Source organism: Elephas maximus, chromosome 3, assembly GCF_024166365.1.
Source record: "Elephas maximus indicus isolate mEleMax1 chromosome 3, mEleMax1 primary haplotype, whole genome shotgun sequence".
Classification (NCBI taxonomy): domain Eukaryota; kingdom Metazoa; phylum Chordata; class Mammalia; order Proboscidea; family Elephantidae; genus Elephas; species Elephas maximus.
This window is the reverse complement of record NC_064821.1, coordinates 204,420,190-204,492,278: the sequence shown is the minus strand read 5'-3', so window position 1 is coordinate 204,492,278 and position 72,089 is coordinate 204,420,190.

Here is a 72,089-nt window from a genome sequence, read left to right as displayed (position 1 = left end):
ATGTCCAAATAATATGGGCAAGTGAAAAATCTCTGCACAGACTGCATGATGTCCTGTGGGGAACAGTACTTAAGAAATGTAAAGGGCTAGAATCGAGGGTCCTGACACCTAGCACCAAGCTTCTGTCTGCCACCATGAGGCTGAGCAGCAGAGGACCTAGTTTCTAAAGCTAGTTTAGCAATCTATGAAATAAGACTGGGAAGTATCTCCTGCAGAAGGAGTGAGCTGGGAAGGTAGTTACATACTCCTGTATTGTTAGTTGCTGGGATCTTTAGCTCTGTTACGTAGACCACTACGGCAGCACTGCCTCTGGGTGCAGTGAATGTGCTAACAAAAAGGTTGCAGGTTCGTGTCCACTCAGAGGTACCTCAGAAGAAAGGCCTGGCAATCTACTTCCAAAAAAATCAATGAAAACACTATGGAGCACAGTTCTACTCTTACACATGGGGTCACCAAGAGTTGACGCCAACTCAACGGCAACTGGTAAGGACAGCAAGAGTTCATATTTTATTGTAATTACCTGCCCCATGTTTCTCTCTCTTCTAAACTGTAGTTTCTTGGGAATCCAGATTATGTTTTGTTCACTGTAGTGTCCCAAGAGTCTAGATGGCACACTAGCTAGTAAGTATACCCGTTGCCTTTGAGTTGATTCTGACTCATAGCGACCCTATAGGACAGAGTAGAATTTCCCCACAGAGTTTCCCAGGCTGTAATCTTTATGGAAGCAGACTGCCACATCTTTCATCCACAGAGCGGCTGGTGGGTTGGAACTGCCAACGTTCCGGTTAGCAGCCAAGCACTTAACCACTGCCCTACCAGGGCTGCTGGGCTAGTAAATATACGAAAACCATTGCCATCCAGTCGATTCTGACTCATAGTGACCCTATAGTAACTTTTTACTCGACAAGTGAAAAGCTTAGCCTTTGGAGAGACAGGTTTGATATTAGAACGTGGTATGAAAAGTGGCTGGAGAGTTCTATCCACTGCGGAATGTCCACGTATGGAGGTACTCAGACACAATGCAGAAGTAACATTGGTGTCCATTATTAAAAATTAAGTGCTAGCTTTTCTTCTTTTTAATTTCTGCTAGATCCTCCTGAAACACAGAGGTTGAGAGTGGCATAGTTCAATGACGTTGTGATAGGCAGAATAATAGCCTCCCAAATATGTCCACATCCTAATCCCCAGGAACTGTGAACTTTGCAGACCTGATTAAAAGTTTTTGTTATTGTTAGTTGCTATTGAGTTAGCTTCAACTCCTGGCAACCTCATTTATAACAGAATGAAAAGTTGCCCAGTCCTGTGACATCTTCATGATTGTTGGTATGTTTGAAACCATTGTTGTGGCTATTGTGTAAATTCATGTCATTAAGGATTTCCCTCACTTTGGCTGACCCTGTATTCTACCAAACATGATGTCCTTTTTTGGTGATTTGTCTTTCCTGACCATGTGTCTGAAGTAAGCAAGCTGAAGTCTCACCATCCTTGCTTCTAAGGAGCATTCTAGTTGTATTTCTCCTGTGACTGATTTGTTGAAGGCCCTCTTTATGGAAAGATGATCCTGGATTGTGCAGGTGGGCTCTATCTAATCCTATGAGTCCTTAGAAGTACAAGAGGAAGGCAGAAGCATGAGTCTGCGAGACAATACATGAGAAGGACTTGACTTGTCCTTGCTGGGTTTGAAGATGGAGAAAGAGGGCCATGAGCCAAGGGATGCCAGCCACCTCTCAAAGTTGGGACCTCAGTCCTACAACCACAAGGAACTGAATTTCGTCAACAACCAGAATGAACAGGAAACAGGTTCTCTCTCCTCTAGAGCCTCCAGAAAGGAACAAAGACTGCTGACACCTTGATTTAGTCCAGTGAGGCCTACGCTAGATTTCTCACCCACACAACTCTAAGATAATACATTTTTGTTGTTTTAAGCCTGTAAGTCTGTGGTAATTTTTTAGAGTGGCAATAGAAAATGAATACAGCCTCTCTGACAAGTAGACCACATTTCCTATTAAGATTTGGATCCTCTAAGGATTTTAATGATGTTGGGCTATACTTAGACATTTCCTAGTAAATTTCCTAGTAGTCAAGATGAAATCAAAGTACAAACAAATTGTCCTTTTTCCTCTTTGGAAAGGGGCTTTGAGCTTTCATTTTTGTCTCCATCTGTTCGGAAGCTCTTTGAGCTCCCATTTGGTTTAAGTGAGAGAACGAGATACAAAACCTGATTTTTAATTTATATTATTTAGTTTGTTTCAACAAATGTCTCCAGAGCTGTGTCATGGGCAAAGCGAAATCACCTATATGCTGTGTCTTTAAAAGCCGGGGAAGTGCACAGAGCAGCAGCAGCAGTCAATACCAATTTCCACATCTGGATCAATACCAGCTGATGGCTCTGTAGCTGCAAAGATTGTTTCACACACAGACTCAGGGAAAGGGAGGGCCAGGCAGAGAAAGGGAATTGGTTTTAATGATTTCATGGCTCTGAGTATTCCCTTTCTCCCTCTTTTCTTTAAAAGAAATAAATACATAAAATTAGAAACCAAATTTATGAACCTGTCAGTCCGCGTCAAGCCCAGCTTCTTTCACTAACGCGTCACTGACAGTGGCATCCAATCTCGCAAATAGCCTTATTTTTTTGTGGGAGGTTATACGTATTGAAGAGAAGAAGGGGTAACACTGTCTTCAACGAGGCAATAATAAAAGTGCTTCATATTTACAACATGACTTTCCTCAAGGACTTTATGGGCAGTTTCCTCAATTCACAAATAGAAAAACAAGGACCAGCAACTTGTTCACCATCACACACAGAGAAAAAGGTGACACATTCACTTCCATACTGTGTGTCCGTGCAGATGGGGGGCTCCACATGACTGAAATCTTCTTTCTTGAGTTCTTTCAGGGTAGCCTTGCTTTGGGGCTCTGTGAGTGCTACAGTCTCCCTGGTGAGTGGAACTGACTAGCTGCTATTCAAGAGGCATGATTGTTGGAACTGCCGAGAGACCAAACTGTGATTGAAAGGGCAGGGGAAGTTGAGCGATCGGATGCCATTAGCTGTGCTGGGGCTTTCCCAGCAGGCCAGGGTCTCCACCATATCTCCTCCTGAGAGTGGGCACACTTTTGATTCTATAGCACCTCTCTCTGTGAGGCCCCAGTGAGCAGGCTGTAATGTCACACGAGCCATTAGCTCACCTCCAAAGAAGGTTGGCCCACACTCCGCGGAGCCAAACACACCGTCAGGATGAGCCAAACAAAGGAATAAATGTGTCCCCTCTGGGCCCTGACATAATGGGGAAGCTTAATCCTCAGTTTGGTAAGTGCCACAGCGACGACCGTGACTGGCTCAATCTTTAAGGTGGATCAAATGACTTTCGGGGATGGCTATGTACAACTCAAAAGTGGAGGGCCAAGAGCTTTCATGAAACAATGACTTTTCTGTATAGTAATTATTAACATCCTCTTCTTCTTCTCTTACACTGAACACTATGGTTTTGCAAAGCATTGCCAATGTTGTGTACTCATCTCAGATACTCCTCACGGCACCCTGTGTCCTTGACCACGCTTCCCCAGCTGAGGCTCAGAGACAGAATATAGCAGATTCTCACTGAGAAGCCTTAGTGAATGGTGGGGCTAGGGACTGAATATGCCAGTGAGCCCTTTGACTGTCAGGAGGGACAAGAGCAGGGCAGCAAAGCATCACACACTCTTCCTCCCTGATGGTGTACACTTCCACAAATAGAATCAGAATCCTAGGTCCCTCAGATTTCAGCTGTCTGATTAAAAACAGGCTGGCTCTCTGTGTGGACTCCAGCCATCGGCGCCTGGGTTCACTCTCCTTCGTCAGGGATGCCACACCTTTTACTCCACTGTCCATTTTCCTGAAGGACAGATGTGAAGCACGAACTCAGCAAGGGGGGTCCTGGAAGGCAACACATTTCTGAAATCATTATGGCTTTCCTTGAAGAGCCACCCACACCCACACCCACACCCACCCACACACACACACACACACACAAAGTTTCTGTTGAGTCGACTCTTACTCAGGGTGACCTTGTGCGTTAGGGTACAGCTGCGCTCCATAGAGTTTTCAAAGGTTGATTTTTTTTTTCCAGAAGTGGATTGCCAGGTCTTACTTCTGAGGTGCTTCTAGATGGACTTCAATCTCCAACCTTTTGGTTAACTAGTGAGTGCTTGACCGTTCGTGCCATCCAGGGACTCCATAAAAACCACAAATCCCCACTAAATAAACTCTCAAGGAACAGAATTTGAGAAGCTCCCAAAATGCTGGAGTAACCATGGAAAACGCATAAACCCTCCCTGCTTCACTCACGTTCTCAAACCGCCTACACTGTATTTAATCTTTCCTGATCTCTGTTTTAGGTTCACTCTAATACCTCCTAAACCAATTAACAGGAATAAGTTTGATTATGAATCTGTGAAACTAGATATAAAGAAAACACCCATATATCTACCAATAAAAAAATAAATAAATAAAGGGCCCCCAAAACCAAAATCTTCCTAACAGCTAAATTCAGTGGTTTTTTGTTATCACGTGCCCCCCGCATAAGCCTAATGAGAAGTTTTCATTATAAAATATTCACCAGATCGCAGGTGATCAGCAGGTGGATCTCAAAAGTTTCTGGTCAGGGAAAAATAAGCAGAATCCTTCCACACAACAGTCCCTGTCTTAGGCTGGGTTCTCTAAAGAAGCCAAACCAGAAAAGCGTAAAAATATATAGAGAGATTTATATCAAGGAAACAGCTCGTGTGATTGTAGAGGCTGAAACGTCCCAAGTCCCTGTATCAGGATAGAGGCTTCTCTCAATTCATATAGCCGCAGGGGCTGGTGAACCCAAGATGGGCAGGTCAGAGACTGGGGCTAGAGCTCTTAGGCTGGGAAGATCAACGAAATCCAAGATCTGCAGATAAGCTGATAGCTCAAGTCCCAAGAGCCAGAGGTCAGACAAACAGGAGGCAGTGAAGGATCCAGGGAGAGTAAAAAAGCCAGAGCTTCTACTTATATTCAGGTGCAGACCACACACCCAAAGAAACTCCCTTTCAACTGATTGGCTTACTCACAGCAGATTCAACCATGGGAGTGATCACATACGTATAAACACTGAGAATCATGGTTCAGCCAAGTTGACACAAAATCTTAACCATCACAGTTCCATTGACCTTTATTTTTCCAGAAAATTCTATACCTTCTTTTATTTTTAGGTGTTGATGATCACCTCTCACAAAGGAAACTAATTTGCTCTTTAGGGATGATTACTTTTGGTCCACCTCCTTAAGCCTGGTTGAAGAAATTACCATGTTCAACATTATGAGGCAGAAGTTGCAAAGGACGACTTTTTCCGTATAAGGAGGACAAAAAAATGTAGGTCCTCCATGCACTAGCAGGTCAATGTCCAACAGTTAGAAAATGGGAGTATCTAAAATGTTTGTTTAAAGAATGTCATTGGGTGGCCATCAAATCCACTGGTGTACCCGAAGGGTATTTACAGGCATCTGGCGTGTGTCAGCACCAAAGACCCACAGGCGAAATCCACACAGGTTCTATTATCATCTGTCCCTTGGGGAATTTACGATTTTTTTTCATAACTGGTAATAATGGCCATAAAGTTTAAGGCACCACCACCTGTCTGTCAGTTCGTCATACTGTAGTGGCTTACGTCTTGCTGTGATGCTGGAAGCTATGCCATTTTTATTGAAAGCTGTATTTCAGGGTCAGTCATGGTGGACATATTTTAAGAGAGCTTCCAGACTAAGACATACTAGGAAGAAAGATCTGGCAATTTCCTTTGGAATATTAGCCCATGAAACCCTGTGGCTCACAATAGAACACTGTCTGACATAATGCTGGAAGATGAGCCCCCTAGGTTGAAAGACACTCAAAATAACGCAGTGGCCAAAACAACGGACTTGTGCATACTCACACTCATAAAGATGGCACAGGACCAGGCAACATTTCACTGTGTTGTATACGGGATTGCCATGAGTTGGAGGTGACTTGTGGCAGCTAGCAACAGCAGGAGCAGTTTAAGGCAGCCATTAAAACAGACCAAAACACCAAAACTAGCCATTAAAAAGAAGAGATAGCAACCTTATTATAGTAACTGTGTTAAAAAGTGCCCTTCTCCTGGTGGACAGTAGACTTCTTCCTACTTCCCCAAAGTTTAGGGAGAGAGAGGTAGCCAGCACTAATACGCCATGAAAAAGCTCACCCGTGTAAGTTTTGCTCAATAGCTGAGCAGAAGAGGGGCCTGTTTGGATTGATGGGCAATCTGATCCCATTCTCAGGAAACGAAACAAAGCTGACATTAGATATAGATCATGTCCCTCTAGGTTTTTCCTGTGTCTGCCATTCCTGAACCCTCTTTCTTTAGGGCCTCAGTACGGCACACTTGCTTGAGGTCAAAGTGTAAGTTATAGTTGTTTCACGTTCTGTTTTCACTCACTTCATGAAATTTATTGAGCGCCTACTAAATGCACAGTGCGTGTGCATAGGCATTTATTTAATTATGTCTTGCATCATTTGACAGATTGATTGCATAACCACCAGTTAGTTGGCTGGGATTCTAATTCTAATTTTGCCCACAATTTGCTGTGTGGCTGTGAGTTATGCACCCTACCTCTCTAGGATACCTAGTTTTTTTCCTCTGCACTGTGGAAATAATATAACTGAAAACTGCTTAGAGATCTTCTGGGCTGATCCACGTTCAAGTCAAAGTAAGGCTTATGAAGTTCAACTTTTTCATCCTCAAAATGTCATTTTGAGGTTAGTAAAACTGAAAATTTGTTTTTAATTCAAATTGCAATACTTACGGGTTCCTCCAGATATTTTCTTTATTTTTGTTTTCTAAGTTAGTGTCTGCTCGCTAGCACTGGTGGTGCAGTGGTTAATATATCAGCTGCTAACCAGAAGGTAGGCAGTTCAAATCCACTAGCCGCTCCTTGGAAACTGTATGGAGTAGTTCTATTCTGCCCTACAGGGTCACTATAAGTCAGAATCAACTTCGCAGTGAGTTTTTTATTCTTTTTTTTTTTTTTTTTGAGCTAGATTTCTAGTTTTCAATACCAAAGTCATTAACTTGAATTGCTTGGACAAACTTGAGTTCTTCCCAGAAAGATTTTCAGTGGCAATGCAGAGGTAAAAATTCACAAATGCCCAAAAGGTAGATGAACACTTTTGGCTAAGATTTTCAAGGGAATGAATTTGCATGTGAGCTTGAATTAGGTATGAGCTTGGATTTGGCTCCTGGCTCCAGTACCTGTTAGATAGTACCAGGAAAGTTTTATTTCCTTTTGTGTTATAGTTAACTCTGCTTTGTTCTAATGATAAAAGCTGCCTCTTAACCTCAAACATGGCCCTTACCTATGTAATCTGAGCAAGAAAGATGCAGATGTATTAATTGGTAGATATGGCCACCAAAATATATATATATATATATGTATTTTTAAAGTTGCCTTTGTGTCGAGTTTGACTCACAACAACCCTACAGGACAGAGTAGAAGTGTAGAAGTGCCCCTTAGGGTTTCCAAGGCTGTAATCTTTACAGAAAAAAAAAAAAAGACCCCCATGCATCTGAATTTGTCATACTGTGGGGGCTTTCGTGTTGCCGTGATGCTGGAAGGTATGCCACCGGTATTCAAATGCCAGCAGAGTCACCCATGACAGACAGGTTTCAGCTGAGCTTCCAGACTAAGACAGACTAGGAAGAAGGGCACAGTGGCCTATTTCTGAAAAGAATTAGCCAGTGAAAACATTATGAATAGCAGTGGAACATTGATACAGTGTCAGAAGATGAGCCCCCCAGCCCCCCAAGGTTGGAAGACACTCAAAAGACGACTGGGGAAGAGCTCCTTCCTCAGAGTAGAGTCGACCTTGACATGAATGGAGTCAAGCTTTCGGGACCTTCATTTGCCGATGTGGCACGACTCAAGATGGAAAGAAACAACTGCAAACATCCATTAATAATCAGAAATGAAATGTACAAAGCATGGGTCTAGGAAACTGGAAGTCATCCAAAATGAAATGGAATCGATAAACATCAGTATCCTAGGCATTAGTGAGCTGAAATGGACTGGTATTGGCCATTTTGAATTGGATAATCATGTGGTCTACTATGCCGGGAATAAGAACTTGAAGAGGAATGGCATTGCATTCATCGTCAAAAGGAACATTTAAAACCTATAAATGCTGTCAGTGATTGGATAATGTCCATACAGCAACAAGGAAGACCAGTTAATAAATTATTATTCAAATTTACACACCAACCACTAAGGCCAAAGATGAAGAAACTGAAGATTTTTACCAACTTCTGTTGTTTGAAATTGATAGAACATGCAATCAGGATGCATTGATAATTACTGGTGATTGGAATGTGAAAGTTGGAAACAAAGAAGAAGGACTGATAGTTGGAAAATATGGCCTTGGTGATAGAAATAATGCCAGAGATTGCATGACAAGATTTTGCAAAGCCAACTACTTCTTCATATCAAATATATTTTTTCACCAACATAAACAGTGACTATACATATGGACCTCTCCAGATGGAACACACAGGAATCAAATCAACTATATCTGTGGAAAGAGATGATGGAAAAGCTCAGTATCATCAAGCAGAATAAGGCTAGGGGCTCACTGTGGAACAGAACATCAACTGCTCATGTGCAAGTTCAAGTTGAAGCTGAAGAAAATTAGAACAAGTCCACAAGAGCCAAAGTACATAGTATATCCCACCTGAATTTAGAGACTATCTCAAGAATAGATTTGATGAGTTGAACACTAGTGACTGAAGACCAGAGAAGTTGTGGAATGATATCAAGGACATCATACATGAAGAAAGCAAGAGGTCATTAAAAAGACAAGAAGGAAGAAAAGACCAAAATGGAAGTCAGAAGAGACTTTGAAACTTACTCTTGAAAGTTGAGTAGCTAAACTGAAAGGAAGAAATGATGAAGTAAAAGAGCTGAGCAGAAGATTTCAAAGGGCAGCTTGAGAAGACAAAGTATGGTAGTGACATATGCAAAGACCTGGAGTTAGAAAACCAAAAGGGAAGAACACACTTGGCATTTCTCAAGTTGAAGGAGCTGAAGAAAAAAATTCAAGCCTCAAGTTGCAATACTGAAGGATTCTATGGCTAAAATACTGAACGACTCAGGATGCAGCAAAAGAAGGTGGAAGGAAATCAGAGAGTCACTATACCAAAAAGAATTGGTAGACCTGCAGCCATTTCAGGAGGTAGCATATGATCAGGAACTGATGGTACTGAAGGAAGATGTCCAAGCTACACTGAGGGCATGGGCAAAGAATAAGTCTCCAGAAACTGACAGACTACCAGTTGAGATGTTCCAACGAACAGATGCAACACTGAATTGCTCACTCTTCCATGTCAAGAAATTTGTAAGACAGCTACCTGGCCAACCGCCTGGAAGAGATCCATATTTATGCCTATTCCCAAGAAAGGTGATCCAACCGATTGTATAAATTATTGAATAATATCATTAATACCACATGCAAGTAAAATTTTGCTGAAGATCATTCAAAAGCAGCTGCAGCAGTATATCAACAGGGAACTGCCAGAAATTCAAGCTGGATTCAGAAGAGGACATGGAACCAGGGATACCATTGCTGATGTCAGATGAATCCTGGCTCAAAGTGGAGAATACCAGAAAGATGTTTACTTGTGTTTCATTGACTATGCAAATGCATTAAACTGTGTGGATCATAACAAATTATGGGTAACATTGCGAAGAATGGTAATTCTGGAATGCTAAACTGTGTTCATAAGGAAACTGTACATAGATCAAGAGGCAGTTGTTCGGACAGAACAAGGGGATACTGCGTGGTTTAAAGTCAGGAAGGATGTGAGTCAGGGTTGTATCCCTTCATCATACTATTCAATCTCTATGCTTAGCAAATAATAGGAGAAGCTGGACTGCATGAAGAAGAACAGGGCATCAGGACTGGATGAAGACTCATTAACAACCTGTGACATGCAGATGACATAACCTTGCTTGCTGAAAGTGTAGAGAACTTGAAACACTTACTGATGAAGACCACAGCCTTCAGTATTACGCCTCAACATAAAGAAAACAAAAATCCTCACAACGGGCCCAATAAACAACATCATGATAAACGGAGAAAAGATTGAAGTTGGCAAGGATTTCATTTTACCTGAATCTACAATCAATGCCCATGAAAGCAGCAGTCAAGAAATCAAAAGATGCATTGTATTGGGCAAATTTGCTGCAAAAGACCTTTTCAAAATGTTGAAAAGCAAAGATGTCACCTTGAAGACTAAGGTGCACCTGACCCAAGCCATGATGTTTTCAATCACCTCATATGCATGTGAAAGCTGGACAATGAATAAGGGAGACAGAAGAAGAATTGATGCCTTCAAAGTGTGGTGTTGGTGAAGAATATTGAATATACCATGGACTTCCAAAAGAATGAACAAATCCGTCTTGGAAGAAGTACAACCAGAATGCTCCTTAGAAGCAAGGATGACGAGACCGTGTCTCATATACTTTGGACAAGCTATCTGGAGCGATCAGTCCCTGGAGAAAAACATCATGCTTGGTAAAGTAGAGGGCCAGTGAAAAACAGGAAGACCCTCAGTGTGATGGACTGACACAGGGGCTGCAACAATGGGATCAAAGATGACAATGATTGTGAGGATGGCACAGGACCAGGCAGTATTTTGTTGTATTGTACATAGGGTTGCTCTGAGTTGGCACTGACTCGATGACACCTAACAATGAAAACAATCTTTATGTAAGCAGACTGCCACACATTTCACCCGCAGAGCGGCTGGTAGGTTGGAACCACTGATTTTTGGTTAGCAACTGAGCTCTTAACCATGTGAAATAGGTCACTACAGATTAGTAAGTAAGCACAAGTAAGCCCGTGCTTACCTTGCTTACTGGGTAATTTGCCCCTGAAAGCAGGCTGAGGCATACCAGCAGCACCCACTGAGGTGGATTGTGAGAGCAATTCCAATGAGAGGAGCCTTGATGCCAAGCTTGTTGTTTTTGTTGTTGTTAGGTCCATCGGTCCATCAAGTTGATTAGTAAGTTAGCGCAAGTGAGCTTGTGCTTACCTTACTTTTCCTTTTTTGATTGCAGTTGGAAGCATATTAAACACATATATTAAGTGCTTGACACTTTCTTTTGTCCTGAGTTTCCTTTTCCTCAGCTAAACATTTTCAGAGCCCTCAGTTGCTGCTTTTGAATTACCTAGTCTGCAGCCTGTCCACTGACATATTTGTTTCTCTCTCTCTTGAAGCGCCGTGTGGTGAGCACTGAATGCAGTGGGTATGACCAGTACCACATAAATTAGAACTGCTGGGTGTGGGGTGTGGGGAAATACAGTCCAAGAGATGGGTCAAAAAGAAGAGGCACAACTGACCTCAGAATCCTTACTTTTCTAAATTATTATTAGCCAGTCCTTCAGGAAAACTCCATGATGTTTCCTGAAGAAGGTAGTAACTTAGAGGATCCTCTCTGGTTGCGCAAGAAGGGCTTGAGCTATTCATGACTCCGTGTGTCATGGCTGGGAGAATGGTGAAATAGCAATCACACTACAAAGGCAGGCAGTCTTCAAGATTCAGTTGTGTCCCTCCAAAAGATACGTTGAAGTCCTAATCCTCTGTTCCTGTGCACATGGCTTTGTTTGGAAAGAGGGTCTTTAAATATGTTATTAGTTAACAAGAGGCCATTCTGGAGTAAGATGAGTCCTAATCCAACATGAGTGGTGTTCTTATAAAAGAGAAGAGACACAGAGGCATACATAGAAGGAAGACATCCACGTGAGACAGGCAGAGATTAGCAGCGATGCATCTATAAACCAAGGATGCCAAGGATCATCAGCTGGCATCAGAAGTTGGAAGAAAAGGATGGAACAGTACGTCCTCAGAGCCCTCAGAAAGAATCGACATGGCTGACAGCCTGGTTTCAAACTTCTAGCCTCCAGAACTGTGAGACATTTCTATTATACCAGTTGCTGTTGATTTGACTCTGACTCATGGAAAAATCATGTGTGTCAGAGCAGGACTGTGCTCCATAAGGCTTTCAGCAGCTGATTTGCCAGGCCTTTCTTTCTGGTGAGCTTAAACCTCCACACTTTAGGTTTGCAGCTGAGCACATTAAACTTTGCACTACCCCGGGACTCCTCTGTTCTTACAAGCCACCCAGTTGGGATACTTTGTTATAATAACCCTAGGAAACTACCACGGCATCATTTACTGAATTACTAACACAGCATCATGTATTAAATTACTAATATGGCATCATCTATTAAATTACTATTGAGACGATATACTTTTCCTAAACTTTTAGGTCCTAGACAGATTTCTTATCATCTGATCAGAATGGTGAAGACAATAAGTCTTATAAGCCTGCTCTTAACATTTCATATTTTGAGTGCTTTCTTGAGTGAATGAAGGCTGACAGGAAGCAGAAAGGACTCCATTTTTTTGTTTATTTGTCTACTTTTTATTTTGGCTCAGTATTGTTTCATATTCAACATTCAACATTTGCTTCACTACTTTACTCCTTGGGTGGGTAGGCTTGAGTTCTGTTTTCATTTTGTTATTCACAAGTTGTATAACTTTCTCTGTTCTTGGTTTCTTTATCTGTAAAGTTTAAGAATCGGACTATGTAATAACAGCTAACAGTTACCAAGTGTGACAGTTAAGGTTGTGTGTCAACTTGGCTGGGCCATGATTCTCAGTGCTTGACAGTCGTACGAGGTTGTGATCACCTCCTTGTCAAGATTTCATACTTGATCACGCCCATGATGGGATCTGCTGTGAGTAGCTAATCAGTTGAAAGGAAGTTTCCTTGGGCATGTGGCCTGCATTGAGTATGGGTGGACATTCAGGCAGGGCTCGGGGGACTTTTGCTCCTTCTGGAGCCTGCAGCTGGCTCCAGTTCGTCTGACCTCTGGTTCTTGGGACTTGAACTAGCAGCTTGCCCGTGGTCTTGCCTGCTGATCTTGGGATTCGTCGATCTTCACAGCCTGTGAACAACAGCCCTGCTCGTAAGCCTGCTGCCTTGAGTTTGCCAGCCTCTGTAGCTACATGATTCAGGAGAAGCCTCTTTCCTGACCCATGGTCTTGGGCTGTCACAGCCTCTACAACTGTGTGAGCCATTTCCTTGATATAAATCTCTCTCTCTATATATATTTATGCACTTGGTGGTTTTGCTTCTCTAGAAAGCCCAGCTTAAGACACTAAGCATCATTATGCATCAGGCACTGTTACAGGTTCTGGGGACACAACAGTGAATGGCATTCTAGTTGAGGAGAGAGAGAAAAAAATATATATGTTACATTGTCAGGCAATTTTTTATGAAGAAAAGAAAAGCAGTGAGAGAGGCATTTTAAAAGAGGGTTCTTTGAAGAGGTGACATTTGAGCAGAGTCCTTTGTAAAGGAAGATAGTGAGACATGCTATTTTAAGAAGGAGAGCGTTCCAGGTAGAAAATACAGCAAGGGCAAAGGCCCTGAGATGACTGAGTGTTCCGAGTGCTTCAGAAAGGGTAAGGAGACCTGAGGCTGGACTGCAGAGGCTAAGGAAGAGACTAGTGGGTGGTGAATTTAGAGGTTCAACCTGGGAGGACTTTGTAGCCCATGACAGAGATTTAGTATGTTGTTCTTTGAGTGATTTGGAACTCATTGAATGGTTTTGATCAGGTGACTGATGTGAAGCAGAAAAAACAAAGGTGGAAGAAAGAACAGTTTAAAAGCTATTGCCATAATCCATATGAGGGATACTGGTAGTTTGGACTAAGGTGATAGCAAAGGAGACAGTGAGAAGAAGTTAGTTCTGGGTATATTTTGAAGGTCAAACCAACAGGATTTGCTGATAGATTAGATGTGGGGTATGAGAGAGAGAATGGGAAACCAAGGGTGACTCTAAGGGTGTTGTTCTGAGCCACTTGGTGCCATTTACTGAGTGGGAAGACATCGGAAGGAGTATGTTTGGAGGACGAAGACATCAAGAACACAGTTTTGGATATATTAAATTGGAGATGGCCATATAAATATTCAAGTAGAGATGGCAGGTTGGCAGGAACAAGCATTCCCCAGAGATATTGCAGGTTTGGTTCCAGGCCACTGCAATAAAGAGAATATCACAATAAAACTAGTCACACAAGTTTTTTTGTTTCCTAGTGCATAGAAAAATTATATTTACACTATACTGTAGTAAATTAAGTGTGTAATATCATTGTGTCTAAAAAAGCAATGTACATACCTTAATTAAAAAATACGTTATTGCTAAAAAAGCTAATTATCACCTGAGCCTTCAGCAAGTCATAATCTTTTTGCTGGTGGAGGGTCTTGCCTCAGTGTTGATGGTTGCTTACTGACCAGGTTGGTTGTTGTTGAAGGTTGGGGTGGCTGTGGAAATTTCTTAAAATAAGATAGCAATGAAGTTTGCCCCATCAGTTGACTCTTCCGTTTATGAAAGATTTCTCTGTAGTATGCAATGCTGTTTGATAGCATTTTATCCACAGTAAAACTTCTTTTAAAATTGGAGGCAGTCCTCTCAAACCCTGCTGCTGCTGTATCAACTAAGTTTATATAATATTCTAAATCCTTTGTTGTCATTTCAACAATGTTTACGGCATCTTCACCGGGAGTAGACTCCATCTTAAGAAACCACTTTCCTTGCTCATCCTTAAGAAGCAGCTCCTCATCTGTTAAAGTTTTATCATAAGATTGCAGCAATTCAGTCACATCTTCAGGCTCTACTTATAATTCTAGTTTCCTTGCTATTTCTGCCGTGCCTGCAGTTACTTCCTCCATGGAAATCTTGAACCCCTCAAAGTCATCTATGGGGGTTGGAATCAACTTCTTCCAAACTCCTCTTAACGTTGACATTTTGACCCCTCCCATGAATCACAAATGTTCTTAATCACAAATTCACCATCTATAATGGCGAATGCTTTTCAGAAGGTTTTCAATTTACTTTGCCCAGATCCATCAGAGGAATTGCTACCTACAGCAACGATAAAAAAAAAAAAAACAACGATAGCCTTATGAAATCTATTTCTTAAATAAGACTTGAAAGTTGAAATTACTCCTTGATCTATGGGCTGCAGAATGGATGTTATGTTAGCAGGCATGTAAACAACATTAATCCCCTTGTGCCTCTCCATCAGAACTCTTGGGTGACCAGGTGCACTGTCAATAAGCAGTGATATTTTGAGAGAAATCTTTTTTTCTGAGCAGTAGGTCTCAACAGTGGGCTTAAAATATTCAGTAAACCATGTTGTAAACAGATGTGCTGTCATCCAGGCTTTGTTCTTCCATTTATAGAGCGTAGGCAGAGTAGATTTAGCATAATTCTTAAGGGCCCTAGGGTGTTCAGAATGGTAAATGAGCACTGGCTTCAACTTAAAGTCACCAGCTGCATTAGCCTCTAACAAAAGAGTCGGCATGTCCTTTGAAGTTTTGAAGCCAGGCATTGACTTCTCCTCTCTAGCTACGAAAGTCCTAGATGACATCTTCCAGTATAAAGCTATTTTGTCTACACTGAAAATCTGTTGTTCAGTGTAGCCCCCTTCACTAATTACCTTAGCTAGATCTTCTGGGTAACTTGCTGCAGGTTCTTTATCAGCACTCACGGCTTCATCTTGCACTTTTATGTTACGGAGACTGCTTTATTTCTTAAACCTCACGAACCAACCTCTGCTAGCTTCAAGCTTTTCTTCTGCAGCTTACTAACCTCTCTCAGCCTTTATAAAATTGAAGAGAGTTAGGAACTTGCCCTGGATTAGGCTTTGGCTCCAGGGAATGTTGTGGCTGGTTTGATCTTCTATCCAGATCACTAAAACTTTCTGCATGTCAGTAGTAAGGCTGTTTCACTTTCTTAGATCATTCATGTGTTTGCTACAATAGCAATTTTAATTCCCTTCAGGAAATTTTCCTTTGTCTTCACAACTTGGCTAACTGGTGCAAGAGGCCTACCTCTCAACCTATCTCGGCTTTCTGCACACCTTCCTTAATAAGCTTAATCATTTCTAGCTTTTGATAGAAAGTGAAAGACCTGTGACTCTTCCTTTCACTTGAACACTTAGAGGCCATGGTAGGGTTATTAACTGGCCTAATTTCAATATTGTCATGTCTCAGGGAAGAGGGAGGCCAGAAGAGAGGGAGAGAGATGGGGAACTGCTGGTCAATTATCAATTAAGATCACCATCTTATGTGGGCGCGGTTCATGGCACCCCAAAATGATTATAATAGTAACATCAATGATCATTGATCGCAGACCACCACAACAGCTATAATAGTAATGGAAAAGTTTGACACATTGTAGGAATTACCAAAATGTGACACAGAGATACAAAGTGAGCACATGCTGTTGGGAAAATGGCACTGATAGATTGCTCGATGCAGGGTTGCCGCAAACCTTCAATTTATAAAAAATGCAGTATCTGCAAAGGACAGCAAAGTGAAGCGCAATAAAACAAGGTATGCCTGTATATATATATATAAGTTTGTTAATGAGATGAAAATGTGGGACTGGAGATATAAATTTAAGGAGAATTAGCTTATGTTGTTGTTATTAGCTGCTTTCAAGTCAGCCCCCAGCTCCTAGTGAGGCTACGTTCAATGTAACAAAACACTGCTTGTTCCTGTGCCACTACATGATTGATTGCACATTGGACTGTTGTGATCCATAGGGCTTTCACTGATTAATTTTCTGAAGCAGATTGCCCGGTCTTTCTTCCTAGATTTAGTCTATGGAAGATTTAAATCAATGGGACTGGGACAATTAAATCTACTTTGGGTGATTGTGGCTAGAAAAGAAAAGGCGCCTAAGGATTGAGCCCTGGACCATTCTAACAATTAGAACTCAGGAAGAGGGGAAGACCTAGTGATGGAGACTCAAGAGAGTAGCCTAAAGGTAAGATGAAGAAAGGAAAATCTATCGTAGAATCCAATTGAAGAAAATGTTTCATAAGTTTATGCTGAACTGTGTCAATTGCTTCTTGTAATAAAATAAATAAAGACTGAGAATTGACCAGTGGAATTGAAATATGGTAGTCACTGGTAACCTTGACAAGTACGGTTTCTATGGAGTGGATTCAATGTATAATGGGACTAAGAAAGTGGAGACAACGGGTATGGGCAATTCTTTTGAAGTGTTTGGTTGTAAGGGGGAGCAGGGAAGAGAGGTAGTAACAGGAGGTAGATACGTGATCAAAGGAGAATTTCTTTTTCTTTTCTTTTTTTTAATATTTACCTGCTGATAGCATGATTCAGTTGAGAATGAAAAATTAATGATGCAGAAAAGAAAGGAAATAATGACAGGAGAAAAGTCCTTCAGCAGGTGAGGCAGGATCTAATATAGGGCATAGGTGGAAAGTTTGGCTTTAGAGAAAAATCAGCCACACAGCCAGTGCAGGGCAATGAGGTTTTCATTTTATATGACCTTTCTGGTCATGATTTTGTAAGTTCCACAAAATAATTGAATGGGACTCTACAAATAAGATGCCAGTGATCCACCAAGGGGATTGGTCAGTTTTGCCATCCCATTAGGCTTAAAAAAACTCAGTCCCACAGTTTGAGGGGGGACTCATCCTGGCTCCTGGCTCTCAAAAGAGCCAGGAGCAGAGCATATTTTTGGACCCAGGGTCCCTGTGCTGAGAACCTCCAAGGCCCAGGAGACATAGAGAGCTGTAACACTGGAGCCAGCACAAGATGGTGAGAACCAGGAGACCTGTACGGTTGCAGTGGGCTCACGGACTCATGGAGTAAGAGATCCGAGCACTGTCAGGCAGAAGGTCTGCTGGTGGAGTAGGGTGCCTCCAGGCATGTATTGGTGGCAGCAAGACCGATCCAAGGCCTGGTGGCTGCAGGCCCAAGCAAGACCTGGTGGCAGAGGCCAAGAAGAAACAGTCTTGATTGAAGAACTGTATTCTGAGTTGTTCCTGTTACTTCCAAGTTGATCCTGATCCTGAATTGTAACCTGTTACTTCCCTAATAAGCCCTATAACCCCGAGCATGATCTGTGTCTTAGGCTGGGTTCTCTAGAGAAGCAGCAAAGCATATAAATATATATATATATATAGAGAGAGAGATTTATATCAAGGGAACAGCTCACTTGATTGTAGAGGCTGGAACATCCCAAGTCTGTAGATTGGGATAGAGGTTTCTCCTGATTCATGTAACTGCAGGAACCTGTGAATCCAAGATTGGCAGGTCAGGGAACAGGACTCTTGCTCACAGGCTGTGCAGACAGACAAATCCCAAGATCAGCAGGTAAGCTGCTACCTCTAGCCCCAAGAACAGGAGGACAGATGAACAAGAGACAGCTGCAGGATACAGAACAAGCCAAAAAACCTTGGCAAGGAGAGTAGGAAGGAAGTAGGCAGTGGAAGGTGGAGAGATGAAGGTTGAGGGAGCGGCACTAAGCCACCACAGGCCCCACCCCCACTGGTACCACTCAGCAGATTCCGTCACGGGGGTGATCACATATCAGAGTTCAACAGGGAAGTGATCACAACATTACACAACTGCCGAAACACTGGGAATCATGGCCCAGCCAAGGTGACACACAATCTTAACCGTCACAGTCTGCGAGTTCTGTGTGACCATTGCAATGAATTATTGAACCCAGCAGAGAATGGAGAGTGCCATGGAGGGCCGGCTGGTGTGAGAACCAGTAAAAAGGTGGAAGAGTGGAGGTATGCCTGACTTCCACCACATGGGGATCAGCTTTGGGCTGATGCTGATCTTGATTTTCATCTCTCCTCCTGAAGTTAGGTGAGATCTCATGCCATTGTTTTACATCCAGTAATGAAGGTGGGATTTAAATCAAGCCAAGTGGTGGTGCAAATGGGTAAGCACTCAACTATTAGCCAAAAGTTTGGCAGTTTGAACCCATCCAGAGATTCCTTAGAAGACAGAGCCAGTGATCTGCTTCTGAAAGGTCACAGCCTTTAAAACCCTATGGAGCAGTTCTATTCTGGACACTTGGGGTCACCGTGAGTTGGAATTGACTCCACGGAAACTAACAACAACAAAAAATATGACTATAGAGCCTATAATTATAACCACTATGCTAAACTGCCTAAGATCACTGCTTAAACTATTGTTAAGCAGTGGAACCCCCACGTGTCTGTCAGTTTGTCGTACTGTGGGGGCTTGAGTGTTGCTGTGATGCTGGAAGCTATGCCACTGGTATTCAGATACCAGCAGAGTCACCCATAGAGGGCAGATTTCAGCTGAGCTTCCAGACTAAGACACTCTAGGAAGAAGGACCCGGCAGTCTACTTCTGAAAAGCATTAGCCAGTGAAAACCTTATGAATAGCAGTGGAACATTGTCTGATATAGTGCTGGAAGATGAGCCCCCCAGATTGGAAGGCACTCAAAAGATGACTGGGGAAAAGCTGCCTCCTCAAAGTAGAGTCAACATTAATGACGTGGATGGAGTAAAGCTTTTGGGACCTTCATTTGCTGATGTGTACAACTCAAAATGAGAAGAAACAACTGCAAACATCAGTTAATAATCAGAACCTGGAATGTATGAAGTATGAATCTAAGAAACTTGGAAATCATCAAAAATGATATGGAACGCATAAACATTCATATCCTAGGCATTGGTGAGCTGAAATGGACTGGTACTGGCCATTTTGAATCAATCATATAGTCTACTATGCTGGGAATGACAACCAGAAGAGGAATGGTGTTGCATTCATCATCAAAAAGAACATTTCAAGATCTATCCTGAAGTACAATGCTGTCAGTGATAGGATAATATCCATACACCTACAAGGAAGACCAGTTAATACGAATATTTTTCAAATTTACGTACCAAGCGCTAGGGCCAAAGATGAAGAAACAAGATTTTTATTAGCTGCTGCAGTCTGAAATTGATCAAACATGCAGTCGAGATGCATTGATAATTACTGGAGATTGGAATGTGAAAGTTGGAAACGAAGAAGAAGAATCAGTAGTTGCAAAATATGGCCTTGGTGATAGAAACAGTGCCGGAGATCAAATGATAAGAATTTTGCAAGACCAACGACTTCTTCATTGCAAATACCTTCTTTCACCAACATAAAAGGTGACTATACACATGGACTCGCCAGATGGAACACACAGAAATCAAATTGACTGAATCTGTGGAAAGAGACGATGGATATCGTCAGTCAGAACGAGGCCAGGGGACGACTATGGAACAGACAGACCATCAATTGGTCATATGCATGTTTGAGCTGAAACTAAAGAAAATCAGAGCAAGTCCACGAGAGCCAAAATATGACCTTGAATATATCCCACCTGAATTTAGAGACCATCTGAAGAATAGATTTGATGCATTGAACACTAGTGACCAAAGACCAGATGAGTTGTGGAATGACATCAAGAACATCACCCAGGAAGAAAGCAAGAGGTCACTGAAAAGTCAGGAAAGAAAAAAAAGACCAAGATGGATATCAGAGGAGACTCTGAAACTTGCTCTTGAATGTCGGACGCTAAAGCAAAAGGAAGAATTGAGGAAGTAAAAGAACTGAAGATTTCAAAAGACGGTTCGAGAAGACAAAGTAAAGTATAATGACATGTGCAAAGATGTAGAGATGGAAAACCAAAAGGGAAGAACACGTTCGGCGTTTCTCAAGCTGAAAGAACTGAAGAAAAAATTCAAGCCTCGAGTTGCAATAGTGAAGGATTCTATGGGGAAAATATTAAATGATGCAAGAAGCATCAAAAGAAAATGGAAGGAATACACAGAGTCATTAAAGCAAAAAAAAATTAGTCGATGTTCAACCATTTCAGAAGGTGGCATATGATCAGGAACCAATGGTACTGAAGGAAGAAGTCCAAGCTGCTCTGAAGGCATTGGTGAAAAACAAGGCTCCAGGAATTGATGGGATATCAATTGAGATGTTTCAACAAACAGATGCAGCGCTGAAGGTGGTTACTCATCTATGCCAAGAAATATGGAAGACAGCTTCCTGGCCAACTGACTGGAAGAGATCTATGTTTATGCCTATTCCCAAGAAAGGTGACCCAACCAAATGTGGAAATTATAGAACAATAGGTCACACGCAAGCAAAATTTTCCTGAAGATCATTCAAAAACAGCTGTAGCAGTATATCAATGGGTAACTGCCAGAAATTCAGGCCGGTTTCAGAAGAGGACCTGGAACCAGGGATATTATTGCTGATGTCAGATGGATCCTGGCTGAAAGCAGAGAATACCCAAAGGATGTTTACCTGTGTTTTATTGACTATGCAAAGGCATTTGACTGTGTGGATCATAACGAATTATGGATAACACTGCGAAGAACGGGAATTCCAGAACACTCAATTGTGCTCATGCGGAACCTTTACATAGATCAAGAGGCAGTTGTTCGGACAGAACAAGGGGATACTGATTGGTTGAAAGTCAGGAAAGGTGTGCGTCAGGGTTGTATTCTTTCACCATACCTATTTAATCTGTATGCTGAGCAAATAATATGAGAAGCTGGACTATATGAAGAAGAACGGGGCATCAGGATTGGAGGAAGACTCATTAACAACCTGCATTATGCAGATGACGCTACCTTGCTTGCTGAAAGTGAAGAGGACTTGAAGCACCTACTAATGAAGATCAAAGACCACAGCCTTCAGTATGGATTGCACCTTACTATAAAGGAAACAAAAATCCTCACAACTGGACCAATAAGCAACATCATGATAAATGGAGAAAAGATTGAAGTTGTCAAGGGTTTCATTTTACTTGGATCCACAATCAACAGCCATGGAAGCAGCAGTCAAGAAATCAAAAGACGCATTGCATTGGGTAAATCTGCTGCAAAGGACCTCTTTAAAGTGTTGAAGAGCAAAGAAGTCACTTTGAAGACTAAGGTGTGCCTGACCCAAGCCATGATATTTTCAATCGCGTCATATGCATTTGAAAGCTGGACAATGAATAAGGAAGACCGAAGAAGAATTGATGCCATTGAATTGTGGTGTTGGTGAAGAATATTGAATATACCATGAACTGCCAAAAGAACGAACAGATCTGTCTTGGAAGAAGTACAACCCGAATGCTCCTTGGAAGCAAGGATGGCGAGACTGTGTCGTACATACTTTGGACATGTTGTCAGGAGGGATCAGTCCCTGGAGAAGGACATCATGCTTGGCAGAGTGCAGGGTCAGCAGAAAAGAGGAAGACCCTCAATGAGGTGGACTGACACAGTGGCTGCAACAATGAGCTCAAGCATAGCAACGATTGTGAGGATGGCTGATGACCGGGCAGTGTTTCGTTCTGTTGTGCATAGGGTTGCTATGAGTCAGACTGACTCGATGGCACCTAACAACAACACAACAAGCGGTGAAAATCTTTTTGAATGAAGTCTTGTAACTCATATATAACAGATAAATCATGGTGGTAAGGATAGGTAAGAGATGAGTGAAGACCAGGATCCTACTAGCTCTGTTCCTCCTCACCCCCCAAAAACCTTTCAAGCAGCTTCTCAGAAATCTAAGGCCCTAGGGAAGATAGTCTGAGAAAGCTCTGGCCTAAATAATCTTTTTATCCTTATGCTGTATGAGTCTAAAATTGTGCCACTGGATGATCTTTAAATCTTCTACGTGTCTAGGACACTATGGGTGCCTGTGTTCTCCACCTCTGTGACAGTAGCCACAATGGAGTGGAGGGAAGAAACGGTAACTTTCTCCTTCTGTGAATCCTGGCTCCCTGTACCCTCCACCTCAGAAACAACAAGACAAACAAAACAAAAAGACCCCCACAAACCTAGCAAGTCATTTGCCAAACAAGATATCTTCAGGGAGATGGCAATCTTGTTAACAGTTTAGGCTTGTCTGCGTGAACATCTGTTTTAATGGCACATCTGTATGGGTGTAGTGCTTAGCAAGATGACCTAGGCTTTGTCTTAGAGAATTTAATGGGTTTTTTCCTTTCTGTTTTTTTTTAAAGCCCTTTGCCTACACAATTAGTCAGTTGAAAGTGAAATCATTCTGCTTGGCCCTGAAACAAGGGATCAATAACCGATAGGCAATGCTCTGTGCAGGATCCCAGGTAGCAGCCACAGCTTATGAAGCAGTGGATAAGTGATTTCTCCAGTGTCTGAGCTCTGACGCCAGGAAGAAGCACAGGAATTCTGCCCAAGGGCCTCTGTGTCAGAGGGGAGGAAGGAGGGCAGCCCCCAGCTGAGACAGATGCAGCTTTAGAGCCAGGTGTGGGGGAGGGCTGCACAGCCACCTGCAAACTAGGAGAGCATCAGAGCCTACAAGGGGTATAAAGATGATGGCTAAATCTCTAGCGAGAAATTCAATTTTCTTGGTCATTTTTTCATACATTTACTCATTCAATGAACACTTATTGAGCATCTATAATGTGCGAAGCATCTTGTTAGATACTGGGAATACAAATATAAACATTACATAGGACGTGCTCCCAAGAAGTAAAAAGGCTAGTGGGTCATATGGAAAAGACACTGAACTTCGTAATTATAAAACATTGGGGCACTTCCAATGATGGAGTTGTGTACATGGGTTCTCATCCTAAATTTTAATTTTCCTTACATTAATACCTAAATGGCAAGCAAAAAGAATATATCTCTGGCTCAGTAACAACTCTTTCCAAGTCTGTGACATATAGGAGGTGCCATGATGTGTTGCTGGAATTGATCTTAGAAAGCACCTTTCGTTGAATTGTTTTCACATGTGTTATTTCATGATTTCCTCACGATAACCCTTCAAGATAGATAGGACTATTGCCTATTATTATCTCATGTTCTGACTTGGGGTAATACCACATCAAAGATACTTATCAACTGATTTCCATTATGGTGTAAGTAACTAATGAGTGCATGCTGTAGCTACCCCAGAAGTCTATGCATTTTAACATGGGCAATATCCTGCCTCAGAGGACTAGCTCCCATCTGAATTTCACAGAAGGCATCAATCATAGGCGGATTTTTTTTTTAGGGGTGTTGGAGGAGTTCCTGACATCCCTCAAGTTATACCACGAAGTCCAACTGTGCATGACAATACTTAATAGGCTTATTTTTCACAAAAAGTTTCACAAGGATACCTGAGAATTGGAATCCCTCCTTGCCTTTAATACGTGGTTATACAAATTTTACCTATAAGAACTCAGGATAAGCCACCGCTCCAAGGTCAAACAGCTCAGAAATAACTGAGCTAGGATTCAAAACAAGATTGGTTTTTCTCCAAGGATGATGCTGTCTTTCTAATCTGGATAAAAGCTAATTATATCAATGCTGGGGATTAGATTGTGCTGAGACTTAGGGCTTGACTACCACATCATGAAAAATCCCTTAACGGCTATGATGTGAACTGGGAAAACAACCAAAAGTCACCAATGAGAAGCTAGCTCCTTCTGGTGATGCTGTGCCCCAAGGTCTAGCATTGGGATATAGCACACTGTTAACAGCATTACCTCTAGAGCCAGGGAACCCAAGGGCAAACACAGGCTCTGCTGCCTAATAGCTGATAACCTTGTGAGAATTATTTTACTTCTCTGTGCTACAGTTTTCTCACAACCACCCATCTGAAAACCTTATGAATCACAACAGTATATTGTTTGACATAGTGCTGGAAGATGAGTACCCTAGGCTGGGTGGCACTCAAAATACACAGTGGACTTGAGCATACCAACAGTCATGAAGATGGTACAGGACCAAGAAATGTTTTGTTCTGCTGTACATGGAGTCTCCATGAGTCGGTGCTGACTTGAAGACAACGACAACAGCAATAATTTTCTCAATTGTAAATGCAGATAAGAAGAGTACACCTTTCACAAAGAGTTATTGGGAGAATAAAATTATGTAATACACATAAAATGCTTAGAATAGTGCTTTGGACAGAGTAGATGCTATGTAAGTAAGGGTTAACCAAACCAAACCAGTTGCTGTCAATTCCGACTCAGGGCGACCCTACAGGACAGAATAAAACTGCCTCATAGGGTTTCCAAGGAGCATGTGGTAGATTCGAACTGCTGACCTTTCGGTTAACAGTCAAACTCTTAATCTCTACGCCACCAGTTTCCACATGTAAAGGTTAGCTACTACTATTATTCTTATCTTCTTGCACCTTCTACCCTTCCATCTACCAACAACCACCACAAATATTCTAAGAAAGTGTTTAAGGTCATGTATTCTGAAAATAGCCAAGCGTCACAGATAGATACACAGATGCCAGGCTGTGTCTTTGCCCTGGGTTTCTGACGCCAGACAGCAATAGGCAGAAACGCAGGAGGCACCCTAGTTGCCTCTATTCACACCCCTTGTTACACAACCAGAAACAGGCTACGGTGGCAAACTGTTTTGAGTGGCTTCCACTACTCAGTGTCCTTTAGGAGATGCCCTTGCCTCTTGGTACTGGTGGCTTCAAGATGACATCAAATAAGTCATCTAAAATTTTATTTTGTCCCATATAATCTTGTGATTTCTTAGGCATAGACAAGTTCCCCTGCTCTCCTGTCACTTCCCTATCTCAGCCTTCAGAGCTCATGCTGTTTTCAGAGGAAGGAAGGAAACCTACTTATAATTGCCTACAGACCAGGCATTGTTCCAGGTACTTGACATACATAATCTCTCTACAAGTTATAACAACGGTATGAAGGAGAAACTATTATCCCAGCTTTACTGCAAGGAAATGGAAGCTCAGGTTATGCAGTGGCCCCCAGGACACAGAGCAAGTAAGCTGCTAAGCTGCGACTTGAAATGAGACTGGTCTGACTCCAAGTATGAGACTCTCATTCTACTTTTATGGACAAAACCTTTTGTTACAGAAGTGGAGCTGAAACTGAAAATGCAGAGAGGTAAGAGTGATACATGTTCGTATCAGGGGGCAGGACTGATGTCAGGCTTTTCTCTGAGAGCAGGTAAAGGGAAGGATAAACGGGAGCGTATGCAAGGCAGTAAGTACCATAAAGGAGGTCAGTAGGGGAGAGAAGAAAGAAGGGAGGGAAAGAGCGTGAAGAGGTGTATTGGTCTTCTATTGCTTCTATAACAATTTATCACAAATTTAGTGGCTTAACCAAACAAAAAAAAAAAAAACAAACCGATTGCCATCCAGTTGATCTTGACTCATAGCTACCCTATAGGACAGAGTAGAACTGCCCCATAGGGTTTCCAAGGCTGTAAATCTTTTACAGAAGCAAACTGCCACATCTTTCTCCTGTGGAGTGGCTGGTGAGTTCGAATTCCCGACCTTTTGGTTAGCAATCGAGCTCTTTAACCACTACACCACCAGGGCTCCAGTAGCTTAAGCAACACAAATTTATTATCTTATGTTTCTTTTGGTCAGAAGTCTGACATGGGCTGCACAAGGCTAAAATTAGGTTGTTGGCAGGGCTTCGTTCCTTTCTGTAGGCTCTAGGGAAGAATCTGTTTCCTTACTCATTCAGATGTCAGTAGAGCTCGCTTCTGTGGGGCTGTAGGTCTGAGGTCTCAGTTTCGTTGTTGGCTGTCAGCGTGGGCTACCCTGGGCTCCAAGAGTCCTCTCTCCTGTCCTTGTACATAGTCTCTGCACCTCAGAACCAGCAATGAGGCGCTGAGTCTTTTTTATGCTGCCATCTTCCAACTCACTCTTCTGCATTCTACTGTGCCATTTCTCTGACCCAGCCTGAAAGGTTCTCTGCTTTTAAGGGCTCATGTGATAAGACTGGGCCCACCACAATAGTCCAGGATACTGTCACTATCCCAAGGCCGGCACCCTTAAATTCATCTTCAAAGTCCTCTTTGCCACATAACATAACTTATTCACGGGTTCTGGGGGCAGGGGCATGAACATCTTTGGGGGTCATTATTCTGCCTACCAAAAGTTGGAAGTCTTGGGGTCACCACAAACCTGGTCTACATAACAGATTTGTCATGAGCCTCCTGGTCATGGGCAACATAGCTTTGTTAATTCCACCACATTGTTCTCTGGAATGGATCTGAAAGGTTAAGATGAGACTAAGAGAAAGGGAAGCTCTGAGCTGCTAACAGAGCCTGACCTATCTCCAAAGGGTTTTTGGCCTACCAGCCTTCCAGTGTCCCTTTAAAGCAATTTGTAGTCTGTTATCGTGTATCATTAACCCAATTAGTGTAATTGCACCCAATTACGTAATCAGTGTAAATACATGAAGAATCCCATAATTAGACGATGTAATTAGGTAATTAATAGATGACGTGGGGGAAATCCATAGAAAACATTCTGAAATGGACATGGTGCCTGCATGAAGCTAACTTCGGTATCTCAGCCAACTCCCTCTGTTCAGGAAGAGAGATTCACAAATTCATTAGAACCCAAACCATCAAATTCTTGTTCTAAAGACTCCTGCTATCTTGTATCATGTGCTTTTATAAATATATAAATATATGGCCAAGTTTTCTTTCCATGTTGCTCCTGGGAGAGAAACTTCTCCCACAGAGCTGAGTAAGATGAAAAAACCTGGTCCAAATCAGCCAGATTTGACGCAGCATGTAGGTAGAATGAGGACTGTTATTAAGGCCACGTATGTATGAGCAAAATAACCAGACTGCAGCAGGGTCAGAGTTGGACTGCTTAGTCGACAGGCTGATCAGCTGATTCAAATTGAGGCAAACTCAGTCTGAATGTCAGCACGTTCTGCTCTTGTAGACCCTGCAACTCTTGGGAGCTCAACGGAGAAAGAGAGTCTAAGGGCTCTGGCAATGTGATCTCCAAGTATATCCACAGTTTATCTACTTCTTTTTGCTCCTATGGCCAACACTCTAGGTCCAGTCACTGACATCTCTCACTCGACCTACAGCAGCATCCCCCTAACTGAACTCATGCACCCAGCCACATCCCTCCTCCAAATCTACACGCCTCAAGCAACTAGTCTTTACCCAAAAAAACCCAGTGCCGTCGAGTCAGAGTAGTCTTCAGAAAGTGCAAATAAGATAACTTCAAACCACTGCTTGCAAATTTTTAATGGAGAAACTCCACATCTTTAACAATGTCCTATGAGATCTGGCCTCTGTCTACTTCTCAAGCTTTTCTTGCGTCCTCCCTGCCACGCTTTCCCACCAAGCCACGTTGGCCTTCTTCCATGTTCTCAAATGCATTAAGCCCTTACCTGTTCCAGGGCTTTCTCATAAGCTTTTCCCTTAGCTTGCAACATATTGCCCCTTGCCTTTTACTGGCTAAATCCATTCATCCTCCAAGATTCTAGTTTCTTAGAGAAGCCTTCTGTGACCCCTTAATTTAAAACATTTCTTCACTACTGTCTCTTATAACACATTATGCCTTTTCTTCCTGGCATTTATCAAAATCTGTAATTCCACACTTATTACCTACAATACTATTTTATGATCTGTTTTACTGACTACGTTTTAAATTTCACAGCCATGTTTGCTTTGTTTATTGCTGAATCTCCCCAGTGTCTGGCGCATAGTAGGAATTTGATAAACGCTTGTGGAATGAATACTGTGGTGAAAATGGGAGCTCTGAGAACCAACAAGAAGTTTTCATATCAGCGGCAGGCACCAGTCAATAGAGTGAGAAGCTGGAATGGGAGCATAGGCTCCACAGACTCTAACACTTAAATGGCAACAGCGTGGAGCCCACAATCCATTGGGTGATGATCACTGCCTCCTCTTCATAACTGCAACCACAAAGATTTGTTGTTTAAATGCACTCCCTAAAGAACAGTGTCTTGGTCCTCTTCTTGATACAAGTGCCTGACCCATGCCATTATCTTATCAATCATCTCATATACATGCAAACTGAATAATCAAATGGAAGACGGAAGAAGAATTGATGCATTCAAACTGTGGTATTGGTGAAGAATATTGAATACACTGTGAACTGCCAAAAGAGTGAACAATCAGTCTTAGAAGAAATACTACCAGAATATTCTTTAGTAGCGAGGATGGTGAGACTTTGACTCACTTACCTGGGACGCATCATCAGAAAAAAACCAATCACTAGAAACAGATATGATGTTTAGTAAAGAAGAGGGCCAATGAAAACAAAGGAAATGTTCCATGAGTTGGACCAACACAATAGTCTCAACGATGGACTCAAACATATCCACGATAGTGAAACAGGCACAGGACAAGGCAGCGTTTTGTTCTGTAACTCATAAGGTCACTATGATTTGAAACTGACGGGATAGCAAGTGACAACAACAAAGAAGAGTGCCTGAAAAGAGAAGTTAGCTTCTCCTTCCCTTTGCTAATTTGGTAATATGGTCTAAATTAGTAAATTTTCTACATTATGGTCATCAGGTAGCCCTGGTGGCGCAGTAGCTAAGAGTTTGGCTGCTAACCAAAAGGTCGGCAGTTTGAATTCACCAGCTGCTCCTTGGAAACCCTATGGGGCAGTTCTACTCTGTCCTACAGGGTTGCTATGAGTCAGAATGGGCTTGATGGCAATGGGTGTGTGGTGAGGGTCTTCTCTGAGTCAGTTTATAAAGAGTCAGATGCTAGCCAAAAGCTCCCATGGAACCTGTGTTTGGGTGCTGAACCTTTTAGGAGGCCTATTAGGACCATTAAGAGAACAATCTACCTTCTCTTAATTTACAGTCTGATCAGGCTTTGTCTTTTTCTCTCTCTCTGTTTTTTTTTTTTTGTTTGTTTGTTTGTTGAGTCTAGCCTTCTCTTTACAAAGAAACCTATGCAACCTCTGGTGTTGACGAAATGCAGACATATCATTAAATTGGTTTTCCACTCCTGCCTTGCAATACACAGTCTAAAGAAAGATAGTGGGGAGGTTGAGATAATGTACACATCTGGTGATGTAACTCAGGAACAAATTAAAATCTCCATTATGAGGAAATGAAAGGGTTAAAAAAAAAAAGGGAACAGATGTTCTTTAAGGAAAGGGTATTCAAGTCACATAAATTGGTCAGCTTCCATGTTTCCAAAAGACAGAAGCTAAACTGAACATGTCATTAAGAGTGGCATCAGGTCAAATTTTCACTTTTCATTAGCTGGATGCTACTGCATTTATAGTCATTTTTGTAATACATCCTTGATTGTTCTGTAATAACTTTACTCATTTATTCATTTGTTTACTCTTTCATAAATATTTATTTAACACATGCTACTTTCTTAGACCGTCCATCAGTTTGTTGTACTGTAGTGGCTTGATGCCGGAAGCTATGCCATCGGTATTTCAAGTACCAGCAGGATTACTCGTGGTGGACAGGTTTCAGCGGAACTTCCAGAATAAGACTAACCAGGAAGAAAGGCCTAGTAATGTAGTTCCAAAACTTAACCAAAGAAAACCTTATGAATCACAACAGAAGACTGTCTGACTCACTTGCTTTGGGCATGTTATCAGGAGGGATCAATCACTGGAGGAGGACCTGATGTTTGATGAAGTAGAGGGCCAGCTAGGGCAAGGTAGACCCTGGGTGCAATGGATTGGTACAATAGCCATGACAATGGACTCTAACATGCCAGTGATCATGAGGATGATGCATGACCGGGCAATGTTTTGTTCTGTTGTATATAAGATCCCCGTGAGTCAGAGTCAACAATATCTCTCTGTCTGTCTGTCTATCTATCTATCATCTACCATATTCTATCTGTTAGGAGCTTTGCTAGTCACTGGAAATGCACAAGTTCTTCTTCCTAGCAACCTGGCTTCTCCCCAAAAAACCATATCTCAAGGTCAGCCCTTGAAGAGCGTGAGTAACCAAGACCATTTTTAGGAAGACAGATGACTACTTCTGGTTTATAACCTGTGCCAGAGGATACAGATGATAAATCTACTGGATTTGTATGACCAGAACAAACACCATCCCCTCCAACATAGGACTTACGCTATAGTTGACAAAGGAGAATACTAAACAATTCTAGTCAAGTGTGATGAGTCTTATGCTACAGGAAGCACGTGGTGCTACAATAACACATCTTAGGGGGACCAAACCTAGTCTAGGGCCTCAGAGAAGTCTTCCTGGAAAAATTAGCATTCAAGCTGAGCTTTATAAGAAGGGTCTTGTCATTAGGTGCTGTTGTGTCAGTTCTGACTCATAGTGGTCTATGTACAACAGAACAAAACACTGTCCAGTCCTGCGCCATCACCATGATCACTATGCTTGAGCCCATTGTTGCAGCCACTGTGTCAATCTATCACTTTGAGGGTCTTCCTCTTTTTCGTTGACCCTCGACTTTACCGAGCATGATGCACTTCTCCAGGGAAAAGTTTCTCCTGGTGACTTGACCAAAGTAAGTGAGACAAAGTCTCGCCATCCTTGCTTCTATGGAGCACTCTGGCTGTACCTCTTCTAAGACAAATTTGTTCATTCTTCTGGAAGTCCATGGTATATTCAATAATCTCTGTCAACATCATAATTCAAAGGCATCAATTAGTGTACCTTAGTTCTCAAGGTGACATCTTTATTTTTTGACACTTTAAAGAGGTCTTTTACAGCATATTTGTCCAATACAGTACATTATTTGATTTCTTGACTGGTGCTTCCATGGGTGTTGATTGTGGACCCAAGTAAAATGAAATCTTTGACAACATCAATGTTTTCTCCATTTATCATGATGTTGCTTATTGGTCTAGTTGTGAGGATTTTTGTTTTGTTTATGTTGAAGTGTAATTCATACCAAAAGCTATAGTTTTTGATATTCATCAGGAAGTGCTTCAAGTCCTTTTCACTTTCAGCAAACAAGGATGTGTCATCTGCATATTATAGATTGTTAATGAGTTTTCTGCCAATCTTGATGCTGCATTCTTTTTCATATAGTGAAGAACCAATGGTATTGAAGGAAGAAGTCCAAGTGGCACTGAAGGCATTGGGTCAAAACAAGGGTCCAGGGATTGATGGAATACCAATTGAAATGTTTCAACAAATGGATGCAGCCAGCACTGGAGAAGCTCACTTGTCTATGCCAAGAAACTAAGAAGGCAACTACCTGGCCAACTGACAGGAAGATATCTGTAATTGTGCTCATTCCAAAGAAAGGTGATCCAACAAAATGTGGAAATTATTAAACAATATCATTAATATCACATGCAAGTAAAGTTTTGCTGAAGATAATTCAAAAACAGTTGGAACAGTATATTGACAAGGAATTGCCAGAAATTCAAGCTGGATTCAGAAGAGGACATGGTATGAGGGATATCATTGCTCATGTCAGATGGATCTTGGCTAAAAGCAAAGAAAACTAGAATGATGTTTACCTGTGTTTTATTGACTACACAAAGGCATTTGACTGTATGAATCATAACAAATTGTGAATAACATTGTGAAGAATGGGAATTCTAGAACACTTAATTGTGATCATGGTGAGCTTGTACATAGACAAAGAAGCAGTCCTTCAGACAGAACGAGGGGATGCTTTGAGGCTTAAAACCAGGAAAGGTGTATGTCAGGATTGCATCCTTTCATCATACTTATTCATTCTAAAAGGTTGCTATAAGGCAGAATCAACTTGATGGCAACGGGGTTTTTTTTTTTTTTTTTCAATCTGTATGCTGAGCAAATAATCTAAGAAGCTGGGTTATATGAAGAAGTAGGTAGCATCATGACTGGTGGAAGACTGCCCATGGAAGCAGCAGTCAAGAAATCAAACTACATATTGGATCGGGCAAATCTGCTGCAAAAGACTTCTTCAAAGTGTTGAAAAGCAAAGATGTCACCTTGAGGACTAAGATGAGCCTGACCCAAGCCATGATATTTCCAATCCCCTCATATGCATGTGAAAACTGGACAATGAATAAGGAAGACCAAAGAATTGATGCCTTCAAATTATAGTGTTGGAGAAGAATACTGCATATACCATGGACTTTTAGAAGAATGAACAAATCTGTCTTGGAGGAAGTACAGCCAGAGTGCTTCTTAGAAGTGAGGATGATGAGCCTTCGTCTTATCATGTCCCTGGAGAAGGACATCATGCTGGCTTGGTAAGGTAGAGGGTAAGCAAAAAAGAGGAAGACTTTCTACAAGGTGGATTGACACAGTGCCTGCAACAATGGGCTCAAGCATAGTAACAATTGTGAGGATGGTACAGGACTGGGCAAGGTTTAGTTCTGTTGTACATGGGATCACTATGAGTCAGAAAAAACTCAACGGCACCTAATAACAACAGCTTCTTGCATTATTTAATCAGCATACAGATTGAATACATATGTTGAAAGGATACACCTCTGATGCACACATTTCCTGATTTTAAACTAGGCAATATCCTCTTGTTCTTTATGAATGACTGCCTCTTGGTCTATGTACAGATTCCACATGGGCACAATTAAGTGTTCTGTCAGTTATCATTCTTCACAATATTATCCATAATTTGCTACGATCCACACAGTCAAATATATTTGCATGGCCAATAAAACACAGGTAAACATCTTTCTGGTATTACTTGCTCTCAGCCAAGATCCACCTGACATCAGCAATGATATCCCTCATTCCATGTCCTCTTCTTGAATTTCTGGCAGTTCCCTGTTGATATACTGCTACAACTGTTTTTGAATTATCTTAGGTATAATTTTACTTTTGTGTGATATTAATAATATTGTTTGATAATGTCCACATTATATTGGACATTATCCACATATATTGTACCCATTTCGCTGGAATGGGTACAAATATGGATGTCTTCCAGTCAGTTGTCCATATTGATGAATGAGCACTTCCATCATTGCATCCATTTTTTGACACAGCTCAATTAGTATTCTGTCAATTCCTGGAGCTTTATTGTTTACCAGTGCCTTTAGTGCAGGTTGGACTTCTTCCTTCAGTACCATAGGTTCTTGATCATATGCTGCCTCCTGAAATGGTTAAACGTGGACCAATTCTTTTTGGTACAATGACTGTGTGTTCCTTCCATCTTCTTTGGATGCGTCCTGCGTTGTTTAATATTTTCCCAGGAGAATCCTTCAATATTGTAACTTGAGGCTTAAATTTTTTCTTCACTTCTTTTGGCTTGAAAAATGCAGAGCTTATTCTTCCCTCTTGCTTTTCTATTTCCAGTTCTTTGTACATTTCATTATAATACTTTGTCTTCTGAAGCTGCCCTTTGGAATATTCTCTTCAGCTGTTTTACTTCATCATTTCTTCTGCTTGCTTTTGCTCTTCTACGTTCAAGAGCAAATTTCAGAATCTGTTCTGACATCCATTTTTTTCTTTTCTTTCTTTCCTATCTTTTCAATGACCTTTGCTTTCTTAGTGTAGGATGTCCTTAATGTCATCACACAACTCATCTGGTCTTTAGTCATTAGTTTTCAATACGTCAAATCTATCCTTGAGATTGTCCCTAAATTCAGGTGGGATATACTCAAGGCTGTATTCTGGCTCTCTTGACTTGATTTAATTTTCTTCAGCTTCCACTTGAATTTGCATAGTAGCAATTGAGGATCTGTTCCGCAGTCAACCCCTGGTCTTGTCCTGACTGATGATATTGAGCTTCTCATTGTCTCTTTCCACAGAAGTAGTCAATTTGATTTCTGTGTATTCCATTTGAGGGGGTCCACATGTATAGTCACCGTTTATGTTGTTGAAAAAAGGTATTTATGACGAACAGTTTATTGGTCTTTCAAAACTATCATGCAATCTCTGGCATTGTTTCTATCACCAAGGCCAAATTTTCCATCTACTGGCTCTTTTTCTTTGTTTCCAACTTTCACATCCCAATCACCAGCAAATCAATGCATCTCGATGCAGGTTTGTTCAATTTCATACTGTAGGAGTTGGAAAAATCTTCAATTTCTTCATTTTTTTTTTTTTTGGCATTAGTGGTTGGTGTGTAAATTTGAGCAATAGTTTTATTAACTAGTCTTCCTTGTAGGTGTATAGATGTTATCCTATCACTGACAGCATTGTACTTCAGGATAGACCTTGAAATGTTCATTTTGACAATGAATGTAACACCATTCCTCTTCAATTTGTCATTTCTGGCATAGTAGACTATATGATTGTCCAATTCAAAATGGCCAATACCAGTCCGTTTCAGCTCACTAATGCCTAGGATATCGATCTTCAAGAGATCCATTTCATTTTTGATGATTTCCATTTTTTTTTTAGATTCATACTTTGTATATTCCATGTCCCAAATATTAATGGATATTTGCAGCTGTTTATTCTCCTTTTGAATCATGCCACATCAACAAATGAAGCTTTGCTCTATCCATGTCATTAAGGTCAATTCTACTTGGAGGAGTCAGCTCTCCCTCAGTCATAATATGAGTGTCTTTTCAACACGAAGGGTTTATCTTCTGGCACTATATCAAACAATGTTCTGCTGTTGAATAAAGGTTTTCACTGGCCAATTTTTTTAGAAGTAGATTGCCAGGTCCTTCTTCCTAGTCTGTCTTAGTCTAGAAGCTCAACTGAAACCTGTCCACCATGGGTGACCCTGCGGGTATTTGAAATACCAGTGGCATAGCTTCCAGAATCACAGCAATACGCAAGATACCACAGTAGGACAGACTGACAGACAAGAAGTGTAGGACTTAGTATAGTAAAACAAAACAAAACAACCCAGTAAGTGGCTGCATATAATGATGGTGATTATACATATTTGGCAGCGGTGGCGAATGTATGTGAAGTGGTAGTGATGCAGGCATAGGAAGACATGCTTAAAGACCTAGAGGGGAAAGGCCACCTGACATATTCATTGGACTGAATGGAATATGACTGGATTGTAAATTTCTAAGGAGAGATTGGCTTTCCTTTCTCATCCCCAAAAGGAGGGAGCTCCTTGAGGGCAAGTGAGCTAGTTTTTATTTTATACAAATAAAATATTTTATATATTTTACAAATAAAAATGTTTTGTATTTTATACAAGTAAAAATATTTTATATCATCTGGTATAAAATTAGGTATATAATTTTGATTAATTAAACACCAGTTGGACCTAATTTTTACCTTTATTGGCATTTCATTTGTGTCAGCATTTACAGAAATATATTGAGGAAGCTTTATCGTAAGTATCTAAGTGACCTGAAGCTATTCTGAATGATTCTTTAAATAATGTGAATTATAAAGGATGGTGCTGTCAAAAATTTCAAATGAGTATTATGGAAGGAAGCTTGTTAGAGTCTGTCTTCTTCCTATCAACCTGTCTTCTCCCTGCAAATCCATATCTCTGGGTCAGTCCCCAAGGGCTGGAGTAACCAGCACCGTTTTCAGGGAGATAGATGGCCACATCTGGGTTTATTGCTTGCGCCAACTGGACACAGATAGTATGTTTTGGATCGGGCTGACCAACCTGCACTGTGTGAGGCAGCATCAAAGACTCCAGTGGGAGGCCAGCAGGCACATTTATTGATCGTAAATAATGTCTCAATATCCTATAGTAGGTCATAAATCAAAGAGATTTCAAAATATCTTTTCTTTCTGGTTTGTTCCAGTGGGCTGTGTTCTGGCTTGGAACTTTTTTTTTTTAGGGTTAGTGTATGACCTGGCCCTCCTGCCTGCTGCAGATCAAATTCTTTTATTAACCTCTGGTTCCATAGGGTCTGGAGAGCTTGTTGTAAACATCCCTGGCTCTGTGTACATTTCACTGGAGTAGCCAAAGAGTAAAGTCTTCATACTCTGCCCTCTGTCTGTACTCAGTAAATATTCTGGTGGTTATTTGATGGACTGCACTATTGCCTGCAAGTAAATTGTTTCCCTTAGTTTTATGATAAAGCATTACATAGATTTATAGAGCCAGAGGGATATTATAGTTCAGTAAATCCCATTCCCCTTTTTGATAGAGGAAGAAACTGAGGCAGGAGGTAGAACTTTATTTACTTGAACTCATCTAAGCCTTTTGGGAGGAAGGGTGACTACCTGATTGGGAATTTGGAAGAAGAAATTAGTCTTGTTTGGTTTGTCTCCTCCTGAGTAGGTGTATTCTGGTTGACTCTCCCACCATGGAGTAGGTATCCTGGGATAAATTTTACCTGTAGGAGGTAAAGAAGAGACCTGAAGTTGTTCATCTACCTGTGACTTGAAGGCTGAGTTTAACTTTGGGATTAAATATTGGGCAGTTCATTGTTGCTGTGGACCAAGCCATGTCCTCCAATTTAGCCTTTTACAAAGTTGATGTTTTGATTTCCATCTAACTCCTATATCTATTTTTTCTTGGTGCCAAACTCAGAAGAGGAAGAAGGATCTTATTTACTCGATGCTCCTACAACTCCCAAAAGTGACTCTTGATATTGCTGATAACATTGATCTCTATAAATTATCATCATCGACTTGGCTTCTGCCCCCAAACCTATCCTTACTTCTGACTCTAACTCAGCCATCACATTATTGGAGTGGGGGTTGCGATAAAGGCAGCTCCCTTCTGGAGAGATTTGATGGCTCTCTAGAGGCCCAATTGCATTCCTGATCCTCTAGAGTTCCTAAAATTTTACCATTGGTGATTCAGTCGTTTAAGTTCCATCTTTGTTTTCACTAGGAGCTCTCTTTTAATGCAGATATCTTCTCTGGCATCTTTACATAGGCTGAGTATCACAGAGGAAGAAACTTGGTTTTTGAATTCAGGCAGACTGCATTTCAAATTTAAATATCAAGTTGCTCACCTAAAAATGGGGATGTATCAGCCAAAATAGGTCAGGCTATTCTACAATAATATGGAGATCAGTGGTTAAGATCTTGGCTGCTAACTAAAAGGTGGGCAGTTTGAAATCACCAATTCTCCTTGGAAACCATGTGGGGCATTCGACTCTGTCTTATAGGGTGGCTATGAGTTGAAACTGACTCTATGACAATGGTTGTTTTTCTTTTTAATTTTCTTAGTCTGCATTAAAAGCAACTCTAACATCTTCATGTCTTAACAAAGTAAAGATTTATTTCTTGTTCATACAAAGCCTGTGGTCAGTCCAGGCAATTCTCCAGGGCAACCATCCTCTATGGTGTATTATTGTGTAGCTATGTTATCTGGAAGAAGTGACCCCCTGGGTCATTATGGTCGGGGAAGAAGGAACAGTAGAGTTAAGCACTGGCTATTAAATACGAAAGCGAGATATGTCACTTCTGCTACATGTCTTTGTCTATAACTAGTTACACGACTTTGCCTAACTTCTGGGGGATGAGGAACTTTGCCTCTGTGTTCTAGGAACTAGAAGAGAATCAGATATCAGTGAAAATTGTTAATACCACAGGGAATAATTGTTGTTGTTAGGTGCTGTCGAGTCGGTTCCGAATCATAGCAACCCTATGAACAACCGAATGAAACACTGTTGTAAGAATTAAATGGGATAATATAAGTACAATTAATGAAACCTGGTGGGGGCCCCACAAATGCTAGTACCCTAAAGTTTAGGTATCAGGCAAGGGTTGAACCAGAGACTGAAAGGCCACATTGGAAGTTCTGGGGAACTAGAAAGGGTAGCACAAATGACCTGGGTGCCCATGTATTTTATAGGTGTAAAAGAATAAGTTAATCTCCACTCTGTCCTTTCTTCTCAATTCCAAGTAGCTCCTACAGGTGGTATAGACGTAAATGCTATATGCTTACCATTGCACATATGCATAAGCTTACTCACCCTCATTAACTGGTACAAAGGGGAGGACAACAAACTGTTTGCCCTCTATGTCTAGCCCCGTCCTCATTGTATCACGTACGTTTTCTTACCTAATCCTTCCAACACCTCTGTAAAAAAAAATGGTATTTACCCTCATTTTGCAGATGAGAAAGGCAAATTTACAGATGTTAATTCATCTTCCCATATTTCCACAGCTAGTAAGAGTGGAGCTGGGTTTCACCCCAGGTTTGTCTGACTCCAACACTTTTAATCTTCCTACCAGCCCAAGCTACCTCTTTCCACTATGCCACCCTTGGCATGGTGCCTGACGTACACCAGTTACTATTTGTTGATGGGAGGTTGCACAGTCAAACTTCTGATCTCAGTTCTGGAAGGAGCACACTTCTTAGTTCCATCTAGGACTACTTTAACAGGAGGTGGCCGTGGATAGGTTTGATCTGATGAGAAAATATGATTAGTTCATGGGACTCATTCTCAAGAGTTTAGCATGTATGTTGGAGTCCTGGTGGCACAGTGGTTAAGGGCTTGGCTGCTCACCAAAAGTTCGGCAGTTCAAATCCACCAGTTGCTCCTTGTAAACCCTGTGGGGGCAGTTCTATTCTGTCCTATAGGGTTGATATGAGTTGGGATCAACTCCGCGGCAATGGTGTTTTATTTTTTGGACATGTATGCTAATACTTTTCTCAGGTTGGGAAACAAGAACTGTGGAAAGAACAGAAAAGCCTGGAATAAAACCTAGGACTCTTTTTTTTTTTTTTTAATAATTTTTTTTGAGCTTTAAGTGAACGTTTACAAATCAAGTCAGTCACATATAAGCTTATATACACCTTACTCCATACTCCCACTTACTCTCCCCCTAATGAGTCAGCCCTTACAGTCTCTCCTTTCATGTTGATTTTGCCAGTTTCTAACCCTCTCTACCCTCCTATCTCCCTACGAGGCAGGAGATGCCAACAGTCTCAAGTGTCCACCTGATCCAAGTAGCTCACTCTTTATCAGCATCTCTCTCCAACCCATTGTCCAGTCCCTTCCATGTCTGATGAGTTGTCTTCGGGAATGGTTCCTGTCCTGGGCCAACAGAAGGTTTGGGGACCGTGACTGCCGGGATTCCTCTAGTCTCAGTCAGACCATTAAGTCTGGTCTTTTTATGAGAATTTGGGGTCTGCATCCCACTGATCTCCTGCTCCCTCAGGGGTTCTCTGTTGTGCTCCCTGTCAGGGCAGTCATCGGTTGTGGCCGGGCACCGTCTAGTTCTTCTGATCTCAGGATGATGCAGGTCTCTGGTTCATGTGGCCCTTTCTGTCTCTTGGGCTCATAGTTGTCGTGTGACCTTGGTGTTCTTGTTCTTCATTCTCCTTTGATCCAGGTGGGTTGAGACCCATTGATGCATCTAGATGGCCACTTGTTAGCATTTAAGACCCCAGATGCCACATTTCAAAGTGGGATGCAGAATGTTTTCATAATAGTATTATTTTGCCAGTTGACTTAGAAGTTCCCGTAAGCCATAGTCCCCAAACCCCTGCTCTTGCTCCACTGACCTTTGGAGCATTCAGTTTATCCAGGAAACTTCTTTGCTTTTAAACCTAGAACTCTTGATCCAATCTTTGATACTACGTTTGTGAAGGCTTTTCTTTCCACAGCTTCTTCATGGGTCAAATGGGCCTCTAAGTTAATACCCAATTATCACTCCTTTCCCCAGTAAATGACTTATTTTCTCACTGGTACCAGAGATAAACCCTACTGGCGTAGTGGTTAAGTGCTAAGGCTGCTAACCAAAAGTCAGCAGTTTGAATCTACCAAGTGCTCCTTAGAAACCTGAGGGGCGGTTCTACTCTGTCCGATAAGGTCACTATGAGTTGAAATCGACTTGATGGCAGTGGACTTTTTTTTGGCCTCCTTCTCAGTCTTCAGGTATCAGTTTAAATGTCATTTCTACAGAGAGGCCTTTTCTTACCATCCTTTCTAAAATGGTCATCCTTCCTAAGAGGCTGTATAATAAAGCAGTTCATAATCTGGCTAGGCTACATATGGGCCCAGCACTGCCCTTACTAGTCTTATGACTTTACCTGTCTGCTCTTTAATTTCTTCATCTGTAAAATGGAAATGATAATAGTACATCCTTCATAGGGTTGGTGAGAATTAAATGAGTTGATGTAAATGAAGTTTTTAGAATACTTCATGACCCATGGAACACTCAGTAAATGTTGTTGTTAGGTGCTGTCAAGTCGGTTCTGCCTCGTAGCGACCCCATGCAGAACAGAACAGAACACTGCTCACTCCTGTGCCATCCTCACAATCTTTGTCATTCTTGAGCCCATTGTTATAGCCACTGTGTCAATCCATCTCACTGAAAGTCTTCCGTTTTTTCACTGACCCTCTACTCTACCAAGCATGGTGTTCTTCTCAAGGGACTGGTCCCTCTTGAAAACATGTCCAAAATAAGCAAAATAAAGTCTCACTATCCTCATTTCTAAGGAGCATTCTGGTTGTACTTTTTCCAAAACAGATTTGTTCCTTCTTCTGGCATTCTACGGTATATTCAATATTCCTCGTCAGCACCATAACTCAAAGGTATTAATTCTTCTTTGATTTTCCTTATTCATTGTCCACCTTTCCCATGCATATGAGGCTATTGAAAATGCCATGGCTTGGGTCAGGCACACCTTAGTCCTCTAGGTGACATCTTTGCTTTCCAACACTTTAAAGAGGTCTTTTGCAGCAGCTTTGCCCAATGCAATACGCTGTATGATCTCTTGACTGCTGCTTCCATGGGTGTTGATTGTGGATCCAAGTAAAATGAAAGCCTTGACAACTTCAATCTTTTCTCTGTTTATCATGACGTTGTTTAATTGGTCCAGTTGTCAGGATTTTTGTTTTCTTTATGTTCAAGTGCAATCCATACTGAATACTGTGGTCTTTGATCTTCGTCAGTAAGTGCTTTAAGTCTTCTTCACCTTAAGCAAGCAATGTTGTGTCACCTGTATATCATAGGTTGTGAATGAGTCTTCTTCCAATCCTGATGCCACATTCTTCTCTATGTAGTCCAACTTTTTGGATTATTTGCTCAGCTCCCAGTAAATGTTATCTATTATTATTAACACAGTACCTTGTTTATTTCCATCTACTGCTTATCACAGGTTATTAGTTTGTTTGTTTAGTTGATTGATTCTTCTTCACTAGAAAGTAGAAAGTAAGTGCCATGAAAACAGGGCTTTGTCTACGTTTGTCATTGTATCCTCATTACCTAGTATGTACTGAGTAAATATTTGTTAAATGAATAATGAATAACATGTACAAGAAACTGTGTGAAGGCTAGACACAAAGATGACTTCGGCATTGTCCCTGCCCTTTGAGGGCTTATAGTCTAGTGAGGAGATCTAAAATGAAATCCACTGCCATCGAGTTAATTCTGACTCATAGTGTCCCTATAGGACAGGGTAGAACTGCCCCATGGGGTTTCCAAGGCTGTAAATCCTTACTGAAGCAGATTGCCACATCTTTCTCCTGAGAAGCTGCTGGTGGGTTGGAATAGCCGACCTTTCTTTGGGTTAGCAGCCGAGTGCTTTAACCACTGTGCTGCGGGGACCTCTAATGAGGAGATAAGAGAGATAAAATAACTCAATATTGTGCAGAACTTAATGGATGCTTTTAAAAATGGTGTACAATGTGTGGTGGTGGGTCAGCATTGGGAGGGAGCCCTTCTGGTGACTCGTCTGGAAAAGCCTCCATCAAGAAATTCAGGATAAATGAGCCATTATACATTTTTATGGCATTCCCTGTTTACATTTCTAGCTCAGATCGGTGAATTAATAGCAGATCAGCTGCTTTTAACATGCTATTCATTATAAAAAATTTGTAGCCTTTTCCCACTTAGAAAGGTTGCAAGAAAGATGTGTCTTGTGGCTATGACTGAGCACACACAAAAAACCAAACCAGCTGCCATTCCAGCTCACAGTGACTCCATGAAGGTTTCAAGACTGTGACATTTTCAGAAGCAGATTCTCTTCTAAGGTGTGTCTGGGTGGATTTGAGCCACCAAGCTTTTGACTACTAGTCAAGCTCTTCACCACTTGCGCTAATGAAGGACTCATGACTGAGCACATCCTGGACAAACACAGCAATCCTACTTTCCAGGCCTAGAGAGAGCATATTTCTCCAAGCTGTATTGGAGACAAAACACAATTTGAACATGTTTCCTTGTCCACAGCCTGATAGTCCTTAGGCTATCTGCTTTCTTAGTGGCCTAGAGCTCTGGGGGCTCATTTTATTTTGGGTGTTCATCTTATCTCCACAATTACAAATAAATAAAACATTTAGAACCATATGTTTGTCTTGCTGGGGGAGAGGGGGTGCGGTGGAAGCTGGTTTTATTTTCTGATTGCTTTTTCAAAACAGAGAACTTCCTTCTCATAATGTATAATCCCAAATTGCCAGAATATAGTTAAAAATAACAGTTCTTTTTTAAAGGTTGCTATACTTGAAAGACTCTTAAGGGGTCCCAAATTCTTAATCAGTCTACGACAAGGCCCCATATATAGAAAACGATAAAATGTCTGTGTCTCTTCCTGCATCCTGCTGCCAGTACGTCTGTGAGCAGGTCTGTGATGCTGATGCCAGACAAGAGAGGGCATTATTTGTACCTGCAGTTGGCAGGTAAAGGTGGAGATGCCCAGCAAGGCTGATGCCACTTGTCCTTTGGTCCTTACTTTATATCTGTTGCCTTGACAACGGCCACAGAAGGTAAAACTTCTGAGATTGTTCATGGTTCTCTGGCTAACCCCTCTCCTTTCTAAAGAGTGGCTCCATTTTTCTTCGTGTTAGTGTGGGGATGTTCTAGTCTGTCTGCAAAAATCCTCTTCCTCTGCAGTGGGTGGGGCAGGACTTCCATCCTGCTAAGAGTTCTCCAGAGAGAGCAGGTACCCCAGGGAGTCTCAGAAATCACAGCCATTTAGAGGAAAATTGAAGCTCTGTGGAATTTCAATCTGCCTTCCCTAAAAAGGCACATAGTTTTAAATCATTGCTCCATTAAGTCTTTTGTATTCCCCAGTTAGCACTTTCTATGTTTCCCTTTCCTTTCTTTTTTTTGCTGTAGCTTCTCTGCTTGTCTGCCACAACTCTCCTCACATGTGGCCCTATGACTCAGGAGGCAATGACAGTTTCTTACTTTGAGTCTGCGGTGATTAACCTCTGTCCCAGCAGGTGTGGCCCCGCTGTCTCAGGGAGCTCCACCAGTGGGACTAAGGGACTGCTTGCTACCCAGGACTCTTGTCTAGAGGATGCTTCCAGCCCAGAGCAAGTCTCTAATATGGTAGAGAAGAGAAGCAAACATTCTGAGCCCCCTGGCTTCTACATCTCTTCTGTTTATATCGAAATGGCCTTGGAGAATGTACCGCCAAGGTAAACACTCTAACATGAAACAGAATGCTGCAATTCTGGAGAAGGAGGGAAGAGTTCAGGTCCAGTGGTCATGTTTATCCAGGCAGGGGACTAGTAGAGACCATTGAATTAGAGCTGAATGCCTGGTTTTGTAGGCAGCATCGTTAAGCATACAGAAAGTGTTCTAAAGAACAGTTAGTCCCACTAATTTATTTTATACTGGAGGAGACTAATGCCCAAAGCAGGGAAAAGCTTACCCAAAGTCATGTAGCCAAATAGCATGGCCAAGATTAGAACCTAGGTCTCCTCAGGCTCTAGCCAGTCCTCATTCTTTTGTATTAAATGGATTCCTCTGAAAAGGGATCACTGTTTTAATGAAAAGCTGACAACATAATGAAGATTGTAGAACTCTTTCGGTAGGTTCAGGGTCATTGAACATTCTTGATTAAAGAAAAGGAACTTCCAAAGACTTTGGAAGAGGACTTTGTATTGTGTAACAATCTACATATTTCTTTTACATACAGAACAACTTTTATTCATTTAGCTTTTTCCCACCAGCTATTTAATGAACACCATGCAGTGTGTGCCGCATGGCGGTATTCGCTGTGAGGTAAAGAAATGAATACAATAATGGCTCAGTGTCCAAGAAGCTTAGGAGAGTTTTGTTCATTTCCAGTTCACACACCAGTCGTAGGAAAAGATTTAGGTCAAATGTGGTAAAATGGACCAAAAGAATGAAGAGTTAGTAACAATAGGTATTGATCATTCATAATGCTGAGTAGACTTTTTTTCTCATGGCTGTTGTATTTGAAATGAGTTGATTTCTGGAGCTGATGCAAGTTGAGGATTGTTTCAACAGTTGTGTATGATAGAAAGTGGTAGAAAGGAGATTAGCCCAAAATCTGAGCTAATTTCACTATCTACAGTAGCTTCCCATCTCCTTGAAGTTTTAGGTTCCACTTTTATCTTAGCTTGAAAAATTTTTTGTTTTTGTTCTTTCATGATAAGATGGTGTTCAGTAGTTGTAGAAAAGTCATGATATTTGGAGACAAAAGCAAAGGGTTCTGGTTCAGTTCTCTAACTTATTAGAGTGGTGAGCTTTGACAAGCTATGTAGTGTTCATACATTGCCTATTACAGCCTTGGAAACTCTATGGGACAGTTATACTCTGTCTTATGGGGTCATGAGTCAGAACTGACTCCACGGCAAAGTTTCTTTTTGGGGGGGGTGTGGGGGGCTTACATTGCCTGTATCCCTTGCCTATAACCCAGATTATTATGAGTTGCAAATGACATAATATACATAAAAACTCATTGTAAGATTGAATGTATTGTGAAAACGTAAAAAAAAGGTATTGTTAAGACATCTTCAACTTTGTGGAACTTACAGTGCATAGTGAGATCCTGAAAAATTCACTTCCGCTTAGTAATTAACTCTGACTCTTGGCCAGTTTCATATGATGAAGCCTACAATAATTCTGAAGATAAGTATTCTTGGAGGAGGTTTTGCTTGTTAAAAAATATAGAATATACTGTATCTTGTGAAAAGTGGGAGGATGAATCAATTCTTCCGTGACCTCAATGTGAACAGGGGCCAGTGAGGCCCAGCCTCTGTCCAGAGTCACATGACACGGGGACTTACATGTAACTCAAGAAGCTATGAAGAGTGACATCAATTTACACTAAAGATTTTCTTGAAAGGGGGTAACCTAGAATTTGGCTCTATATACCAAATAGAAAGATTTCCAGAATGCCTCTCTAGATATCATTCTTTCTCTCCAAATTTTCATAGTTGTAACCATCACCAAAATCCCTCCTGCTGCTGCCTTTCATCAATCCAGCTTCATTCCTACCACGCTGCTTTCCCCAGCTACTTCCTCCTGTGAATCTGTGCCATGCTGCCCCTCCTACCCACAAGGAATTGCTTCTCCAATTTCTACTTCTGCTCACTGGACAGGCCTCAATACTCTTTGGCAGCTCCGTGCCTTGCGGTCCTTCCTTGCTTAGGAAATGCAAATTTTCTGCCATTCTACTTTTCTTGAGAAGAACTATTGAGGGATGTTTCTAAAGGATCAAACTCTTCATCCCATTACATGTGTAACACCTAGTTCCTTGGTTGGATTGACATGGGAATCATCTGCTCATGTGAATGGGAGTCGGAAGCATTATAACCCTTTGTTCTCTCTTCATCCTCTGTACCTCATTTTGGCCCTCAAATCAGGGCAAATTTCCATTGTTTACTGGTTCAAAACCTGAGGTATATTTAACTGGAGTTAGAAATTACCCTCATGGATAACATTGCTCTGTGAAAAATTGTCTCCCAAGGTCCAAACATCTGAGTTACAAACACCCTTTTGGAACACAATCCATGTTTAAGCTGAGGGTTGCATGTCTAGTCAAATAAGGGCATTGAGTCTCATTTTCTTTTTCTCTGAGACACTTGAGTGATGATATTTAACTATGGGCACACTCCCAAGAGCTTACCCTTTTATAGAAACTATACAGATAAGAACAGGCCACAGGTTTTTTGCAATTCACTCAGAGCTTCCCTCCTTAACTCTGCTTCTTTCTCTGCAGCTCAAGATGTCATATAAGAATGAAAGTGAGCCAGAGTGATGTTATTTTTGGGATAACTTTGAATCCACTTTTATTTTTGTTAAGTAAATGATTTGCAAATGCACATGCTTTATTTTTAGTAACAAACTACTTCCGTTCAACTTCATAACCCCTCATAATTTCTTTGTGTGCTGTGACATTATGGCTGAGAACTGCTGGTTTGGGGGTATAAGTGTAAATTTATAATGTTTTCCTGAACTTCCCTTTCCTCTTGTCCATAGACATGCTTGTTATGGAACAGAATGCAATTACAAGCTTCCCGGTGTTTGTATTGATTGCAGCCATCTATATTTCTTTGCGAGGGGTATATGGAATAAAAGTATGCATTGCAGAGGCAGTTAAGTGAGCCAGATATAGCAAACTCAGGCAGATAACGATATGGCCTCGGGCCTAACATGGCTGAAGTCATTCCTCCCTGACAAGAGTAACGGCTCTTTCGCCCTTAAGGCCCTCAGTTCCACAGGGCCCTGGGCTGTCATCCTCCTCTTCACAGAACACGTGAGGTCATTAAGAGAAATGCTGATGCCATGCTGGGGGCCATGATCTCCCCTGCCACCAGGTTGCAGCTGACACATGGATGACATTTCTTTGGTGTCAAATCCAGGCAGAGTGTTGTCCTACCTGTCCCAATATCTGTTGGAAATCAGGTCTTGGAAAGAATTTAATTGGTTCTACCTCAATTCAGACAAGACTGAAAGGCAAGGATAAAATTGCCTCACAAGGGCAATCCTGGATGCCCAACAACCCTGGAAGATCCCTAGACACAAAGAACCGTGCAAATAAGTCTGCATCAACTGTGAACAACTCTAGTTAAATCATGATATAATGTGTATGTGATATATCATGTTTATGTGGATTTCATATGTATGTTTGATTCTCTGGGTATATATAATGGCCTTGTTAACGATGAAAAAAATTTTTTTTTTTTTTTTTGTTAACGATGAGAAGGTGTTCTAGTGACCTATTTTATTTGGTCATCAGAAATTTCATTTTCAAAGTTAGAAATAATATAACAGGCATAATGTTTATTTCTACGGCATGGATTTTTTTCCTCCATGCTGCTATGCAGTATATCTTCGCTCTATGTTCCTTTCCTCCTCACAAGGTAGTACATGATTAATTGGGCATCTTTGTGCGTTGATCTTCCATTCCTTCAGATGATTCTTCTGCTGGTAATGGACACAGAACATAAAGACCAGGGCAGTAGAACCTCTTATATTGCCTGCATGATGGTTAAGGAAGCTTTTTCCTCACTTGGACCTGGTCTTTCACCAATTAGCAGGGACCAGTACCCAAGTCAATGCTATTACCACTACTGTGCCCACTACTGCCACTGCCACCACCACTACTATCACCATCGCCATCAACAATACCACTGCTACCACTTCCACCACCGCCACCATCACTATCAATACCATCACAATTTATCATCAACACCACCTCCATCGCTATCAACAATAATAATAATAATAAAAAACTCATTGCCGCCGAGTCAAATCTGACTCATAGATACCCTATAGGACAGAGTAGAACTATCCCAGGGGCTTTCCAAGGAGATGTTGGTAGATTGGGACTGCCAACCTCTTGGTTAGCAGCCTTAGCTCGCTGTAGCTCCTCACTATCAATAACACCACTATGATCACCATCACCATCACCATAGCACCACTACTACTACCACCACCACCATCACTATTAACACCACAGTTACCATCAATACCACCACCAGTACCACAACCACCATCAACACCACTACCACCACCCTAGTGATGTAGAAGCTGGATCAGTCTACAAGCTCCCCTAGAGTGAATTTGTTGAATGACATTTTGCTGTTACAGAATCAGCTCCCCAATAAAACCAAACCTGTTGCTGTCAAGTCGATTCCAACTCATAGCAACTCTATAGGACAGAGTAGAACTGTCTCATAGGGTTTCCAAGGACTGATTTGAACTGCCATCTTTTTTGGTTAGCAGCTGAATGCTTAACCACTGTGCTACCAGGGATCCTTACAGGATCAAGGTAGATATAATGCTCTTTCAGTTTTCGTGAAACAGAGATGCACTCGGATATGCTCTTTTGACAGCAGTTTATTATAAGGACATACAGAGAAATAAGTAAACTCAGAGAAGAGCCTCCTGAGCACCACAGTCAACCTTCATATACTTGGAATGTGGGTCATCTATTACAAAATAAATAGCATCTCTAAGATTCAAGAGTAACTCTAATAGTTGTCCCCTCAAAGTCAGGTCTTTGCTGCTCCCGACTGTGGTTACTCTGTCATCCCAAGGACTCAGCTTCTACCTGTCTTTGTTTATATTTATACTTTTACCTTGGACTGCCTGCTTCTCTTCTCTCCTGTCCACTCCTCTTTCCTTCTCTTCTTTCCTCTCCTGCTCACCACTTACCTTTTGCTTATGCATGTCTTCTACGGTTTTATGCTTTCAGTTTGTGTTCTCTGTTTGTTTCTACTTTGCTACTCACTATAGGGTCACTATGAGTTGGAATCGAATTGACAGCAATGGGTGTAGTGTATGTTTCTTTTGAAAATTCCTAAGGGTAGGTGAATGTTATGGATTGAATTGTGTCTCCCCAAAATGTGTGTCAACTAGGCTAGGCCATGATTCCTAGTATTCTGTGATTGTCTGCCATTTTGTCATCTGATATGATTTTTCTATATGTTATAAATCCTACCTCTATGATGTTAATGAGTGTCTTAGTCGCCTACTGCTGCTATAACAGAAATACCACAAGTGGATAGCTTTAACAAAGAGAAATTTATTTTCTCACAGTCTAGTAGGGCGTCATCTACAGAGGAAGGGTTTCTGTCTCTGTTGGCTCTGGAGCAAGGTCTTTGCCATCAATCTTCTGCTGGACTAGGAACTTCTCAGTGCAGGGATCCCAGGTCCAGAGGATGCGCTATGTTCTCAGCACTGCCTTCTAGGTGGTATGAGTTCACCCTTCTCTGCTTGCTTCCCTTTCCCTGTACCTCTTAAAAGATAAAATGTGGTGTAGACCATACTTCAGAGAAACTCTCTTTACATTGAATCAGTGATGCAGCCTTTGTAAGGGTGTTAAAATTCCACCCTAATCCTCTTTAACACAAAATTACAATCACAAAAATAAATAAATAAATAAAAGGACAATCACACAATACTGGGAATCATGGCCTAACCAAGTTGACACATATTTTTGGGGGACACAATTCAACCCATAACAATGAGGCAGGATTATAGGCAGTTATGTTAATGAGGCAGGACTCAATCTACAAGATTGAGTTGTGTCTTTCATCAATCCCTTTTGAGATATAAGAGAAGGAGCAGAGAGACAGGGGCACCTCATATCACCAAGAAACAGGAGCCAGGAGAATAGTGCATCCTTTGGACCTGGGGTCCCTGCTCTGGGAAGCTACTTGACTGGGGAAGATTGATGACTAGGACTTTCCCCAGAGCTGACAGAGACAGAGAAGGCCTTCCCTTGGAGCTGGTACCCTGAATTCTGACTTCTAGCCTTATAAACTGTGAAAGAATAACTTTCTCTTTTTAAAGCCATCCACTTGTGGTATTTCTGTTACAGCAGGACTAGATAATTAAGACAACGACTATCTTACTGATTCATTTACTGTAAAAAGTAAATGAGTTGTCAGAGTTCTCTACTAGTCCAAGTTATAAATACTGACCAGACTATAAATGACTGCCTTTAGCACAGGCACTAATCCCTAGTCCAATGTTGGGGTAGTGTGATGGAGACATGGGTGCAAAACTTGTGATCTGTAAGTAAGGAACTGCTTTTATCTCCTTTATTCAGAAGATGGCTGTGGACATGGCAGGTTCTTCAGTGGATAAGCCTTCATTGCAGTCTCTGTGTGTGTGCACAATGTCGCCAAATTTAGCAAAGAAAAATACAGTTTGCTCAGTTAAATTTGAATGTCAGTTAAGCAAGAAGTAATTTTTTAGCCTAGTTACGTCCCAAATATTACATAGGGCCGGTACCTGAATCACTGCCCTGCCACCACCACCATTATTTGAGATAAAATATTGGGCCCTTACTTACGTTACATTACCCTGTCTGAAGATAAGAAAAGGACTAGGCATGGATGCTTCCTCTCCTACTCCAAGGTCCTAAAACTAGGCATTTCCCTGACCTTCCACTCAGTCCCTTCAAATCGTGCCACAGCCCACATTGACTATTTAGAAATGTGTTCAACAAAAGAGGAGGCATTTTCAGGTCTACCTGGGTCAAGGGGAACAATGTATGAGACATATAATATTAGCTCTGGCCATTGTTCAGATGGCCCAGGTAGGGAGGCATCCAAGGGCATGTAGTTCATGAGTAGTAGAGCTGGGATGAATCCATTGTCCTGAATTTATCACTTTTTTCCATACAGCGTGAAAGACGCTACGCAAGACACAAGTATGCATATACCCCTTGCATAATCATAACACTAATTCATATGTTTACAAATTTTACAAACTCCTATTTTAGGCTTCATCTTAGTTAATGCTCCTCCAAAGAAAACAAAGCAGGACAAACTTTTTCAGAGAGATACTTGCTGTTGGTTGAATTTCCGCCCCCAAAATACGTGTTGTAAATCCTAGCCCCTGTATCTGTGGTTATAATCTCATTTGGGAATAGGTTGTCTTTGTTATGTTAATGAGACAGGATTAGCGTAGGGTGTGTCTTAAATCAATCACTTTTGAGATATAAAAAAAAAAAGAAGAGATTAAACAAGCAAGGGAAAGAAGTGGAGATGGGGGAACAGAGATGCCAAGCCACATGAAGGTCACCCAGGAACAGAAGCTCAGAAGAGACAGGACCTTCCTCCAGAGCTGACAGAGAAAGAAAGCCTTGCCCTAGAGCCAGCACCCTGAATTTGGACTTCTAGCCTCCTAAACTGTGGGAAAATAAATTTCTTTGTTAAAGCCATCCATTTGTGACATTTCTGTTATGGCAGCACGAGGTAACTAAGACAATCTTACAATTCATCTTTACAGATAAAGGGAAGAAAACTCAGAGAAGTTCAATTCAGTTAATTACCCAAGATAAAAAAGCTGGCAATGCATAGATACATACAACCAGACTTTTTATTTATTTACTTATTTTAATTGTAAAAATAAGTTTATTTTTCTATCAGACATACAGTGGAGGAAGTCAAAATATATTCTAAAACCAATTATCTCTTTGAAAATGTATTGTAGGGTATTCTTTTTTTATTTTTATTTTTTATCAAATTTTAGATGAAGGTTTATAGAACAAACCAGTTTCTCATCAAACAGTACACACATTGTTCTATGACATTGGTTAACGACCCCACGACATGTCAACACTCTCCCTTCTCATCCCTGAGTTCCCCATTACCAGCCTTCCAGCTCCCTCCTGCCTTCCAGTCCCTGCCCCAGGGCTGGCGAGCCCCTTTAGTCTTGTTTTGTTCCATGGGCCTGTTGAATCTTTGGCTGAAAAACGAAGCTCAGAAATGACCTCATTACTTCCATGCTTTCAGGGTTTCTCCTGTCTCTGGCAGGCCAGCAGGTCTGGTCTCTCTTTTTGAGTCAGAATTTTGTTCTACATTTTTCTTCAGCTGTGTTTGGGACCCTCTATTGTGATCCCCGTCAGAGCAGTCAGTGGTGGTAGCTGGGCACCATTTAGTTGTACTGGACTCAGTCTACAACCAAACCAAAAAAAAAAAAAAACAAACCCAGTGCTGTCAAGTGGATTCTGACTCATAGCAACCCTGTAGGACAGAGTACAACCGCCCTGTAGAGTTTCCAAGGAGTGCCTGCGGATCTGAACTGCCAACCCTTTGGTTAGCAGCCGTAGCACTTAACCACTGTGCCACCAGGGTTTCCACCAGTCTACAACCAGACTTTTAAAATCCAACTTCATTGCTTTTTCTGTCATGCAAAAAGACATCACGGTTCTTTCACAAACAGTAATTATTACCTTTTAGTGAATACTTGGTTGTCACAGCATTATTTGATTCTTATAAAAATAATAAGTACAGTATTATTATTTCCATTTTACAAATGTAAATGAGGCTGGAAATTGCTTTATGGAATAGCGGCTAAGAATGTAGAATTTCTCGTTAGCTTCCCTAGGTTTGCATCACAACTTTACTTGATACCACTTCCATCACCTTGGCCAAGTTACTTAACCTTAGGGCTTCATTAACCTCTTCATAATGCAGGTAATAAGAGTATCTACCTCTTGGAGTTGTTGCGAATATTCTGGGTAAATATGTGTAAAGTGTAGAAAGCAGTTTCAGGCACATGGTAGGCACTCAATAAATGTTAGCTATTTTTATTTTGCTGTTGTTTAAAAAGGAAGTAAGTTGGAAGCTACTAGAACAAACTAATGTTATATGAGTGAGAAGTTTGTGTTCTTAACAGCCACATGCTTCTTCCCTTCCAAAAAGTCCTGTTGAATTAAATGTATACTCTGACTTCCCCTATGTTCATATTTGCTTTTAGGGATTATCCATTCAACCTTAGATCTCCTTTATGAGGCTTCTCTGAGCCCTTCGGCCTTCACTGGTGTCTTTGCATTCTGTAGCATCCGGAGCCTCAAATCATGTATTTGTTGTCTTACTATTTATTAAATTCCATTGTTACCTAAAGGTTTGTTTTATGTGTGTTAAGTATGTCTTCCTCATTAGACTGTAATGTTGAGAGAGAAGAACATTTCTGTCTCTTTCCCAATGACTGCTTCTGAGATACATAGAAAGTTGAATTTTAACAAATATACTAGTGTTGGAACCCTGGTGGTGCAGTGGTTAACAGCTCGGCTGCTCATCAAAATGTTGGCAGTTTGAATCTACCAGCTGCTCCTTGGAAATCCTATAGGACAGTTCTACTCTGTCCTATAAGGTTGCAATTAGTTAGAATCAACTCCACAGGAATGGGTAATGTGTACACCACTGTTGCTGGATATTTTCTTTCATTTATGCATCCTCCCTTTAGTGAACTACCCCTTATTCATTTTTAATCTATGTGGTTCATCTTCTTGACTCCATCTACTATTTCAGCCCCATCTCCATCAGGTGGTGGGCATGTGACCCAGGCAGGGCTTATCAAGTAATCCATCTCTCTGGCCACAGTGATTGGTTCAGATATAGGCATATTGCCCAAGCCCAGTCTATCAGATGCCTTCTTAAGACTTTGCTGGGACTCTTGGGAGAGAGACACTCTTTCTTCTCTGGAATGATGAGTACCAAGGACCACATAAGTCTTCTTTGCCACCATGTAGAAAGAATGTGCTTCAAGTCCACATGGAAGAAGAGAAGAAGGAGATTGAGAGATAGAAAGGGAGGGAAAGAGAGAGAAAGAGAAAGAGATGACATCGCCTAGTTCAGAATTCACCTGTGCTGAAGGCAGCTATGCCCCTGGATTTCTCTTTTTTAGTTAAAGATTTTTGTTAAAGTTTAGTTAGTTGAGTTAGATTTCTGTCACTTGAAATGCCAAACAGTTCTGGAGAATATGCTAGCATATTGATTTTAATAACTGATTTTAAACATGGAAGCTCCATAATGTCTGCTTATAGGAATTTGGGAAGGCTGGAAGCTTGCCATCCTGAGCTCACCCTTCCTGAGCTGACTATGGCTGTTACCTTTGAGAGTCTTCATAATAAGGACTTGGAAGACAATCACAAGTCAGTTTAAATTAGGCTTCCTGAACCAGGTTTTAATCTAATGAGGTCATTAACAAATGCGGACTTATCAGGGCTGCCTGATATCATCACTGAATAAGGAATGATATTTTCTTCTCCTTTGAGAATGGGTGTGCCTGCTGTACACGGGCCAATGCCTTGTGAACTTGGGATGCAGGATAGCGATGCAATAGATATTAACTTTCAGTCAATACAGGATAAAAGTAAAATAAAGCTTCTTGGTATTTCTGCTGTTGGTGTCCACAACTAATGAAGTCTGTGAAGTATTTCGCTGAGGGGAGGAGCACGCATATCGAAATGCTATATCTACGTTTATATTTTGTTTTGTTTTAATTTTTATTGTGCTCTAAGTGAAAGTTTTCAAATCAAGTCAGTTGTTCATAAAAAAATTTATATACACCTTGCCATATGCTCCTAATTGCTCTCCTGCTAACGAGACAGCAAAATCCTTCCCTCCACTCTCTTTTTGTGTCCTTTTGGCCGGCTTCTAACCCTCTCTTCTCTCTCATCTCTCCTCCAGACAGGAGATGCCAACATAGTCCCATGTGTCTGCTTGATCCAAGAAGCTCATTCTTCAACAGTATCATTTTCTATCCCATTGTCCAGACCAATCCCTGTCTGTAGAGTTGGCTTTGGGAATGGTTCCTGTCTTGGGCCAATAGAAGGTCTGGGGACTGTGGCCACTGGGGTCCTTCTAGACTCAGTCAGATCCTTAAGTTTGGTCTTTTTTTGAGAATTTGGGGTTTGCATCCCACTGCTCTCCTGCTCCCTCAGGGGCTGTCTGTTGTGTTCCCTGTCAGGGCAGTCATCGGTTGTAGCCAGGCACCACCTAGTTCTTCTGGTTTCAGGCTGATGTAGTCTCTGGTTTATGTGGCCCTTTCTGTTCCTCGGGCTCATAATTACCTTGTGTCTTTGGTATTCTTCATTCTTCTTTGCTCCAGGTGGGCTGAGATCAATTGATGCATCTTAGATGGCTGCTTGCTAGCATTTAAGACTCCAGATGCCACTCTCTAAAGTGGGATGCAGAATGATTTCCTATTAGATTTTATTAGGCCAATTGACTTAGATGTCCCCTAAAACCATGGTCCCCAAACCCCTGCCCCTGCTACACTGGCCTTCAAAGCATTCAGTTTATTCAGGAAACTTCTTTGCTTTTTGTTTAGTCCAGTTGTGCTGACCTCTCCTGTATTGTGTGTTCTCTTTTCCTTCACCTAAAATAGTTCTTATCTACTATCTAATTAGTGAAAATTTCTCTTCCTCCCTCCCTCACTCCCTGCCTCATAACCATCAAAGAATATTTTCTTCTGTGTTCAAACTATTTCTTGAGGTCTTATAATAGTGGTCTTATTCAATATTTGTCCTTTTGCAACTCACTAATTTCACTCAGCATAATGCCTTTCAGATTCCTCCATGTTATGAAATGTTTCACGGTTTCATCATTGTTCTTTATTGATGCATAGTATTCCATTGTGTGAATATACCATAATTTATTTATCCATTCATCCATTGATGGGCACCCTTGGTTGCTTCCATCTTTTTGCTATTGTAAACAGTTGTGCAATGAATATGGGTGTGCATATATCTGTTTGTGTAAAGGCTCTTATTTCTCTAGGATATATTCCAAGGAGTGGGATAGCTGAATGCTATAGTAGTTCTATTTCTAGCTTTTTAAAAAAAAAATTTAAAAATCTAGTGCCATTGAGTCGGTGTCAAATCAATTTCCAAAGTGGTTGTAACTTTTTACATTCCCACCAGGAGAGTATAAGTATTCCACGCTCTCCACATCCTCTCCAACATTTATTATTTTGTGTTTTTTGGATCAACACCAGCCTTGTTGGAGTGAGATGGAATCTCATTGTAGTTTTGATTTGCATTTTTCTAGTGGCTAATGATCGTGAGCATTTTCTCATGTATCTGTTAGCTACCTGAATGCCTTCTTTAGTAGAGTGTCTGTTCATATCCTTTGCCCATTTTTTAATTGGGTTATTTGTCTTTTTGCAGTTGAGTTTTTGCAGTATCATGTAGATTTTAGAGATCAGAAGCTGACCAGAAATGTCATAGCTAAAAACTTTTTCCCAGTCTGTAGGTAATCTTTTTACTCTTTTGGTGAAGTCTTTGGATGAGCATAGGTGTTTAATTTTTAGGAGCTCCCAGTTATCTAGTTTCTCTTCTGCATTGTTGGTAATGTGTTGTATACTGTTTATGCCATGTATTAGGGCTCCTAACGTTGTCCTTATTTTCTCTTCCATGATCTTTATCATTTTAGATTTTATATTTAGGCCTCTGAATCACTTTGATTTAGTTTTTGTGCATGGTATGAGGTATGGGTCTTGTTTCATTTTTTTGCAAATGGATATCTAGTTATGCCAGTACCATTTGTTAAAAAGACTGTCTTTTCCCCATTTAACTCACTTTGGGCCTTTGTCAATATCAGCTGCTCATATGTGGTTGAATTTATGTCTGGATTCTCAATTCTGTTCCATTGGTCCATGTATCTGTTGTTGTACCAGTACCAGGCTGTTTTGACTACTGTGGTGGTATAATAGGTTCTATAATCAGGTAAAGTAAGGCCTGCCACTTTGTTCTTCTTTTCCAGTAATGCCTTTTTTATCCGGGGCCTTTTTCCCTTCCATATGAAGTTGGTGATTTGTTTCTCCATCTCATTAAAAAATGTCATTGGAATTTGGATTGGAATTGCCTTGTATCTATAGGTCGCTTTTGGCAGAATAGACATTTTTACAAAGTTAAGTCTTCCTATCCACGAGCAAGGTATGTTTTCCCACTTATGCAAGTCTTTTTTCGTTTCTTGCAGTTTTCTTTGTATAGGTCTTTAACATCTCTGGTAAGATTTATTCCTAAGTATTTTATCTTCTTGGGGCTACTGTAAATGGTATTGATTTGGTGATTTCTTCTTTGGTGTTCTTTTCGTTAGCGTAGAGGAATCCAAGTGATTTTTGTATGTTTATCTTGTATCCTGGTACACTGCTGAACTCTTCTACTAGTTTCAGTAGTTTTCTTGAGGATTTCTTAGGGTTTTCTGTGTGTAAGATCATATCATCTGCAAATAGAGAAACTTTTATGTCTTCCTTACCAATCTAGATGCCCTTTATTTCTTTACCTAGCCTAATTTCTGTGGCTAGGACCTCCAGCACAATGTTGAATAAGAGTGGTGATAAAGGGCATCCTTGTCTGGTTCCTGATCTCAAGGGGAATGTTTTCAGACTCTCTCCATTTTAGGATGATGTTGGCTGTTGCCTTTGTATAAATGCACTTTATTATGTTGAGGAGTTTTCCTTCTATTCCTATTTTGCTGAGAGTTTTTACCATGAATGGGTGTTGAACTTTGTCAAATGGCATTTTCTGTATCAATTGATAAGATCATGTGATTCTTGTCTTTTGTTTTATTTATATGATGGATTACATTAATTGTTTTTCTAATGTTGAACCATCCCTGCATACCTGTTATGAATCCCACTTGGTCATGGTGAATTATTTTTTTGATATGTTGTTCAATTCTATTGGCCAACAATTTGTTGAGGATTTTTGTATCTAAGTTCGTGAGGGATATAGGTCTGTAAATTTTTTTTTTGTGGTGTCTTCCACGGCACTGGGTTTTGGTTTACCTGGTTTTGGTGTCAGTGATATGCTTGCTTCATAGAATGAGTTTGGGAGTATTCCATCCTTTTCTATGCTCTGAAATACCTTTAGTGGTAGTGGTGTTAACTCTTCTATGGAGGTTTGGTAGAACTCTGCAGTGAAGCCATATGGGCCAGGCCTTTTTTTTTGTTGGGAGTTTTTTGATTACCTTTTCAATCTCTTCTTTTGCTATGGGTCTATTTAGTTGTTCTACCTCTGTTTGTGTTAGTTTAGGTAGGCAGTGTGTTTCTAAAAATTCATCCATTTCTTCCAGGTTTTCAAGTTTCTTAGAGTGTAATTTTTCGTAGTAACCTGATATGATTCTTTTAATTTCAGTTGGGTCTGTTGTTATATCGCCCACCTCATTTCTTATTCAGGTTATTTGCTTCCTCTCCTGTTTTTCTTTTGTCAGTTTGGTCAATGGTTTATCAATTTCATTAATTTTTTCAAAGAACCAGCTTTCGGTCTTGTTAATTCTTTTGATTGTTTTTCTGTTTTCTATTTCATTTAATTCTGTTCTAATTTTTATTATTTGCTTTCTCCTGGTGCCTGAGGGTTTCTTTTGTTGCTCTCTTTCTGTTTGTTCAAGTTGTATGGATAATTTTTTTTTTTATTTTGACCCCTCTGCCTTTTTGTATGTGTGCATTTATTAATATAAATTGACCACTGAGCAGTGCTTGTGCTGTGTCCCAAAGGTTCTGATAGGAAGTGTTTTCATTTGCATTGGATTCTATGAATTTCTTTATTCCGTCCTCCATGTCTTCTATTACCCAGTTTTTTGTTTTTTTTGAGCAGGGTGATATTCAGTTTCCTAGTGTTTGATTCCTTTTGCCTGCGTTTTTCTGTTTTTGATTTCTACTTTCATGGCCTTATGGTCAGAGAAGATGTTTTGTAATATTTCAGTGTTTTGGATTCTGCTAAGGCTTGCTTTATCTACATTTACATTTTAAAGGCAGAAGCATGCAGAGGAAAATTGCTAATGTTGGCCATTAGTAGACCCAGTTTTTACACTGGCACGACACTAACAAGCATTGTAAATAAAGGGATAAAGTTGTGTTGAATAACCCCTTGCCAATTCACCCTTGTGACCACGGGCATTCCCTGTAAGATAGCTGTCTGGAGCTGGAATGTAGTGCTCACTCTGTATATGGTCCTGGCAGCTGGGCTCAGCACTGTGCTTCATGCAGCTTGGCGAAACAGCTTAGAGCTTTGACAAAATGCTCAGGGGCACTTGGATGAACTCTGTCATTTTATTCTTTTATATAAATCCAGCACTGACTTTTCAAATTCTGAGTGATAGAGCATGACTTTGGTGTATAGCTGACAATGTTTTATAAAATGACCTCTCATGTTTAAAAAAAAAAAAAATTGATAGTATTTTTTAGACATTTTAATGGCACCACAATAGATTTACAAGGAAGGAGGGTATAGTCTTATGGAGACTTTGGTAATGAAAGTTGTGCTCAGATCTTCCTTCAAAGGAACCTACCAGAGGGACCCTATCTGATTGACCCCTTCCAGTTGTTGCTCCACACCTGTGGATCCATTACAGTTTTCCCCCAATGACTAGGTAAGTAGGGAAAACTAGAACTGAGTCATTTGTTCCTGACATACAATTTCTCTAATGGACAACTTTGGTTGGGAATTCCCCATCAGTCTGGCCAAGATTTTTTGAGAGCTTCTCTTCCTTCTAAGATTCTTCCTACCCAATCCCTCCTTCTCTCCCTCTAACAGGGTCAGACTTGCATGGTGTCTGTATGCTCCCTCTCCCTTTATCCTTCATAGGCATTTCCCCCAATAAATGTCTTATACATCTAATTCCCTCTTGAATCCTACTCCTGGGAGGGCGTAAACTGATGCAAGTGATATTGTGAGTGCTCCAAGAACACAAGTGGAAAGATGGGGTTTTACAACAAGCCCACTCATTACCAAGTCGGCAAGAAGAACCCCATTCTGAGTAAGATGTGGGAAAAGAATAGTCCCAGGCCAATGTGGCAGCCCAATTGCTAAATACTTCACCTACGTTTACTCAAAAAGGGATAATGAGAAAGTGAAGGCTGTTAAAGTGAATCGTAGCTTATAAAGAGGTCTTTATCTTATATAGTAGGAGGAGTGATCTCAGGATCCAAATAATTAGGGCCACAGAGCTCCAGAGGTTTTAAAATGCTTAGCCAAAGCCTGTCTGCTGTGTTAAGGTCAGGGCTTTGGTGGGAGATTCCTGGACCCTGAGATACAGGTCGGAGACAGCTGGGTGTACATCCCTGAGGATCTGGGCTCTTGTAGAGTCGGCTCAGCCCTCTGGAGTAGGAACTAACGTTTTCCCACGTGAGAAGTTTCTGCAGAGGCTGCTGCCTGCAAGGCAATAGATGGACTTTTCGGGAGCCAACCCCATCCACTCTTTTGGCTTCCAGGACAATAACTAGGGTTAGATGTCAGCATGACCCAGCTTGGGACATGCGGAGCCTGATTAGTGAGGAAAGAGATTATATCCCAAAGGAATTGCAAGAATTAGTCAGCATATACTGGGAGGAGATTGGGGAATATACTTGGGATTGTATATTGAGGGTTCTGGATCAAAGGGCCAGTGTGGATCAGCAAGAATTCATTCACTTGGGGGCACTCTCTCAGGGCATGGGATTTAACACCTGAGAAGGACTTAGGGGAAAGGCAAATTTGCTGCTAGAGCGGCTCCCAGAAGCCTGGAGAAAATCATGGGCAGTGCAAAGTGAAATGGAAAGGCCTGACTTGCCCTGGAAGACAGTAGAGATAGGAATAAAGAAGCTGAGAGAAATAAGGATGGCAAAATCATTATACTGTGGGAGGCCCGAAGACTCACCAGATGATTACGTTCCACGGAAAGATCACACCGTTCACCAAGGTCATCAGGACTGAGCTGGTGAGGATGGCACTAGCATCACTAAGAATTTCGTTGGTGGCTCTCCTTTGTGGCCAGAGATGACTGTAGGAAAGATGGGCACATATATGGGCTCATTAATAATGATGGTGATAATCAGGCTCTGAAGAGAGGCAAGCTGGCTGTGCTTAACTGCTAGAAAACCAGAGGTCGCAATTACCATAATGACTGGCAAGGTTGGAGGGACAACCTGCAAGGAGTTGTGGAAATGGTTAATAGAGGGTAGAATAAGTAGGGGCAAATTCAATGGGCAGCCAGTAAGGTTGCTTTTAACAACATCTACAATGAGAAGGAAGCAATCAGGAAGAAGCAAGAGGCTGAAGATTGTTGCCTCAATAAAAATTCATGATCCCTTGTTCATCTCCTGGTTTAGAACCAATTTGCACATCTGGAAACTATTGACTGAAGAGATGGCTAGGTCCCTGAAAGTCCACACCAACTATATGTTTATTCTCCCTGTATAGGGTTGCTATGAGTTGGAATAGACTCGATAGCAATGTTTTGTTTTTTTTTTTTGGTACTTCCTCAAAAGGACATATGGTTATTTACTCAGGTGACTATATACTGGGGAAAGACAAATACTCAGACATTTTCAGGACTGTTGGATATAATATCAGTGTTGACATTAGTGTCTAGGGATCCAAAGTGCCATCATTGTCTTCTATTAGGTGCAGACTATGGCGGCTAGGTCATAAATGGAATCTTGCCTGAAGTCCTGCCTACAGTGGGTCACTGTGGCGCGGATCTATCCAGTGATAGTCTATGCAGTCCCTGAGTGTATAATTGGGACTGACATACTTAGCAGTTGGTGTAATACTTGCACTGGGTCCTTAGCCTATAGGTTAAGAGTTACCATATTGGGAAAAGTAAAGTAGAAGCTTTCGAAACTGCTCCCCTCACCACAAACGGAGATAGTGAATTAAAATTAATATCAAATCCAGGTTTGGGTGGAGGATGGTGGACGTTAGCGCCACCATTTAAGGTCTAAAAGATGCAGGGGTGGTGATCTCTGTTATATCCCCACTTAATTTGTCAGTTGTGCCCCTGAAGAAACTGCATGGATCTTAGAAAATAACTGTAGACCACAAAAATTTCAACCAAGTAGTAGCCCTGATCATGGATCTTATTCTAGGTGTGTTATCATTGGTAAAGCAGATTAATAAAGGTCTCGGTGCGTGATGTATGACCATTGTTTTGGTAAATACCTTCTTTTCTAGTCAAATTATATAAAAAAAAAAAAGAATCAAAGCAGTTTGCAGTCACGTGGAATGGACCAAAAATATTTAGTTTTGCTCCAGGACTATGTTATATCTCCTGTTCTCTGTCATAATACAGCCCCAAAAGATCTAGACTGTCTGGACATCCCACAGAACATCATATTGATTCATTACATAAAATATATCATACTGTCTGGACAGGATGAGCAAAAGGTGGTTAGTATATTGGAGGAATTGGTAAGACACATGCATTCCACAGGGTGAGAGATAAACTATATGAAGATTTAAAAAATTGTCAATTCAGTGATGTTTTAAAGGGTCCAGTGAGTGGTGTGCTGGAATACTGTCTTCAGAGTAAAGACAAATTGCTGCATCTTGCATACTTAACACAAAGTAGGAAGTACGGCACCTCAAGGACCTTTACGTATTTTGGAAAGCAACATATTCCACACCTAGGAATGCTGTTCTGGTCCAACTCTCTTGTGATATGGAAGACTACCAGTTTGGAGTAGGGCCTGGATCAGGAAAGGACTCTGCAGCAGAGCCAGGCGGTGGCGCAAGCAGCTCTGCTGCTTGGGTCTGTGATCTCACAGACGCTATGGTGCTGAAGGCGTCAGTGGTAGGAAAAGATGCAGTATGGAGTATGGCAGGCCCCGGTGGGAACTATGGTTTTTCAATCACTTCATATGCACCAAATGCTAGATGATGAAAAAGGAAGACAGAAAAAGGATTGATGCATTCAAATTGTGGTCTTGGTAAAGAATATCGAATATACCGTGGACTGCCAGGAGAATAAACAAATAAGTCTTAGGAGAAATTCAACTAAATTACTCCTTAGAAGCAAGGATGGCAAGACTTTGGCTCACTTACTTTGGACATCAGGAAAGACAAATCTCTAGAAAAGGACATCATGGTTAGTAAAGTGGAAGGTCAATGAAAGGTGAGGGAGGCCCTCAATGAGATAGATTGAAACAGGGGTCAAAACAACGGACTCAGAACAACACTCATGAAGGGTTGGGCTACTTTTTATTCTGTTATACGTGAGATTGCTATGGGTCAGGGTTGAGTTAACTGCAACTAACAATAAAAAAATATTCAACTGTATGGATATATCAACCTCTGTTTATCTGTTCATCAGCTGATGGACAATAGTGTTGTTTCCACCTTTTGGTTGTTATGAGCAATGCTACTATAAACATTCACGTACATATTTTGTGTGGACATATGTTTTCATAGTTCTTGGGTAGACACCTAGGAGTGAAATTGTTGGGCTATGTTGTAACTCTACGTTTATCCATTTGAGGAACTGCCAAACTGTTTTCCAACATATATGTACTACTTTACCTTTTTACCAGCAGTTTATAAGAGCTCTGATGTCTTCACGTCTCCCTAGTACTTGTTATCATCTTACTTTTTGATTATAGCAATCCTAGTGGATATGAAGTGCTGTCTCAGAGTATTTTTCATTTGTATTTCCCTGATGACAAATCATGTTGAGCATCTTTGCATATGCTTGCTGGCTATTTGTATATCTTCTTTGGAGAAATACCTATTCAGATTCTTTGCACATTGTTATAGATTGAATTGTGTTCTCCTACGGTGAAATGAGTTCTTTTATGTGTCCTTTTGCCTTGGTTCTTTGGAAAAACAGCTTGGGAGACTTTTTCCCCCTAAGCCCTGAGGAGTTACTTTGCCTTAGTTCTTTGGAGAAGCAACTTGGAGGGGAGGGAGTACCAGGTTGTTTTCTACCCCAGAGGGTTTGCTACTTTTGTCCCAGGGTGATTAACATTTTTTCCTGGAGAGGCTGTAAACAACCTGATGGTTTGATACTTCTTGTCTGGCCCTGGGCTGCAGTCTGCCCTTTGATTGGTCTATTTCATGCACCTTTTGCAGGAATTGGTTGGTTTGCTATGCAAATAGTGGCTTGAAAATTCACCCAATAGAATTGAGTGACTTGTGGGGATTGGCTGATTTGTGATCCTGCTGGGAGGGCTATGCCTTGAAAATTGACAAGGAGTTTGTATAAACAGCCAACCCCACAGAGGATTGGAGAGAAAGAGAGAAGAAGTGTGTGTGGGCGGGGGCGGAGGGGGGAAGAAACCTCCTAAAAGAGCTGTAATATGGGTTAAAAGCTGTAGCACTGAAGACAGGGAGAGGCTCTGAAGGTGTCCTGAGGTAGAGCAGGTGGTGACAGCAGAAAGCTGCTGCAAAGAAAGCAGCAGCTGAGCAAGCTGCTTCTCTGGCTATGAGCTGGACCAGTTAACAGTGGAAAGGCTGATGGTGGGGCGGCTGAAGGCAGAAAGGTCTGCATGGCTGAGAGGGGGTGTGCCCTGCTGAGAGAGCTGCCATGGTTGGAAGATGTCCTACACTGAATAAGGGAGGGGTGTCCTCTTCACTCCAGGCGAGCCTTTCAAACCTTGCCTATGTGTTTGTTACCTGATCTTGGTCCCAAGTTTATCCTGTTACTTCCAAGTTGATCCTGATGCTGAGTTGCAGTTTGTTACTTCCCTAATAAACCACATAACCTTGAGTATGGTCTTTGAGTTCTGTGTGGCCATTGCCATGAAGTATTGAACCCACCAGAGAAGTAGAGTGCCATAAGAACAGCTGGTGTCAGAAATGGTGAAAAAGTTGAAGAGTGGAAGTATGTTTGATGTCCACCTCATAGGAACCAGCTTTGTGCAGATACTGATTCTTACCCCTCAGAAGTTAGGCAAGTCCTGAGGTTAGATTTCACCTCCAAAAAAGGTATGTTGAGGTCTTAATCCCTGTACCTGTGAATGTGACCATGTTTGAAAACAGGGTCTTTGAAGATGTTATCACTTAAATTAGCATGAGGTCATACTGGAGTAGGGTGGATCCTAATCTAATATGAATAAAAGAGGAGAAAAGACACAGAGGGACAGGTGGATGGAGGACAGTCATATGAAAATGCAAGCCAAGGGGATACCTGGGACTACCAGAATCTGGAACAGCCAAGAAAGGATCTTCCCTTGGAGACTTCAGAGGGAACATGACCTGATCGACATATCGATTTGGACTTCTAGCTTCTAAAAGAGTGAGAAAATAAATTTCTATTATTTAAAGCCACCCAGTATGTAGAATTTTGTTATAGCACCAGGCGCTCCTTGGAAGCTCTATGGGGCAATTCTACTCTGTCCTATAGGGTCGCTATGAGTCAGAATCGACTCGACAGCACTGGGTTTGGGAGCCTTACAAATGTAAAACATCCATTTTTAAATTGGATTATTTGTCACTTTATTATTCAATTGTAAGAGATTTTACATCACCTAAGTATAAGTCCATTATTAGATTTATGATTTGCAAATATTTTCTTCCATTGTGTGTGCTGTCTTTTCACTTGCTTGTTAGTATTCTTTGAAGCACAATGTTTTAATTTTGATGAAGTCTGGTTCATGCATTTTTTTTGTTGTCGTTGTTGTTACTCAAGTCTTTTGGTGTCATGTCTAAGAATCCATTGCCAAACCTAAGGTCCTAAAAATGTACCTCTATGTTTTCTTCTAACAGTTTATAGTTTTAGATCTTACATTTAAGTCTGTGATTCATTTTGTGTTCATTTTTGTATATGGTGTGAGGTAAGTGCCCAAGTTCATTCTTTTACATGTGGATACACAGTTGTCCCACATAATTCATTGAAAAGATTATTCTCTCCCACTTTGAGTAGTCTGGCATCCTTGTCAAAAATCAGTTTAGCAAAGATGCATGGACTTATGATTGAATTATCAATTTTATTTCATTGATCTATATGTCTATTGTATGTCAGTATCACACTGTCTTGATTACTGTAGCTTTGTAGTAAGTTCGAGTCCTCCAATTTTATTCTTTTTTTTTCAAGATTTTTTGTTTTGTTGTTTTTTGGCTAAACTGGGTCCTTTTAATTTGCATTTTAATTTTAGGGTTACCTTGCCAAATTATGCAAGAAAGCAGCTGGGATTTTGATAGGTAATTTATTGAATCTGTAGATCAATTTAGAGTATTGCCATCTTAACAATAATATTATCTTTTGATCCATGAACATGTACTGTTTTTCCATTTATTTAGAACTTTTTACAAAATTTCTTTCAACAATGTTTTGCGTTTTTCAGACAATGCATTTTACACTTCTTTGTTAAAAGTAGTCCTAAGGCTTTAATGCTTTTTAATGCTAGTATAAGTAATGTTTCTTAATTGTCTTTTCAGATTGTTCATTGCCAGTGTATAGAAATACAATTGATTTCTGCAAATTGATTTTATAAAACCCCCTGAACTCCGTTATAGTTCTAATAGCTTTTTAGTGGATTTCATAGAATTTTTATAGTAGGTTCTTAATTTTTTTTTAATGCAGTCCGACAATCTCTACTTTTTGATGTGTTGTTTAATCCATTCACAGTTAATGTTATTATTGATATAGTTGAGTTTACATCTGCCATTTTATTTTTTGTTTCCTGTATGTCTCATATATTTTTTTGTTCAACTCTTCCTCTTTTATTGCTTTCCTTTGCAAGAAATGATTATTTTCTAATATAGTTTTTCATTTCTTTAACAATTTTTTTCACTGTATTTCTATGAATTACTTTTTTTTAAAATAATTTTTATTGAGCTTTAAGTGAACGTTTACAAATCAAGTCAGTCTGTCACATATAAGCTTATATACACCTTACTTCATACTCCCACTTACTCTCCCGCTAATGAGTCAGCCCTTCCAGTCTCTCCTTTCGTGACAATTTTGGCAGTTTCTAACCCTCTCTACCCTCCCATCTCCCCTCCAGACAGGAGATGCCAACAGTCTCAAGTGTCCACCTGATACAAGTAGCTCACTCTTCATCAGCATCTCTCTCCAACCCATTGTCCAGTCCCTTCCATGTCTGATGAGTTGTCTTCAGGAATGGTTCCTGTCCTGGGCCAACAGAAGGTTTGGGGACCATGACCGCCGGGATTCCTCTAGTCTCAGTCAGACCATTAAGTCTGGTCTTTTTATGAGAATTTGGGGTCTGCATCCCAGTGATCTCCTGCTCCCTCAGGGGTTCTCTGTTGTGCTCCCTGTCAGGGCAGTCATCAGTTGTGGCCGGACACCATCTAGTTCTTCTGGTCTCAGGATGATGTAGGTCTCTGGTTCATGTGGCCCTTTCTGTCTCTTGGGCTCATGGTTATCATGTGACGTCAGTGTTCTTCATTCTCCTTTGATCCAAGTGGGTTGAGACCCATTGATGCATCTTAGATGGCCACTTCTTAACATTTAAGACCTCAGATGCCACATTTCAAAGTGGGATGCAGAATGTTTTCATAATAGAATTATTTTGCCAGTTGACTTAGAAGTCCCCTTAAGCCATAGTCCCCAAACCCCCGCCCTTGCTCCGCTGACCTTTGAAGCATTCAGTTTATTCCAGAAACTTCTTTGCTTTTGGTCCAGTCCAGTTGAGCTGACCTTCTGTGTATTGAGTATTGTCCTTCCCTTTACCTAAAGCAGTTCTTATCTACTGATTAATCAATAAAAAAACCCTCTCCCACCCTCCCTTCCTCCCCGCATCGTAACCACAAAAGTATGTGTTCTTCAAACTTTATACTGTTTCTCAAGATCTTATAATAGTGGTCTTATACAATATTTGTCCTTTTGCCTCTGACTAATTTCACTCAGCATAATGCCTTCCAGGTTCCTCCATGTTATGAAATGTTTCACAGATTCATCACTGTTCTTTATAGATGTGTAGTATTCCATTGTGTGAATATACCACAATTTATTTAACCATTCTTCTGTTGATGGACACCTTGGTTGCTTCCAGCTTTTTGCTATTGTAAACAGTGCTGCAATAAACATGGGTGTGCATACATCTGTTCGTGTGAAGGCTCTTATTTCTCTAGGGTATATTCCGAGGAGTGGGATTTCTGGGTTGTATGGTAGTTCTATTTCTAACTGTTTAAGATAACGCCAGATAGATTTCCAAAGTGGTTGTACCATTTGACATTCCCACCACAGTGTGTAAGAGTTCCAATCTCTCCGCAGCCTCTCCAACATTTATTATTTTGTGTTTTTTGGATTAATGCCAGCCTTGTTGGAGTTTTTTGTTGGAGTGAGATGGAATTTCATCGTAGCTTTAATTTGCATTTTTCTAATGGCTAATGAGCGAGAGCATTTTCTCATGTATCTGTTAGCTGCCTGAATATCTTCTTTAGTGAAGTGTGTGTTCATATCCTTCGCCCACTTTTTGATTGGGTTGTTTGTCTTTTTGTGGTTCAGTTTTGACAGAATCATATAGATTTTAGAGATCAGGTGCTGGTCGGAGATGTCATAGCTGAAAATTCTTTCCCAGTCTGTAGGTGGTCTTTTTACTCTTTTGGTGAAGTCTTTAGATGAGCATAGGTGTTTGATTTTTAGGAGCTCCCGGTTATCTGGTTTCTCTGTGTCATTTTTGGGATTGTTTTGTATTCTGTTTATGCCTTGTATTAGGGCTCCTAACGTTGTCCCTATTTTTTCTTCCATGGTCTTTATCGTTTTAGTCTTTATGTTTAGGTCTTCGATCCACTTGGAGTTAGTTTTTGTGCATGGTGTGAGGTATGGGTCCTGTTTCATTTTTTTGCAAATGGATATCCAGTTATGCCAGCACCATTTGTTAAAAAGACTATCTTTTCCCCAATTAACTGACACTGGGCCTTTGTCAAATATCAGCTGCTTATATGTGGATGGATTTATATCTGGGTTCTCAATTCTGTTCCATTGGTCTATGTGCCTGTTGTACCAGCACCAGGCTGTTTTGACTACTGTGGCTGTATAATAGATTCTAAAATCAGATAGAGTGAGGCCTCCCACTTTCTTCTTCTTTTTCAGTAATGCTTTACTTATCTGAGGCTTCTTCCCCTTCCATATGAAGTTGGTGATTTGTTTCTCCATCACATTAAAAAATGTCATTGGAATTTGGATTGGAAGTGCATTGTATGTATAGATGGCTTTTGGTAGAATAGACATTTTTACTATGTTAAATCTTCCTATCCATGAGCAAGGTATGTTTTTCCACTTAAGTAGGTCCTTTTTAGTTTCTTGCAGTCGTGTCTTGTAGTTTTCTTTGTATAGGCCTTTAACATCTCTGGTAAGATTTAGTCCTAAGTATTTTATCTTCTTGGGGGCTACTGTGAATGGTATTGATTTGGTTATTTCCTTTTCGATGTTCTTTTTGTTGATGTAGAGGAATCCAAGTGATTTTTGTATGTTTATCTTATGACCTGAGACTCTGTCAAACTCTTCTATTAGTTTCAGTACTTTTCTGGAGGATTCCTTAGGGTTTTCTGTGTATAAGGTCATGTCATCTGCAAATAGAGATAATTTTACTTCCTCCTTGCCAATCCGGATACCTTTTATTTCTTTGTCTAGCCTAATTGCCCTGGCTAGGACTTCTAGCACGATGTTGAATAAGAGCGGTGATAAAGGGCATCCTTGTCTGTTTCCCGTTCTCAAGGGAAATGCTTTCAGGCTCTCTCCATTTAGAGTGATGTTGGCTGTTGGCTTTGTATAGATGCCCTTTATTATGTTGAGGAATTTTCCTTCAATTCCTATTTTGCTGAGAGTTTTTATCATAAATGGGTGTTGGACTTTGTCAAATGCCTTTTCTGCATTAATTGATAAGATCATGTGGTTTTGGTCTTTTGTTTTATTTATATGGTGGATTACACTAATGGTTTTTCTAATATTAAACCAGCCTTGCATACCTGGTATAAATCCCAGTTGGTCGTGGTGGATTATTTTTTTTGATACGTTGTTGAATTCTATTGGCTAGAATTTGGTTGAGGATTTTTGCATCTATGTTCTTGAGGGACATAGGTCTGTAATTTTCTTTTTTTGTGATGTCTTTACCTGGTTTTGGTATCAGGGACATGGTGGCTTCATAGAATGAGTTAGGCAGTATTCCGTCATTTTCTATGCTTTGAAATACCTTTAGTAGTAGTGGTGTTAACTCTTCTCTGAAAGTTTGGTAGAACTCTGCAGTAAAGCCACCGGGGCCAGGGCTTTTTTTTTGTTGTTGTTGGGAGTTTTTGATGACCGTTTCAATCTCTTTTTTTGTTATGGGTCTATTTAGTTGTTCTACTTCTGATTATGGTAGTTTAGGTAGGTAGTTTTTCTAGGAATTCATCCATTTCTTCTAGGTTTGCAATTTGTTAGAGTACAATATTTCATAATAATCTGATAGGATTCTTTTAATTTCAGTTGGGTCTGTTTTGATGTGGCCCATCTCGTTTCTTATTTGGGTTATTTGTTTCCTTTCCTGTATTTCTTTAGTCAGTCTGGCCAATGGTTTATCAATTTTGTTAATTTTTTCAAGGAACCAGCTTTTGGCTTTGTTAATTCTTTCAATTGTTTTTCTGTTCTCTAATTCATTTAGTTCAGCTCTAATTTTTATTATTTGTTTTCTTCTGGTGCCTGATGGTTTCTTTTGTTGCTCACTTTCTATTTGTTTAAGTTGTAGGAACAGTTCTCTGATTTTGGCCCTTTCTTCTTTTTGTATGTGTGCATTTATTGATAGAAATTGACCTCTGAGCACTGCTTTTGCTGTGTCCCAGAGATTTTGATAGGAATTATTTTCATTCTCATTGCATTCGATGAATTTCTTTATTCCCTTCTTAATGTCTTCTATAACCCAGTCTTTTTTCAGCAGGGTATTGTTCAGTTTCCAAGTATTTGATTTCTTTTCCCTAATTTTTCTGTTATTGATTTCCACTTTTATGGCCTTGTGGTCTGAGAAGATGCTTTGTAATATTTCAATGTTTTGAATTCTGCGAAGGTTTGTTTTATGACCTAATATGTGGTCTATTCTAGAGAATGTTCCATGTGCGCTAGAATAAAAGTATACTTTGCAGCAGTTGGGCAGAGTGTTCTGTATAAGCCAATGAGGTCAAGTTTGTTGATTGTAGCAATTAGGTCTTCTGTGTTTCTATTGAGCTTCTTACTGGATGTCCTGTCCTTCTCCGAAAGTGGTGTGTTGAAGTCTCCTACTATAATTGTGGAGGTGTCTATCTCACTTTTCAGTTCTGTTAAAGTTTGTTTTATGTATCTTGCAGCCCTGTCATTGGGTGCATAAATATTTAATATGGTTATATCTTCCGGGTCAATTGTCCCTTTTATCAATATGTCATGTCCTTTTTTATCCTTTGTGGTGGATTTAACTTTAAAGTCTATTTTGTCAGTAATTAATATTGCTGCTCCTGCTCTTTTTTGCTTATTGTTTGCTTGATATATTTTTTTCCATCCTTTGCGTTTTAGTTTGTTTGTGTCTTTAAGTCTAAGGTGTGTCTCTTGTAGGCAGTATATAGACGGATCGTGTTTCTTTATCCAGTCTGAGACTCTCTGTCTCTTTATTGGTGTGTTTAGTCCATTTACATTCAGGGTAATTATAGATAAGTATTTTTTTTTTTTATGTGTTTAGTGCTGTCATTTTGATGCCTTTTTATGTGTGATGTTGACAATTTCATTTTTCCACTTATTTTTTTGTGCTGAGATGTTTTTCTTTGTAAATTGTGTGTTCCTCATTTTCATAGTATTTGACTTTATGTTTCCTGAGTCACTATGTTTTTCTTGGTTTTTATTTTGAGTTATGGAGTTTTTATACCTCTTTGTGGTTACCTTAATATTTACCCCTATTTTTCTAAGTAAAAACCTAAATTGTAATGTTCTATATCGCCTTGTATCCCTCTCCATATGGCAGTTCTATGCCACCTGTATTTAGTCCCTCTTTTTGATTATTGTGATCTTTTACATATTGACTTCAATGATTCCCTGTTTTGAGGGTTTTTTTTTTTTAATTAATCTTAATTTGTTTTTGTGATTTCCCTATTTGAGTTGATATCAGGATGCTCTGTTCTATGACCTTGCGTTGTGCTGGTATCTGATATTATTGGTTTTCTGACCATTTTCCTTTAGTATTTATTGTAGCTTTGGTTTGGTTTTTGCAAATTCTCTAAGCTTGTGTTTATCTGTAAATGTCTTAATTTCACCTTCATATTTCAGAGAGAGTTTTGCTGGATATATGATCCTTGGCTGGCAGTTTTTCTCCTTCAGTGCTCTGTATATGTCATCCCATTGCCTTCTTGCCTGCATGGTTTCTGCTGAGTAGTCTGAACTTATTGCTTCTCCTTTTTTTTTTGTAGGAGACCTTTCTTTTATCCCTGGCTGCTTTTAAAATTTTCTCTTTATCTTTGGTTTTGGCAAGTTTGATGATAATATGTCTTGGTGTTTTTCTTTTTGGATCAATC